Source organism: Zootoca vivipara, chromosome 12 (genome assembly GCF_963506605.1).
Source record: "Zootoca vivipara chromosome 12, rZooViv1.1, whole genome shotgun sequence".
NCBI lineage: Eukaryota > Metazoa > Chordata > Lepidosauria > Squamata > Lacertidae > Zootoca > Zootoca vivipara.
Genome location: NC_083287.1, coordinates 45,158,350 through 45,221,119, shown reverse-complemented (window position 1 = coordinate 45,221,119; position 62,770 = coordinate 45,158,350). Strand labels below are relative to the sequence as shown.

The window sequence follows — 62,770 nt, the reverse complement described above, 5'->3', positions numbered from 1 at the left end:
GGTGACGTCAGTGCCCCTTTCATGAGTTGAGAGCGAAGGTGGGGGCCGGGGGGAGGAGGAGGAGGAGGAGGAGTTCGCAGAAGGCTCTAGTAGCGGTTAGCACATTCTCTCTCTCTCTCAGGGAGCTGTTCCATTTACGGCCGCTGATGCAGGAAGGCTGTCCACTGCGCGGCTTCCGTAGGAATGGGTGGTTTGAAAGGGCCGGTGTTGGGCCCGCGCAAATAAATAAGTTCTGTCACACATTTCCCTTATAGAATTATTTTTAAAAGAGCAATGAGCAACAGCAGCTCTCCCTTTCTGGGACTTAGCCGTAGCCCTTTTAGTAACGACTAGAAAAAGAAAAGGGGGCTGAAAATGGGCCTAGTAAGTCCTACCGTAGTTTGGAATCAGATTGCTCCCCACCCCCCAAAAGCAGGAAACAGCAGGAAAGATTAGGCCCTATTTCTACAGAAGGCGATGGTTTGATGCTCTCTCCGATTACAAATGGTTTATGCTGTCATCGTGCACTGCCAGTGTAAAGAGCCTGTTGCTGGACCCCCCTCAGCCCCAGAGAACATGGTCGGGGGCAGTGAGAGTTGTAGGCTGGCCATGTCTGGAGGGCCACAAACTCCCCACTTCTGCTAAACAGGCTTTCCTGAGAAAAAGCCTTCTAAAGCCAGCCTTAATCCAAGTTAGTATCCTGCCTTGGGTTTGGATTGATTTTTATGTATGTGCTGGTGTTGTTTTTTGACTGCATTTATATTTTATAATGGTTTTTATGTAGGGAATTGTTTTTACTGTTTTTTAATTCATGGGAAGTGATTCCTAAACTAATTAAATAATAAATTTTTAAAATAGATTGTACTCAGTGGAACTTACTGCTTGATATACAGAAGTGTTTTAGCTTGCCAACTTTATCTGTATCATCCCCCAGCATTATCATCATCTGCTACCTAAAGATTAGCTTTTTGAGAGATCAACAATATTTGTTATTGTTGTAATATACAGTTATTGACTTGCACTTGTGTGCATGAAAGGGTTAACTCAAGCCCTGAGCTTAAACTCCCAGTGAGAAGGGTTCAACTGGCTCCCAGGAGCCTTTGTCTCTCCTTTCCCTTCTCTCTCTACCTTCCTTGCTGAAGGAAAACCATGTCAGCAAAATAAAAGAGATTTTTACAGCTTGCAGACTGCATTATTATTTTGTGAGGAAATCAAGTTATTTTGTTTTCTTAAGTTGTTTGGAACCTTTCCTTCTTTATTCTACTGCCAACAATTGATTGCTATAACTCCTGAAACTCTGTGAGTACAATCTTCACTTACTTGCAAAGCTAAGTGTCTGTGATTTATTCTAGCCTAAGTTTTGTTGTGAGGAATGTTTGTTTAAAGGTGGATGTGAGTCAATGTAAATCTAATCAAGTTTTAATGTGTTTTGAGCAATCGTCATTGTGCCAAGTCTGCTACGAGATACTAAGAATTTCTCTTCCAAGTGTCTCATACTATTTTTACACATACAATTTTTTAAAAATTTATACCAAGGTATTTTTATATAATTTTCCCAAATAAATTCAGTGTTTTCTAATTGCAATGTAATTAGAATTTCTGAACTGCAATGTAATACAGTACTTACTAAGGCTAAGATACTATGCATACTTATTAGGAATGTAAGTTCAGGACTTAGGATGGGGCTTTAGATTAAATGGATGGGGTCATATAATCAGGGTGGATTTGATTTAAATCACAGTTTTCTACATAAAGACTAATTCTTGCTGGTATAACTTTAATATGCAAGTAGATGAAGATTTTTAGAATAACTTTTCATATTAGTTTTTTATCCCCAGTTTAATAGGTTAATCATTCATATTTGGACAACTTTACTGTTGTACTTAAAGGTAAAGGTAAAGGGACCCCTGACCATTAGGTCCAGTCGTGACCGACTCTGGGGTTGCGCGCTCATCTCGCATTATTGGCTGAGGGAGCCGGCGTATAGCTTCCAGGTCATGTGGCCAGCATGACAAAGCCGCTTCTGGCAAACCAGAGCAGCACATGGAAACGCCGTTTACCTTCCCGCTGTAGCGGTTCCTATTCATCTACTTGCATTTTGACGTGCTTTCGAACTGCTAGGTTGGCAGGAGCTGGGACCAAGCAACGGGAGCTCACCCCGTCACAGGGATTCGAACCGCCGACCTTCTGATCAGCAAGCCCTAGGCTCAGTGGTTTAACCACAGCGCCACCTGGGGCCCCTGTTGTACTTAGGAAGGAGAAAAATAATCATTACCTTAATAATAACAATTTAAATAGATTTATTCAACTGAAACAATAACATTACAGCATATGTTATTTGCTTAAACAAACATCCATGTTTGTTAACTAATTTGGCTAAACAAAAACAAAATATATATATTTTAAGAAACTTAGACTGTCAGCCCAGCCTACACATGAAAAAACTTAAATACTGTCCAATCCAAACAATCAGAAAAATATTGTTTCTATTCTATTCACTGAACTTCTTGTATTCATAGGTTTGTTAGAACAATAGGATTAAGGCAGGCATCCCCAAACTGCGGCCCTCCAGATGTTTTGGCCTACAACTCCCATGATCCCTAGCTAACAGGACCAGTGGTCAGGGATGATGGGAATTGTAGTCCAAAACATCTGGAGGGCCAAAGTTTGGGGGATGCCTGGATTAAGGTCTTTTTCTCAACTCTTTTCATGTTATAACATTTTTGCTGTGAAGAAGAGGCATGTGATCTCTGTTGAGTCAAAATCAGTTTTGAGAAGTGCAAAAGTAAACCAAGCATCTGTGATAATATCTTGTAGGCAAAGAAACTGCCCAATAATCTTACAAAAACCTCTGGAAGAGCATGACATTGTGAATGGATTAATGGAATTTATTTACCCCAAAAATTAAACATATACAACCTTATTCAACATAATTAAAAAACTAATCTTTATTACATGATGGAATAACCTTTGGATGGTAATATATTTTCCTCAAAAAGCATTTTATTTAAAAAAAAATCTGATTTAAATCAAAAAAATCCGATTTTTTTATTTTTTAAAAAATATCATTGATTTTTATCCACCCTGCATATAATTGACACCTCAGGAGCTAATGAAGCCCCTACCATTTAGTACTTGATGGAAAGGGCAATTCTACCAGATTCTCCACTGCAGGACCAATATGGGAAAAGCTGCATCATCAAAATTCCTTCAGTTTAATTTTAAAAGTATAAGGAAACCTTGATACTATAATGCTACGTGTATTGAACTTAGTGTAACTTTCTTTTGAGTAAATACGTGTGAACCTTTAGGTGAGATTCCTGTGGCCTTCCAAGTATTGTTGGACTACAGATTTAATCATCTCTGGCCATTAGCCATGTTGACTGGGGCTGGAAGATGAAGTTCAGAACTTCTGGATAGTCAGTCTTCACACTCTTGCTTTGGGAACCCCCAAATCGTCACCACATAGTGGTGGGAAGTGAATAGTGCAAAACCAGCTAATGCAGCCTGATCCTATATTTACTTGAAAGTAAGCTCTGCTATATCGATTAGTCCTTGCCTCCAGATTGATGGATTGTAGCCGTAATCTACATAGCAGTATGAAGTTTATTTGCACGAGGAGTAGGGAACCTATAGACTTCCAGATGTTTCTGGACTACAACTCACAGTATCATTGACCATTAACCATCATTGACCATGATGACTGGGAATGTTGAGAGTTGTAGTTCAGAAACATCTGGAAGGCTGCAGGTTAGTAACTCCTTTTGTAGATTAATGTAGAGATAGGACAGCAAATGGTTGAGGCCAGAATTATTTTTGTAACCATTTAGACCATGCCTCAACTATCCAAGCTACAAATTAGATTAAATTATCTCTCTGGGAATTGTTACAAATTAAACTGTACAGTATACTATTGGCACCGTTTGCCCTAATCTGTGATGGAACTAAGAATATTGGGTTGAAAGGTTCCAAAGCAATCTACTAAAAAATAACTTGCCTATGGTATAAGCATATGACTAAAGAGGCTATTTTTAAATTTTTATCTTTTTTCTGTCTTCCATAATTGTACAGTTCAATTCCAAAGTAATAATAGAAAGGCAAAACTCAGTGAAATAGTAGGTTCCTCTACTACTACTACCACCACCACCCCGCAAAATAACCAGACTAGTTCAGCCATACAAGAAATGTTAAAGAAGTTATCCCTACAAATGTTTTACTAGCCCTCACCTGAAGTGAAAGGGAAAAAGTCAAGTTTTGGTTAAATATTTCTGCTTTACTTTACTCACCTGGAAGAGAAAATTACTAACCCACTAACCAAGAAGATACTAAAATTAAGTTTGCTAGCCTACCCTAATTAGTCACAATATGAGACAGAAGGATTTTATTCATTCACTCTTCAGAAACCTTTGTACACAAAGGTCAAGATGCTGTTACTAATGACTCTTTTATGAGGAAAGCCTTCATGACCTTCTTTCCTTTTTTGCCCTGTCATTGAAGCATTGGCGCCTGGACGAAATAGGGAGTTGGCAACAGCTATTAAAATCTATTCTGAGAAAAACCGCTTGGATGGAGTTGCAGTTTATGTTAACAAGCATGTGTAATTTATTTCTATATTTGTATAGCATTCCCCTTAAACGTTCAAAGTTTTTCACCATGAGCAACCCTCACACAACAATCCTGTAAATTAGGCTACTGTGCTATCGCCATGTTATGCGCGGGAAAGATGGGGAAGAGAAATGAAGACCACCCAGCATTTCCATGGCATTTGCTACAAACTGGAGACTTCTTGTTTGCAGCTTACGTTCTTGACAACTGTTTCAGCTGTTATCTTTGGACAGCATTCAGAGAACAGTGCAACCAGTTCTGCACGCCAATGGAGCATTGGTTTATATTCCTAAAGCAGCACCCTCCTGTGCCCCGTGGCAAATCATGACTGAAAATAGGGAGATTTTTAATATCAGTTTTTGATATGGCCTGGAGTGGGTAGAGTCTACTGATGTGGGGGTGGGGTCCAAAATCTTCCTGGGCACACTCAACTCCTTGGGTGTGGCAGCTAATATGACAAAAACAGAAACTGCCCAAGAAAAGTGCTTAGACTATTAAAGTGCCTATCGTTATGACAGTCAAGATGTATGTGGTCCTGTTTGATCAAAAATGCCTTAGAGGGGTGCAGTGCACCTGTACGTACTTTGCACTCAGGCAGTGTTTCTGGAGAGAGATTTTACCCATACTGAATGGTCCCCAGCAGCAAGGAATTACTCTATAAGAGTTAAAAGCAGAAAACACTTGGACAGAATACATTTGTGGGTGTTACAGAGGCCGTAGCAGAAGGCCCCAGCATCTCAAGGCAGGGTTGGGAGAGACTCCTGCCTGAACATCTGGAGAGCTGATGCCAGTCGGTGTAGACATACCTGAGTAAATGGACCCAATGGTCTGACTCAATATAAGGCAGCTTCCTGTGGTTTTGTGCAGGGAGATAAACATGCTGCCTGCATCTGATGCCATACACACATGCCTGTTCCTCTTTGTGTGACTCTACTTCTTACCTGCATGGCCCCACTAATGGGGCTTTCCCAAGTAAGTGTGCAAAGGGTTCTGCTTTCTTGGTCTTGCTAGAATTTCCCAGGATTCTTTGGGAGGGTGCTTTAAATGTAGGGTCTGTACGCATCAACTTTTTTCCATTTAAAAAGGGGGGGTGCTTTTTTTTTTTTTGCTTTTTAGTAATGTTCTGAACATTCTCACATAAGATAATGACATAATGATTTTGAAATGTGCCTTGCAAAATGCCGTCATTGTATTTGTGGTGAATGTAATGACTTGAGTTCTTTTAGATTAGTTGTTTTTAAAAAACAGTTCATTGTTACCCTGACCTTTCACCTTTTCTCCTTATCCTCTCCTCCTTTGCCACTACCCTACTGAAAGCATTATCTGTTGTGGCGTACAAGCATTCCTGTTGGATGCAGCTGAAATCGCAAACCTCTCTGACCATCTTCAATTTAATCAGAAGAATATACAGTTTCCTATTTTAGCTTTATCTCAAATATCCTCCAGTGACTCACTCAGAAGTACTGACGTTTATAACAGCAAATGTGTACTAGGAAGGAAGGCCCATTCAATTGCAGATTTAATGGAAGCTGTTCGCACCCCCCCCCCTTGCTTTTTCCTGTAGTGTGTAGATTGTGTCAACATGGAGCAGTGGCACACTTCAGACTAGAATAGAAATGTTGACATGATTTGAGGAAATAGAGCCAGCAATGGTACTCATTTATTTATTTATGGGGAATTTTTACCCTCCTTTTCTGTGTGGGATCATCAAAGTGGCTTACAAACAACTGTAAAACAATATAAAACATACATAAAAGGACAAATTAATATGGACCCCCCAAAAAAGAAACAATGTGTAAAGAAAATTGTATCACGAGCAGCAGATCAAATCATGAACAAGTCAACAGCAAAATACCTGTTGAAAACATTGACTCTTAACTGCCTCGTGAAAAACAACCAACAATGGAGCAAGGCGGATCTCCCTTGGGAAGGAACTTCCATAAGATTAGTGTCTCTCCAGAAAAGGCCCTGTGTTTCATACATAACCCACCAAACAAAACAGTGGTGGTGCAGATAGACAGCAGGGCCCAGACATTAATCTCAGATCTCAAATGTTTTTGTATGGCACTCCCAGGCCATTCATGACTTTAAAGGTTGAAAAACGGGCCTTTGATAAAAGGGATAAAAGAGTTGTTTGTGAAGACGACATAATAGGGAGAGTAGTGTGAATCACACCATGTGATCCGATCTGCAGGCTCAGTTAGAACTCTGGTGGACACAATTTGCAGCAAAAGAAATTTCTAGACTGTCTCCAAAGGCAGATAGACATAAGGTAGGAGGAGCACTTTCCAGATAATCTGGATGATGATGATGATGATATATTTATACCCCGCCCATCTGGCTGGGTTTCCCCAGCCACTCTGGACAGCTCACAATAGAACACTAAAAACAGAATAAAACTTCCCTAAAAAGGGCTGCATTCAGAGGTCTTCTAAAAGTCAGATACCGGTAGTTATTTATTTCTTTGACATCAGATGGAAGAGCGTCCACAGGGCAGGCTCCACTACCGAGAAGGTCCTCTGCCTGGTTCCCTGTAACCTCAACGGGGTGGAGATGCTCCTTCAGGTATACTGGAGGATATAATGCAGGATTGACCAAAGCCTGATCTTTTCTCTTTGTGGAAGTCCAAATCTACAAAATATACCTGTGGATAAAGGAAAACCCACCCACCCCAATTGTGAACATGATCTTCCAGAAGTGATTGACTAAATATTTCCAAACATCTGAAACTCCCAATGACCAGGACCTCTATCTTGTCTGGATAATAGAGCAATATGGCATATCCTGAGTGCCCAATTAATGCAGGGAATTCCTTGCAATACAATGTGGTGAATACCTCTAGCAGAGCTGATGGTTGTTGTAGTTATTACTTTTAATAGTTATTGCTATTTTTACATAGGAATCTGATGTATACTGAATCAGAGCACTGGCCCTGTATCCAGGATTTCAGACAGCAGTCTCTCCTACCGTAGCTCTGCCTGGAAAAGACAGTGAATTGAAAATAACTCGAAACCAAAAGCAACAAAGTCTGAGAATAAGAGCAGGATAGGCGAACCAGAGTCTCCAAGAGTCTCCAAAATTCCTGGTTATGCAAAGTAGCTGTATTTTAGCTCTTCTCAGAAATGGGGTTTCTTTGAAGATTCAAGCTATTCCACCACAATGTTTTAGACAAGCTGTTCTCTGGAGGTTCAGTTGCTGTTCTCTACAGTATAGGTTCAGCTGCCTCTTGGGATAGATTGGCTAATTAAACAAAGGCCTGGGAGAAGAGCAATTGTTTTGTCTGGTGCCTAAAGGTAGGTATGTAGCGAAAGTGCCAATGGGGCCTCCTTGAGGAGAGCATTCCACTAGCATGGAGCCACTGCAGAAAAGGCCCATTCTCAGGTTGCCACCCTCCAGACCTCATGGAGGAGGCACACAAAGAAGGACCTCAGGTGAAGATTGCAGGGTCCAAGTCAGCTCATATTTAGTTATTTAGTTGTTTGTTGGTACCTATTTATATAAGTATTTCTATATCGCCATATCATAAAATTTCAGGGTGGTGAACAAAGTTAATACAAAAAACACTGCTAAAAACCTGTGGCCCTCCAGAAGTGGTTAGACTTCAACACCCATCTGCCCCATTTCAAGTATGGTCAATGGCCAGGGATCATGGGAGTTGGAGTACAGCAACATTTGGAGGGCTACAAACTCCCCACCCCTGCCATCGTATCTCATATATAGAACTGCACTCTCTGACCGCAGCCCTAGATGAACTTGCAAGTGTGCAAGTGCCGCTGAACCCAGAGGGATTGACATTCAAGTAAAAATGCATAGGTAGGGGCTATGTAAGGCAACTGATTCAAATCTCTGTGCTGGATTGTGAACTTTGCCTCTCACTCTACATTAAATACTGCCATCTTTAAATAGCTATAAATGTTTGCAGTTTTAATCTTCTGCTCTCAATAATAAACACACATTTCCCCCGCTTACATCCTGACTGTATTTTCTTACGCTTCTGTGTATATTTTCCCCAAGCTGTCTCCATCCATTTTAAAATGTGACACTCAAAAATGGACAAATATTAGTGGTCTGACTTACTCTTTGTATATTTAAACATGGTTGTTTCCCAGTCGTGCATAAAGTAGAATCAGGAGGTCTGATTTTTGAAGCGAAAAGGCTGTGCAGTTGGGGTAATTAAATCCTTTCCTGCCCATGATCCTTCCCTTCCAGTCTATTCTCCCATAAGATTTTCTCTCCTGCTAGTATCCAGTACTGTACCAGAAGTGAGCTTGGCTTATTTATTTTTAGCATTTATATATGTTGGGCAATTAGCAATGTCCTCTGGGCAGTTCATAAATTTAGAAACAATAAAATCTAGCTACAGTCCCAAACTAAAACAACACATATGAAAACAAACCAGCACAGAAATCAGTAGAAAACCCTTCTGGGTGGGAGGTCTGATTTCCTTCTCATCATCTGCCGCCGCCTCCTTTTCCCCCTGTCTAAATCACAGGGCCTGCTCTTGCTCATCAGCTGTAGGGGAAGTCATATGATTATTCCTCACTGCCTGCCAGCCAGCTTCCAGCTTTTATTAATTTGAGTGCTCTACCCAGCCCTTGTTGAGGTCCTGGCACTGCATGCCAGGCATAGTTAGTTGCCCTGGTCTAGCAGAGGACATCCTTGTGGCCAAATGCCTCTGCTACATGTGGATTTAGATGCCTCCACATCTGAGCACTATTGAACTGGCTACACACAACTTTTGATCCAGGCATCCCTGGGTGGGACAGTAAATTGTATGTAGCTAGCTATCAGTGTCTTCCTAAGTAATATCTGCCTTGTGCTTTATGTGGAGTAACGATGCTTTGATTCATTCTTCTTAAGAAAACAAGGCTCCCAGACCATAATCCCATCTCACAGACATTGCTGTTACATTTTTTTAATATTCAGACAAATACTAGCTCAGTCTCAGAGGTTAGGTCCCACCTAGGGAAGCATAACTTTTCTTCCAGTTGTGTTACGCAACATGACTTCAGCAGTACATTTCCCCCCTTGAGGTTTAGTAAACAAATTTGAGCACAGGACCAAGCCTGCATGTGAGGATAGGTATGGGGAAGAAATTCAGTTCAGTTCGCATATAAAGTTGAACTTTCCAAAACAGTATACAAACAAAAACACAGCCATCGTTGGAAATTATCACTTCTCCGAATTTTATATTGGAGTTCCCCAGCCAAGTAATGTGTACAAAAGTGTCTCTACTAGGGTAAAAATATCCATAAAATGCATATATGTTTGTGAAAATAGCTTACAAAAGGCATTGTGTTCGAGAACATTGCATACAAACAAATAACTTTGCACAAAAAGGAAGCATTTTTTCTAAGATCACAGACTGATGAGGGAATGTGGAGAACCGAATTTAAGACTGGAAAAATTAGAAACCAAAATTGAGCGATTTACCTGTCCCTCTGCGACAGTCCCTTTTCTTACTATCTGGTTCCACAGTAATGAGAAATGGGTTATCACAACCATTTGCTATGAGCAACTTCTGTTTCACTTAACCAGAGATGTTGCTAGGCACTTTAACAGCCCAGGGCACAGGCCCATGACAAACATTTGCATAAAATTTACATCGTTTGTTTTATATGCATAGATACAAATTTAGGCCTCTGAGCAAATTAAGATAGTCCAGGAGGTCTGGGGCCCAGTTCAAAAGACCCATGCCTCAGGCTTCCTGGGTCACCCCCAATCATCACTCCTGCACATTATTCAACCCACACGTTAAAGGTTTACAGGGGAGACCAAAACAGGATCCACAATATATACCGGTATAAGGAGTGATAAAGCAACTAACATGGTCGTATGCATGCCTGGTGTCTTCCATATCCTTGGCTAGCCATTTAGTCATTTTTCTCTTCAGATTAGAGTGACAAAATATTGCCTTTCAGTAATCTTGTGCATTTACACACACACACACACACACACACACAGGGCCCTTCTGTCCTACCTATTAAGGTCATCAGATGAGTTGAGGTCCGTGTATTACTTGCATGTCCTTGTGTATATATTGCAGATATTGCCACTTAATCAGTGGGGAAGATGGGAAGCAGAAGTAAAAGCCCAGCTCCATGAGGCAACTCCAACGCCAGAACTATGCAAGCTGGTCATTGTATGTAAGTCACTCTGGGAGCCTTTTGGGTGCTAAAGAGTGTGAGGTACATTGATTCTATTAAACAAACAAACAAATAGCAAGCAAGCAAGCAAAGGGTGTCTACAGGCAACTTATTTTATTGGGCATCTTAATTTGTTTTGCAAGGAGATAATAATAATAATAATAATAATAATAATAATAATAATAATAATAATAATAATTTATTTATACCCCGCCCATCTGGCCAGGTTCCCCCAGCCACTCTGGGCGGCTTCCAACAAAACATTAAAATACAGAAATCAAACATTAAAAGCTTCTCTAAACAGAGATGCCTTGAGATGCCTTCTAAAGGTCTGGTAATTGTTGTTCTCTTTGACCTCTGGTGGGAGGGCATTTCACAGGGTGGGTGCCACTACCGAGAAGGCCCTCTGCCTGGTTCCCTGTAACTTGGCTTCTCGTAGCGAGGGAACCGCCAGAAGACCCTTGGCGCTGGACCTCAGTGTCCGGGCAGAACGATGGGGGTGGAGACGCGCCTTCAGGTATACTGGACCGAGGCCGTTTAGGGCTTTAAAGGTCAACACCAACACTTTGAATTGTGCTCGGAAACGTACTGGGAGCCAGTACGTTTCAGGACCGGTGTTATGTGGTCTCGGCGGCCGCTCCCAGTCACCAGTCTAGCTGCCGCATTCTGGATTAGTTGTAGTTTCTGGGTCACCTTCAAAGGTAGCCCCACGTAGAGCGCATTGCAGTAGTCCAAGCGAGAGATAACTAGAGCATGCACCACTCTGGCGAGACAGTCCGCGGGCAGGTAGGGACTCAGCCTGCGTACCAGATGGAGCTGATAAACAGCTGCCCTGGACACAGAATTGACCTGTGCCTCCATGGACAGCTGTGAGTCCAAAATGACTCCCAGGCGGCGCACCTGGTCCTTCAGGGGCACAGTTACCCCATTCAGGACCAGGGAGTCCTCCATACCCGCCCGCCTCCTGTCCCCCACAAACAGTACCTCTGTCTTGTCAGGATTTAATCTCAATCTGTTAGCCGCCATCCATCCTCCAACCGCCTCCAGACACTCACACAGGACCTTCACCGCCTTCACTGGTTCTGATTTGAAAGAGAGGTAGAGCTGGGTATCATCCGCATACTGATGAACACCCAGCCCAAACCCCCTGATGATCTCTCCCAGCGGCTGCATATAGATGTTAAAAAGCATGGGGGAGAGGACAGAACCCTGAGGCACCCCACAAGTGAGAGCCCAGGGGTCTGAACACTCATCCCCCACCACCACTTTCTGAACACGGCCCTGGAGGAAGGAGCGGACATGACATTGACTTTTGATGATGTTGCATCAAGCAATTGTTATCCTACACTTCCCAGTGAATTTTCCTGTCATTTTCCATATTGCAAAAAGTCCACACACAAAAAAAATTCTTTGTGGGGTGGGAGAAGACCACTCATCAACCTTAATAGTGTAGCCTCAATTTTCCAGTATCTGATTGAATCTCACTCGAAAATAGCAACAGCGTGGAAGCACCCAAAGGCTACCCTGTGGTAGATGGCGATTGTGACTCATGAGCTGCTAAATTCTTCAAGAGACTGCCTTTAGGTTGAAGCAGGATCTAAGCTTTCATTGAATCAGAGAGCGAGAGATTCCAGCCTTCGTGACTCTAGAGCAGGCATATCCAACAGGTAGATTGTGATCTACCAGTAGATCACTGGATGTCTGTGGTAGATCACTGCTAGATCACTGGCACCCCTAAAAAAAGCTCACCCAAAATTTTCCTCCTTCCTAAAAAAAGCTGAACTATGACCTGAAGCCCTAAACAAAAATGGGCCTCCCTCCCTCCTAAAAGAAGCTCAACACGTTTCACCTAAACCCCCCAAAACAGGGCTTCCCTTCCGTAAAAAACTCAACAGCTTTGACCTGAACCCCACGAAAGGGGGTAGATCACTCCCAGTTTTTAACTGTGAGTAGATCAGAGTCTCTTGGGAGTTGGCCACCCCTGCTCTAGAGCAAAGCTGGTAAAATCTGGGCGCTGTGTGTACCTTATCAGCTTACTTTGCTAAGAGACTCTGATGAGCTCCGTAGGAGTTCAATTCCATTTAACATAATTCTGATCCCGCCTTATTAGTCCTGTTGTGTCTGAAGTGAGCAGGAGCTGCATGGATTGTGTTTTTATGTTGGACAGGCAGTGACATTATGCTACTCTTCCCCCTGCCCCCATCTTTTCCCACCTCCAATAAACAAAGAAAAATAAGGGTTTGTTCTGCTTCATTGAGGCAAAAGCACAGTACAATAGAGGACCATTCAGCAGCATCAATAGTGCTTGTCCTGTGACTTCTACTTTAAAAAAAAGATGTCCATGGGGAGAGCTGGATTGCAGTGTAGTGCAGTGTGGAATTTGTATTGTAGTGATAGACGTGGACGAAAGACTGGAACGCCAGTAGCCCATAATGTATAAAAATCATGAAGTATTCTTATTGCAAACCTGTTCTTCAGATACTTTCAGCCTGCAGATGTGCGAATGTCAGTGTACTTAAGCCCTGTGTAGGTTACCTCTCATCTGTCTTTGTCATCTTGTTCCGAACTCTTCTTAAATTTATATTTTTCTCCCATTGCTTTTTTTATCATAATTTTTATTCAATTTTTCCAAATTATCAAACAAACAAAACAACAATTTGCTCTGCCAAACAACCTCAATTTGCTCTGCCAAGCTTTGACTTCCCTCCCTCCCTCCCCACGGTTTTCTTATTTACTCCTGTCTCGCAGTTTATTATTGCTCTCACTTTAGTCAATTCGTAGGATTTATTTCAATCCTGCAAGTGTTTTTAAACTTCTACAATTCTTCTCCATATAATCCACAAATTTACTCCAGTCTTTTCGGAACTTTGTCTCTCCCTGGTTTCGGATCCTGCAAGTCAGTTTTGCTGATTCTGCATAGTCTATCAGTTTCATCTGCCACTCATTGATCGTTGGTATTTCCTGAGTTTTCCATTTTTGGGCCAACAAAGTCCTGGCCACGGTTGTCGCATACATAAACAATATTTGATCTTCTTTCACAATCTCTCCTCCCATAATTCCTAACAGAAATGCCTCTGGGTTTTTGGGAAAGGTATATTTAAAGATCTTTTTCAATTCATTATATATCATTTCCCAAAATCTTTTGACTCTATCGCATGTCCACCACATATGATAAAATTCACCATCTTTTTCTTTACATTTCCAGCAAGCTTTACTACTCATTCTATACATCTTAGCCAATTTTACTGGTGTTAAATACCATCTATACATCATCTTCAAGACATTTTCTTTCAAGGCGGTACATGCTGTAAACCTCAATGTTTGATTCCACAATTTCAACCACGCATCATACTCAATATTATGCCCAAAATCTTTTGCCCAAAAAATTATATTTATATTTTTATATAAATTTTATATAAATTTATATTTTTCTCCCATTGCTGCAGCTACGTCAAGGCATCTCCTTATGGCCTTGAGGAAGCTCCTAGTCATGACCCATGTAAAGTTTGATTGCCATACTGGCTAACTCTGAGAAAGTTTCCAAAATGCCATTCCCCTTCCTTGACATTTTAAACATTTAATGAGTTTTCGTTGTTAATTTTAACTTCAAACAATTACAGAGAGCACTTCCTAATCTCATTTGGGATTATACTATTGCAGTACATGAAAGAACTCTTTCTTGATTAAGGAAAGACTTTTCTAAGGGAATAGATCATCACTCGGCCTGGTGTTTGACCATGTTTCCATGGAGCCAGGCTTCATGCGACTCCTGTTGTCAGATGAATGAACCGTGGCAGCTGGGAGGAAAATGTATGGGGTGTTGAGCAGGACTGGATGCCTATTCCAGCTGAGCCACATTCATCTCGAGCTAGTCAGCCAGTATTGGGCAACAGATAACAGATATGGGGTGGAGATTGATTTCTGCAGGAAGAAGAAGAAGAAGAAGAAGAAGAAGAAGAAGAAGAAGAAGAAGAAGAAGAAGAAGAAGAAGAAGAAGAAGAAGAAGAAGAAGAAGAAGAAGAAGAAGAAGAAGAAGAAGAGTAGTAGTAGTAGTAGTTTGGATTTGATATCCCGCTTTATCACTACCCGAAGGAGTCTCAAAGCAGCTAACAATCTCCTTTCCCTTCCTCCCCCACAACAAACACTCTGTGAGGTGAGTGGGGCTGAGAGACTTCAGAGAAGTGTGACTAGCCCAAGGTCACCCAGCAGCTGCATGTGGAGGAGCGGAGACGCAAACCCGGTTCCCCAGATTACGAGTCTACCGCTCTTAACCACTACACCACACTGACCTAGGAGAGTTCCCAAGAAGGACAAGCATCATTTCAGATGTTGACCTAAGTCATGGGGTCAGCAACGTGGCACCTGTGGATGCCAGTGTGTTGCCGGTACTTTCTATGGCCCCAGCAAAGGTTGGCAGTAAATATTCTCTCAAAAATCTATAATGCACGAGGGACTGTTTGCTTTTCCCGCTCAGTAGTGGTGCAGCCTCTCCTACATTGATCCCCCTTCTCCACTTAACTGCCCACATTTAATTGGAGCCCACCCTCACATCTGTTCTGAACAAAGAAGAGCTGTAAGAGGAGGTGAAGCCAAACCTGCCCCACAGGACTCGAGAATGCTGGTGCCAAAATGTCCCTGCCCAAGCCAAACAGTAACGGCATAACATGCATCTACAGACCCAGAGTCGTCTTGAGACTCAGGATTAAGAAACCCCTGAAACCCATTTGCTACCAGCAGCTTTAAGCTAGGAGGCCAACGTATATCAGGTCCTCCCTCTTGAGCCCTCCAGTTGTTTAGAACAACACTGGTCTCTGGCTCCTTGTGCCCGATTCTTGTCCCTGCCCACCTTTCTTGCAATGTTGTACCTTTCCCTGAACACCTTGTGATACTGACCTTAGACTGTTGCCTGACTTTGACTCTGCATCATGTTTTGGACCTAGACTGATTCTCCATGCTTGACCTTGGTTTGTTGGGACTCTGCTGCACCCTTGCCCTCACCCTTGGTGAGTGTTTTGCTAAGAGGCTTGTATCACCTGGGACAGGGACCCTAGACAGCCACGAGAGCATGACACACATCCATGGAGTCATCAGCATGATGTGTACCTCTGGTTGAGTAGCCTGCTCTAGGGAACGGGAGCTGAAGAGCACTTAACAAAGCTCTGCGTTGTTCATCTGAAGGGGCTGTTAGATGTTGCCTGTGCCAACTGAGAACAAGTGACTTCTGCAGCTCCTAAAAGGGGGTTATTATTACATTTTTAATGAAGATACTAATTTCCATAATGTGATGGCCTATAAAAGGTCATCGTCAATCTGTCACAAGAATAATGAGCTAATTGCTTGAAATGACAACCTTGTCCCACTTTAAAAGTATGTTTGTGTGCTGAAAGCCTACGTTTTAAAATTATTGTGCTTTAATCACTGAATCGCTCATAAGTTATTTTTAAAAGCGAGCGAAGGCTTTGCTAGCACTTGGCATGCTCGAGTGTCTTTGTGTGTCAGCAAAAGTTGTAGAATGTCAGCGGCTAAGTTGGGAGCTGTTCCGCCTTACTTTACGGGTTTTCCTTACCTTTAGCTGTGATGCAAAGCACAATTACCGTAGTTGAAAGTAAGTTTCACAGAAACCAATGGATAATAGCAGGGCAGTGTTTTAGGGATGTGCAGCCAAAGAACCCTTAGATCAGAAATGGTTAGTGTGGTACCCTCCAGATGTTGTTGGACTTCAGCTTCCATTATCCCTGACCAGTGCCTAGGTTGCCTGGTGTGTCTGATAGGAGTTGGAATCTAACAATGTCTGGATGTCAACACATTGGCTACCCTTGCTCTAGATCAGTGATGGTCAAACTTGGCCCTCCAGCTGTTTTGGGCCTACAACTCCCATCATCCCTAGCTAACAGGACCCAGTGGTCAGGGATGGTGGGAATTGTAGTCCCAAAACAGCCGGAGGGCCAAGTTTGGCCATCACTGCTCTAGATGGACAGAGAGGAGATGGCAGACATTTAAGAAAGCTTCCTTAAATATTTTTATTGATTAAATTACAAGATGCAACAAAACACCGTCAAGAAGGATATATCATTTTACATAGAGATCCAACATAGTGTATAAAGGCCTGGGAGACCAAAATACCTAAGAACATAAGAAGGGCCCGCTGGATGAGACCAGCGGCTCATCTAGTCCAGCATCCTGTTCTCACAGTGGCCAAACCCGATGCCTGTGGTAAACCAGCAAGCAGGATTCAAACACAAGAGCACTCTCCGCCTACTGTGGTTTCCAGCAACATCCAAACCTTTCTGTCTAGCTCTTAGTGGTCAGGCCATGCCCCTCACCGGACTTGCTTTTCACTATCCTTTGGTTTAGAGGACAACTGTCAAATCATTGCCGAAACAGCACAGAGACAGGGAACACTAAACGAGGAGCCACTCCTCGCAAGTGGACAATTCCTCGGGTAATGCTGATGACCTGCAGCTTGTAGTCAGGGTGCGACACTGAAGTGCTCTACTTAAAAGCTAGATACAGAGTGCTGGATCAGTGTCTACCTTACAGACTTGTGTATCCCCTGACCACCTAGCTGTTTACTGACACACACAACCTGCCACATGTTTGGACCTCGACCTGCCTCCATACCATGCTCCCTGTATTGACCCCTGATAGTTCCTGGCTGCCGTGTCTTTGCACCCACCCAAAACAAGAAAGGGTACCTGCCTGCACTTTGAGATCCCAGTCAGAGGCTCCTCTCGGGGGTTCTCTCACTTTTTTTGGCACCCACTCGTGTTTTTCAAGCACCGGGTGACAATCTCTTCATTTTCTCATCTTTTCTCCTACCGTAGACCCAATTCCACCTTAGATCTCCAATCCTCCTTTTTGTGTGTGTGTGTGTGTCCTTTTCTTTTGCAAGGCTTGTGCCCTATCATTATGACTAACTTCTCTCTGCAACGAGTGGCCTTTCGTCACACAGTCAAAGTCCCATTTCCAGCTTGCTGCTATCTTTGAAAACAAGCCTGTCTGTTTTCTCAACACTGCTGGCTGGAGCCAGAGACAAATATTGATAGATAGCGGCAGTGTTTAATTTATTTCATTGTTGGAGATTGATTTCCTCCCTTGGCCTCCACCAGTATTGGCTGCCTTCCCGGAAATGTATCTTAATTTGTTGCCTTTAAGGTGTCGCCGCCAGACTGGGTGGTGATGGTGGAATATAAAATATAAAAAAATTTTAGATGCATACTGGACATTTGACATAGAATGCTGTTCTAACTGCAGCCCATGGTAGAGGAAGGAACAGTGTTGGCTGAGATTGAAGGACAAAATACGGGGATATGCACTCTTAGCTAAGACTGAAGGAGGGATATTGATTATTAGGACCCTCTTGGTTTCTCTGCTGCAGGGCAGGTGACCATCTTCTGCTTTGACAGCAGAGCTGCCTGGCAGCGTGAGAATGATGGAGAGCCATAAAAGCAAGCAGAGGCGAGTGCACCGTCAGCTAGTCTGTAGTATATTAATGCGGACAGTGTGGTTTGAGCATCTTTGGGGGAATCCAATAATGGCTGTTCCCATCACCTCACAATCCTCAATAAGGTTGCAGACCATTTTTTGGCCCTTTGGTTGATCGGCATTGATAGCTCACTCCTAGGCTGCTATCTCACACTCCCAAGCGGAAGGGACACTTGGAGGATTGTGCAAGGAGACATTCCAAAGCACTGAAGCTCACAGTGGTGTGCCGGGCAAAGCACGCCCATCTTAATTGCAGCATGACAGCAATTCAATAGAGTCACACCCTCTTGGGCCAGAGCTGTCAGACTGGACCAGTGGCGTGCATTCATAGCATTATCTGAATAGATATATACTCATGAGTAAACCATGTTGCTTTGCTTGGGACTATCTGCTTTTGAACGGCCAGACTTGATCCACTCCCAGGCTGATCTAGGGACCGTTTTATGCCCTTTAGATTCGGCAAAGGACCAGCTACTTTTCGGTCAGAGGAAGGGAAAGTGCTCCCCTCAAAACACGGGATAATTCCGGGGGAAATGGCCAGGTTAAACATTACCTCTGATGAAGCAGGATCTTACTTACACAAATACATGCTGCAACAAGTTTTAGTTTTGAAGGTGCCTGTGCTGTCTTTCTGTTTAAAACAACAACTCAAAGCGACTTTAACCCTTTCCCTTCACATGCAGTCCTGTCTATCAACCAACAACCATAACAATTTTAAATGTTTTCTACTGCTTCTTATGTGCAAGACTAGTTTATGATCATTATTTACAACTAATGGTTTGCAGTATGTAAATATTTCACATTTATTTTATAGGTAATGAAAGCTAATGTTGAAGTACTGTATGGTGATTTGCCCTAAGTCTGCAACTGATATTTGTATGCAAACAGGGTGCCACTTACATCTCACAAAAAACTTTGACTGCTTACACATGTAAGGAATATTCACCCTTCTCAAATTCTGAGAACTGTTGTTTGTTAAGGGTGCTGGGAATTGCAGCTCTATGGTGGGCAAACTACAATTCCCAGGTTTCTAGGTGGGGTGCTTTAAAGCCTTTGTCTCTGTTATGCTTATGTTCCACTTCCTGATTTGTTTTGTGTACAAATTTGTATTCCTGATTTACGGATAAGTTTCTCCTCCTGGTCTTGAGCATTCCTATTTCCTTCTTCCCTAAAAGTGACTGCGTACGCACCATACATTTAAAGCTCATTACTGTCTTCAAAGAATCCCGGGCGGGAACTGTAATTTGTTAACGGAATTTGCTGGGAATTGTAGCTCTGTGAAGGGGCACTACAGTTCCCAGGATTGTTTGGGGGAAGTTTCACTCTTCAAATGTGTGCTGGGCGTGCTTAATGTGGCTCTCTCAATAGTGTGCCCTTGCACTCTTTCTAGATAGCTATCTGTTAGTTCATCAGAGGAGGTTTGGAGGTCGAAACAGTTTCAGCGGAGGATGTTCCATTATGGCAAGTGGGGCACCTGCCTGCCTTCCTACTTAACAACCAGTCTAAGGGGTGGTTCTGGCTGTCAGCTTCCCCCTCCTTAGACTCAGCATTGCCCTTATAGAACTGAGCTGGGAGGTGGATGGGGAGAAAACTTGAATGGATTGGCTCTGCCTCTCATTGACTCTGGCGCCACCTACTGTTGGCCTCCCTGCCTCCCGCCCTACCAGTGCCAATGGGCACCAGCTGCTGTTGCTTTGTCTGCTAAACCCTTAGATTAGCAATTTGTAGACCAGCATCTGATCTGATAGCAACAACAGCTCTGTCCTAAGCAAATGAGTTGACTGGCTAGCTCATCTCTCTCTATATGTGTCAAGGGAAGGTTTGTTAATTCAGCTGTTCTGCTTGGTTGGTGTTTTAACCTCTATATGTGGAAGAAAATGAGGAGGAGGAGGATTTTACGCCATAGCAGACCTTGATCATTCCCCCCTCCCCATTTCCATGGAAAGAGTTGCAGAAAACAAGGAAGTGAGTAATCCACCTACCTCTTCACAGGCTTACCTAACAGCCCCAAATCCCATTATGGATAATAAATATGGATATGCTTCAAGCATACAACACTCTTCTTTTGCATTAATTCAGGGAGATCTGTTGTTCATGACATAGGTTTATGGTGGGCATATTATGGAGACTGATGCCCATCAACTTGATGATTAATTGGAATAAGGGAACACTTTTTCATACGTTCAGCTCTTTCTGTCAAGCATGCTGTGGTCATTAATTGCTTCCTATGTTTCTAGGTTTGATACTCTCATCTCACCAAAATGTCAAGGTCTCAGCAGCTGAACTGCTTGTGAAGGATGAGAGTGCAAATTATAACACGGTTCACTGCTTGTTGAGTTTACTTTAATAGCAGGTTTTCCATATGACTCAAGAGTTTTGTCATACCTCTTATTAGAGCTGTGCTTTGTTTTCATTTCATGAAGTTCCCATTTTTATTAATTGGTCAAAGGGTATCTATATCATTTAGCCATTATCAAACAAAGCAGATCTGGATCTGACTGGGACCAAGATAGGAGAATTCTAGGAGCCCCATCCTACAAATGTCAGTCTTTTCAGACCTGGGGCCTACTGTAAGGTAAAGGTAAAGGGACCCCTGACCATTAGGTCCAGTCGTGACCGACTCTGGGGTTGCGCGCTCATCTCGCATTATTGGCCAAGGGAGCCGGCGTATAGCTTCCAGGTCATGTGGCCAGCATGACAAAGCCGCTTCTGGCAAACCAGAGCAGCACATAGAAACGCCGTTTACCTTCCCGCTGTAGCAGTTCCTATTTATCTACTTGCATTTTGACGTGCTTTCGAACTGCTAGGTTGGCAGGAGCTGGGACCAAGCAACGGGAGCTCACCCCGTCTGTACCTTAAGCCTAAACCTTTCACCATCTACTTGCCTGGTGCTAATATTCTTTTTGCAACCACCTTAGGTCATTCTGCGACTCATCAATGTTTTAATCTTCTCAAGACAAAAGGGTTGAAACAAGGCGATAAGTAGCATGAAGCCTATATGGCAGGGGCTCCCAATTTGTTGTGTGCAGGGTCTCTGACATGTCTGTGGATTTGAGATTGAAGACTGGAAGCAGCACATCCATCACATTAAATATTCATACCAATTTTAAATTGCGTTTCTATTGCTTCTTTTATTTCTTATGATGCATTTTATTGTATTCTATGGAATCCAAATTTTAATGCAGCAGGGTACTATATATATGAATAAATGATGCAGTAAAAATGAAATTAAAAATCATACAGCATCTAGCGCATTGTAATTGCTACAAGAGGCAGAAAAATCACAAAGTGGTCTTTCAAGATCCTCATTGGTTTTCAAGTGGTCCATTATCAAGGCCCTCCCTCCCAGCCAAAGGAATGGGCATGGCAGATAGTTAACTCTTTATTGTCAAAGCTGGCACAGTAGTTTCTATGGCTTGCAAGCTGGATGTACAGTCACGTTATTTTTATTATCATTATTATCATCATCATCATCATTTATTATTGTCCTTCCCACACTCCTGGACATTCAAGCCTTCCACCTGCCATCTGGAGGAGGCCAGGAAAATCCTGTAGACTTCAGGTCAGACCCGGAACTCTGGCAATCCTAGGTCTGAGAGATGTAGTTGGTGGTGAAGCTGACTGCAGCCCACAACACAATGAACCTCTCTCTCACTCCCATTTACTCTTCAGCTGCTGGTTTGAGAAGCAGTGTGCATACGACATTAGCCACAATCCCCACATCTATCCCGTTTCTATCCTGCCATTTCTTATGCGTTTGTTCCCTGAACCTGATTTGAGCTGAATTTATAAAAACAGCAAGCTAGCTGCATTTTAAGCTGGTAACAGCCTCAGTGTCCGTTACCTAATTTTTTACTTGTCTTCTTCTACCACTAGCCCGGTAGCATCTTTCCTTCTCCTGCCCTGTCTGTTCCGTCGCGTGCATTGGCAACAACAAAAACACTGCTCTCTCTCTCTCTCTAATAAAAATGTGGCTCTGCATAGCTGCCTAGGGTTGCCTCGTGGTACGGACAGTCCCCTGCCTGTAGGATTTGCAGGCCTTGAGCACAATCTGCATTTATCTCTTCTTTGTCAAAGTGGGAAGTTATTTCAAAGGTGGGGAGGAAATAATCCTTGGCTGATGTGTGTTATGCTTTGCGTTACTGAGAGTGGATTAGACAGGCTGCCGTGAGTGCATTATAATCCATTGAGTGACATACTCATTACACTCCAAAGCTCTTTGGCTCATTAGTACAGATGCCTTTTTGTAACGATAATTGCAAATGAGAGAGTCTGGTTTTTAATAACTTAGGAACCACTGCCCCATACATACTGATGCAGGCAGGCAGCTGGAATGGTTTCAAAAAATATAAACTGCCATCCTATAGAGAGGTCACATTCTGCATCCAAAAGAGACAACATAGACATAAAAACCTCCTTGCCTATGAGATGGAGAAAATTATCCTCTGTTTAGCCATTACTTGCACTCAGGTTGTCCAGAGTAAAAGATCAAGCTTTCCATTTGCCCAACCCAATTAAGCTTTTTAACTTATCTATGTATGGAATAGATTCCACATCAAGCCATTAGGACAAATGCCCCCTGTAGATTTGTCCTTAATAAACTCAAGGTGGTACCGTGTTTCCCACATTTTAAGACACCGTCTTATTGCTTTTTTCTCTCAAAAAACCACGGGGTGGCTTATTTTTGGTGGCATGTCTTATTTTTTTACGGTATTACGGTTTTTACAGCACCTTCAGGTCTTCTTGGCCGGGCCAGGCTGCTGGCTCGGGGCACTGCGCGCCATGCTGCTGGGCTGTCTGAGCACTGCTGGGCGCTTTGAGCAGCTGGGCGCTCCGCGCGCTCCAGCAGCCATTTCTGGGCGGCGGGACGGCGGCGGCCGGGTGGAGGCGAGGCCGCTGGCTCTGGCGCTCAGCTCTGGGGCTGCTGGGCGCTCCGCGTGCTCCAGCAGCCATTTCCGGGCGGCGGGATGGCGGCGGCCGGGTGGAGGCGAGGCCGCTGGCTCTGGCGCTCAGCTCCGGGCTGCTGGGCACTCCGCACGCTCCAGCAGCCGTTTCCGGGGGGCGGGGCGGCGGCAGCCGGGTGCAGGCAAGGCCGCTGGCTCTGGCGCTCAGCTCCGGGCTGCTGGGCACTCCGCACGCTCCAGCAGCCATTTCCGGGGGGCGGGGCGGCGGCAGCCGGGTGCAGGCGAGGCCGCTCGGCGCTGCTGGGCGCTCCGTGCGCTCCAGCAGCCGGTTCCGGGCGGCGGAACAGCAGGTCTCCTCCGGGCGGCGGAACAGCAGGTCTCCTCCGGGCGGCGGAACAGCAGGTGCGGGTGGAGGACGCTGAAGGCGACGCGGCTATTGGTGGCTCGTGCGCTCCGTGGGGGGAAGGGAGCGCACGCCGCCTGGCCAGCCGCGTCTTGTTACTGGCGATGCCGCGCGCTCCGGGCTGCGGGTTGGTAGGCCTCCTCGGCCGGTCCAAGCAGAGACCCGACTGCTGGCTCGGAGCTCTGCCTGGCACTGCTGCGCGCTGCGAGCGCTCGGTGCTGCAGCAGCCGCCGGGAGGCTTTAGAGTAAATGCCCTGAGCAGCATGAATTAATGCTACTGGCATTAGCTTTTTTTGGCTTGACAGACCCGATCGTTCTTCCCACCCCACACAGTTTGCAAAGCAACAGAGGCCCGGCCGCTGGCTCAGCACTCCGCCCGCACTGCTGCAGGCATGGAGATACACTATGTCTTATTTTCGGGGTATGTCTTATCTTTCGCAAATGCTTAAAATTGCTGCCCTGGCTTACTTTATGACTACGTATTAAAAAGGGGGAAACACGGTAGCTACTTTAAATTCACAGAGCTGAATACCTGCTTTTTTTTGTTCTGTAGAGGCAGCTGCGTATGCTTGTTGATGGATTTGTAACTTTCTTTGGTACACAGGAACTTTATCCACATAAAAATGGAATGAAAAATGGTGAAATGGTTATGCATTCAGATGAGCTCTGGATCCTTAGGAGGATGCAACCTCTCACAGAAAACCTCTGAGAAAAGAAGTGATTGGCAAATCAGGTAAGGACATAATGATTTTGTTAGATATTTCACAACAGCTTTTATCAGTAATTCAAAGGTGTTAAATTTAAAAAAAAAACATGCAGTAATACCCCACAACAATTTTTCTTAAAATGCCAAGGACAGAGTTAAATCTTAGGGAAGCAACATTTGGCATATATAAGAGGCATATAACTGGAATAAATCTTTAAGTAAAAGTTTATATGTTATCCTCCAAGTCAAGCCTATGAGCTATTCCCAAGTGTATATCCTCAAGCTTACTTCTGCTTCTACTCTTTCAGGGTTGGTGTTTCCCCCCCCTCCTCTTGGGAAAAATTTCAAAGTATTGTTGTGAGTTTGGGGTGTAGGGTAGGCTATTTAATAATATAATAAAATAATAATAATAATAATTATTATTATTATTATTATTATTTATACCCCGCCCTCCCCAGTCAAAATCGGGCTCAGGGCGGCTAACACCAATAAAATTACAATAAGACATAAAAGAAAAGAAAACAACTAATTAACATACAGATTAAAATACAATATTAAAATTTAAAATGCAGCCTCATTTTAAGTAGTCCATAAATCAAAACCATGAGGGAGGAAAACACAGGGGTCAGACTGAATCCAATCCAAAGGCGAGGCAAAACAGCTCTGTCTTGCAGGCCCTGCGGAAAAATGGAAATCCCGCAGGGCCCTGGTCTCCTGTGAAAGAGCGTTCCACCAAGTCGGGGCCAGTACTGAAAAGGCCCTGGCCCTAGGCGAGACCAATCTAACCACCTTATGGCTCGGAATCTCCAGAATCTTTGAGTCCCTTCCAATTCTATGATCTCCTGATTGTTTATTGATCTATTTTATAAAAATGACATACCACTTGGTTGTAAGAAACTGTTAGAGATATAGGTTTAATATGCATAAAATGTAAAGTTTGTATGCATTGTGTTTGAAAACATTTTGCAAAGAGACATTTTCATTAGGCGGGAGGTTTCACTCTAGAAAATGAGGCAGAAAGGTTTGTATGTTTCTGTTTCAGCCTTTATGCTAATTGATGATTCACCCGGAAACAGAACTGCAGATCTCTTGCATCAGGGAAATGAGACCTGATAACTCAGTGTTTTTGTCAGCAATGGAGCCAGGAGCAGCAGAAGCTCAGTTCTGGGATGGTGAACAAGCAAGTTGCTTAGGATCTATCTCTGGGAGCCCAGAGAGGAAAGTTCTTTTAGTCCTGAACTGTATTCAAGACTAAAAAAAGACAGGACCACGTTGTTCGCTTGCTTAAGAGCAATGTGTTACTAAATATTTTGCAAACATTTATTTGTAACTGTTTTAAAACTGTTCCTCAGTAAAGCTTTGAAACTCATTCTTGTGGTGGAGAGCAAATACATTTTGACTCTCTATAAGGTCCTGACCAGAGGCTCTATTGCAGCAACTCTTAACAGAAACCTCAATACAATTTGAATGATGCCAGCGTGTCCCTTAGGCTTAAAAATCCATGGGAGCTCTCATTCAGATGAGTGGAAATATTTTTGATAATGACTTTCACTTGAGAAATTCAGGGCTGTCAAGCACAGAGAAAGAGGAAAAAGTCCTGTTGTCAGTGTAAAAGTCTTTGAGAAAATCTGGGGGGATAGAAATGGCTTCTGAGCTAATTGTGTGTGAGTGTAAAGCAATAGTCTGAGTTAAGAGAAAATTGATTGGGGTCATTCGTAGCTGGTGGATCCCAGTTGACCTCAATCAGCATAAAAGCCCAGGGCTTTAGCTGGAAAATTGTACTGAAAACTTTTTAAGAAGGAAGGCAGGCTGGTGGGTCCCTCACTAGGAAGAAAACAGTGAGAAACAAAAGGACTGACAGGATGGACTTAAAAGTCAAGTGAAGCCTTTCCTGGCTTAGAGATCCAGAGAAGGGAAAAGTTTGAAGGGCTTGATCAGTTAAAGGCACAGGAACAAGGAAATAAGTAAAAGCTAGCTACTCTAGTAGGACGCAGGTGGCGCTGTGGGTTAAACCACTGAGCCTAGGGCTTGCAGATCAGAAGGCCGGTGGTTCGAATCCCGGCGATGGGGTGAGTTTCCGTTGCTCGGTCCCAGCTCCTGCCAACCTAGCAGTTTGAAAGCACGTCAAAGTGCAAGTAGATAAATGGGTACTGCTACAGCGGGAAGGTAAACAGCGTTTCCGTGTGCTGCTCTGGTTTGCCAGAAGTGGGTTTGTCATGCTGGCCACATGACCTGGAAGCTGTATGCCGGCTCCCTCGGCCAATAACGTGAGATGAGCGCCACAACCCCAGAGTTGGTCACGACTGGACCTAATGGTCAGGGGTCCCTTTACCTTTACCTAGCTACTCTGGTGTGTGGGAAATGGCCCAGTAGAGGGGTGGACATTTGGCAAGGAAGCAAGTTTAACTAATGGCTGGATTTGTTTGCTGGGTGTCTGCATGTCTTCTCATTAGTGTTTGTTCATCCCACACATTTCAGCGCATTTCCTCCTGGACTAACCAAACTGTAAACAGGTTGCCCTTGAACCCCTACCTCCCAAAAAAGTCTGGACTGGAGGTTCCCAGATAGTTTGCTACCAGGGCTGCCCTTGTTACTAGCAGTGTGAAATGTCCTGGTTTCTTAAACCATCAGCTCCCACTGAGAAAACATCTACCAGCCTTTAGCCAGCAAAGTGCCTGGCAAAAGAAATGGCAGGAATCGGGCTCTCACAGAGGTCCAGCGACTTCCAGCTTTTGAGGCCCCTGGCCATAACAGCAATTTAAAATGATAACCTGAGAAAACAAGGCAATCTAGATCACTTAACAAAATAAGTTTGTGTTTTACCCAATTGTATCTCTTCACTGCTTAAGATTTGCAGACATTTTGGTCTAATGTGCAGCATTACACATCTTTAGTTGCCAGGCAAAGACATTCCTTTTTAAATAAGGCCTTTGGCTTTTAACTATCCGTTGCATGGGAGGCAAAATATTCCTGCTTTGCATGGGGTTGGACTTGATGACCTTCATGGTCCCTTCCAGCTCCACAATTTATGATTCTCTGGTGCTGACCTTTAAAGCCCTAAATGACATCGGCCCTGTGTGCCTGAAGGAGTGTCTCCACTCCCATCGTTCAGCCTGGACACTGAGTTCCAGCTCCGAGGGCCTTCTGGCAGTTCCCTCAATGCAATAAGTAAAATTACAGGGAACCAGGCAAAGGACCTTCTTGGTAGTGGCACCCATCCAATGGAATGCCTTCCCTTCAGATGTAAAGGAAATAAACAACTATCTGACTTTTAGAAGACATCTGAAGGCAGCCCTGTTTAGGGAAGTTTTCAATGTTTGGTGTTTTATTATGCTTTTAGATTTATTGGAAGCCACCCAGAGTGGCTGGGGCAACCCAGTCACATGGGAGGGGTACAAATAATAAAATTAGGGCTGAGTGAGGATTTGAACCCAGGGTTTCCCGGTCGTGCATTTCAGCGCTCTGTTGCAATATTTCTCGTAACAGCATAATTTCTGGCGTTGTTCCCAGAAGTGAAGTAATCCAAATGAGATTTAGGAGATGGGCTTGAATTCTTTCTGGTATGCAGTACAACCAGATATTAGCGATAGCTCTTGCACCTGACTTCAGCCCTAGGCTGAAGCTTGGCTGCTGTCAATAATATATGTAGGTGCAGCTGATTGAAATCCTGCTTACGGAGTCAGATCCAGCTCTTTATCTTTTGGCTGGGTCTGTTCTGATAACAGGGCTGGGGGAGAAAATCATTAAAGCATTAAGATGACAGATTACAAAAGGGGAGCACGGCAGATCACCCAGAAGGTGCCTTTTGATGGCTGTTGCATTTTTTTGCAGCAGGAAGGCACTCACTTGAGTTCTTTATTGCTCTTTTCATTGCATCATCATTGGTTCTAGCTGAATAGAAACTACAACGCTTAAAATTGTCCACTGTGATATGTAAATGTATTACTCAGAGACTTGAAGGTAGAGTTCATGCTTTTTATGTTGGGCAGTTTTACTTTCACAAAGAAATGAGGGGAAAAAATATAATAGGAAAGTAAGTTTTTTCTATCTAGCTCTGGTCACTTTTCATTTTTCCCTCCCAGGAAAATATCACCACTAGGTAAGAAATCATGGCATCATTTCCATGGTTACCCCCCTCTCATGAATACATCCTGACAAGGTGGATAAAGGAATGTCTAGCATTGAATAACCAGAGTTTCTTCCTTTCTTCTCATTCCCCCCCATTGAGTAAAACATTAAGTAACAACAGCAAATAGTAAATAAAATCTAATTTTCTCCCCTCCTTAAAGTTACTTTAGAATGGAAAAGACAACCTGCTTGCTTAGAAAAAGTTGTTACTGCTTCTTCTCCCTTCCCCTCAGGACAAGATGGTTCTTACTGGTTCCATATATTGCTATTACTTCCCTTGATCTAGATGCTATACTCCTATTGATGCAGCCCAAAGCCAATGCAATTCAGGGCTTCATCAATAGGAGTATAGCATCTAGATCAAGGGCAGTAATAGTACCACTGTATTCTGCTCTGGTCAGACCTCACCTGGAGTACTGTCCAGTTCTGGGCACCACAGTTCGAGAAGGATACAGACAAGCTGGAACGTGTCCAGAGGAGGGCAACCAAAATGGTCAAAGGTCTGGAATCGATGCCTTATGAGGAACGGCTTAGGGTGCTGGGCATGTTTAGCCTGGAGAAGAGAAGGTTAAGGGGTGATATGATAGCCATGTTCAAATATATAAAAGGATATCATATAGAGGAGGGAGCAAGGTTGTTTTCTGCTGCTCCAGAGAAGCGGACACGGAGCAATGGATTCAAACTACAAGAAAGAAGATTCCACCTAAACATTAGGAAGAACTTCCTGACAGTAAGAGCTGTTCGACAGTGGAATTGAGTGTGGAATTCGGCAAGGAGTGTGGTGGAGTCTCCTTTGGAGGTCTTTAAGCAGAGGCTTGACAGCCATCTGTAAGGAATGCTTTGATGGTGTTTCCTGCTTGGCAGGGGGTTGGACTGGATGGCCCTTGTGGTGTCTTCCAACTCTATGATTCTATATACAAATGCATACTGTTCGGATATTTTGATTTTGCTATATGTTCAATAAAGTCAAACCAAACAGTATAAAACCTGTCCTTTTAAAATGTATTTGTCGCCTAACAGACTAAGCAACCTGGAGATACTACTTGTGTTGAGAAGAATCCTCCCCTCTCTTACCCAACTTGACAGCAGGTGCCTTTGATACCCTACACAATCCCCCACACCCCAATTTATTCAGTGGAAGGGGACTTGTAGGAGCTGGGTTTGGGAGAAGGCATTATTGAACAAAGGAACTGCGCTTCCAGCTCAATAAGCAACATTAATGCCTTTGCAGATTTGCAAGTGATTATTAACTTGTCGCATGCCATCAACCTCACCTTTGTGTTCATAATGTAAAACGGAATTCTTTTATGTACATTGCTCAGCCTCTTGGTGCACAGACGCAACCCCAAACCCTTATCTTGATGACTCTTCAATCTTCACATCGCTTCAACAAAGCGGGCTGGAGGACGTGAATGAATTAAAAAGCCTTTATATAAAGACATTCATTCTCCAGGATGATAAACAAGCCAGCCATAAATAGGCTTCAAGGACCATAACTCTTCTGGCTTTATTGGCCTTGTTTGTGATAAGTGTTGTTCATTTATTCATTACTGAAATTAAATGGTGAAAAGGATTAGTTGATTGCCCAGCTGATTGGAATATAAATGCTGTTCAAATACACTGACACTTGCCAAGATGTTATAATTTGCCCAGAGCAGCTGAGAAGATACCGGTACCACAGGGGTGCCAATCCTATATAATAAAGTCCCTGTGTCTCTGCGTCCAGTATTCCCTGTGTCCCTGGGTTTGCGCTAATGTGCATGTGCCCCACGGACACAGGGATTGGACACAGAGACACTTTGGAGAGGGGAGCTCGGCCCGGCAGGGAGACAAGCCAGGCTGAGGCGGCGAGGCGGGCACGAGGGCCGCCCCTCCAGCTGGCCGCTCCCCTTCAATCCCCTCATAGCCGGAGCGGCCGCCTCAAGCTCCAGGCTCCTTCCTCCTCCTCCTCCAGCAGCAGGAGCGCGACCTCTCTGGGCGGGACAATGGCGGGACCCCCTCCTCCCACCTCCCGGCAGCACCGGCCGCCCCTTGCGGCTCCTCACGGGCGCACCTCGCCCTCACGCGGGATCGATCCCCTGCCTCTCAGAAACACCCCTCGCTAGGAAAGCTCCCCCAGTTTCCCTCAGGAAGCTGCCCCGACTGCCCCAGGGTATGCTGGAGTAGCACGATGGGCGCCCACTGCTTCCGGGCCCAGGCAAACCCCTTACCAGCTGGAGGAGCAGGCCCCAAAGGGCAGCCCCCATCCTCCTTCTTCAACTCCTTGCCGCCGCTGGAAACAGGTCTTCTTCCCTCGCAATACCTTCTGGCCGTTCTCCCCTGCGCCTCTCTTTCTCTTAACTCACAAACCGACCCAAACAAAATCATGCCCCGGTTTCTCTCGCCGGCCGGCCGCCTCTTCACTGGCGAGCTCCTCCGCTTCTCCTTTCATTTCGCCCGGCCGTCTTGAAGCAGCGAGTCCCAACGGGTCGCCTTTTTCTGGGTGGGATTTTGCTGTGGGGAGAGGCGGCCCGCGCGGAGCGCCTGAGGGGAAATGTCTCCAAGGTCTCTCTCGGGCAGCCCTCAAGACCTTTGAGCACCACAGGGAAAAGAGACCCCGGGGGTTGGGGGCTGTTGGGTAGGGAAATGGGGTGAGTTTGAGCGGCCGACGGTTCTCTGAGCATATTCAGAATTCCTCGCAGGGTTCCTGCGCCTGCCGAGACACACGCTCTAGCACCCGTTATTTTAACGGGCTTCAAGATACTAGTAGCAGAATAAACTGTTGTGGGTTTTAAACATTTTCTTTCATTGGTTTTGTGGTGGAAGTGATCCTTTGCTATCTAAAGAGAGAAATGCTATGAGGAAAAGTTTGGTTGGAGGCCCTTGCCCACAACTCTTGAAGCCTAGTGGTTGCCAAAGGGGTTGTGGTCCTCAAAAGAATGTTGTACACTTGTTCAGAGAGGCAGTGTTATTTCCAGGCTGCTACATGTGCCAGTACAAATAGTACTGAGTTTTTGCCATGCACTATTGCTAGTACATACCTGTGGTACTTAAAATCTTGTGCTGGCAGCCCATATGCTACTGAGCCTAGTTCAAAGTTCTTGTATTAATTTACAATGTCCTTAATGACTTGAGTCGATGCCTGATTCCTTATATCCCTGTCCAATCACTGAGGTATTTGTTAGTGGCCCCCGATAGCCAAGATGTAAATATCATATTGCAAAGGAGCCATGTTCAGCATGTGTTCAGTATTGTAGGGTCAATTTTCTGGAACTCCCAGCTGATATCAGAACCCCTCCCTACTGTTGTGTATTGAGTCAAAGGATTTTATCTCTGTATTATTATTGTCTGTATTTGCATTAGGATAAAGTAACTGCCTTTTGGTTCCAGAGGGTACAGCTACTATTGGTTCATTTAAGCTGCTGTATTTGGATCCTCTGTCTTATTGGTTCCCTCCAAAAGGCAGCACTGTGATTGCCTGATATTGTTCCCTCCAAAATGTATCCCCTTCTAGCTAGTTCCCTGTCCCTATAAATGTAGCCTTCCTGCCCTCACAGTCAGTCTTGTTCACTTTAATAAAGAGCTGTTACTAAAGAACCGTCTCCAGCATGTTTTGTCAAGAGAGCTGAAATCACAAACCCCACGTCACAACACCTACAAAACTTCCAGCACCTGCTGAAGACCCTATTTATATATATGGCATTTAAACCAAATTTTTAATTTTATAGTTGGTGTGCAACTATAGTGCAGCCAAATTTGCAGTTGGAAAGTAAGCACACAACAACACGAGTTCAACAGTAGACTTAAGTCACAGGCACCAATATTGGCCTATAAAGCTATAAGAACCAGCTTACATACAACATACACACACACACAGCAACACTGGGCTCGAGATAATTTTTTTTTTTTAAATTATATTTTTTATTAAACATTTTATCAACACACATACAGAACACAAATACAAAAAGTAAACATCAAAATACAGAAATACAAAAATACAAAAATACAACAAAAAAAATATATCATCTCTAATCCATTTTAATATTCATTGTCCTCTGGCTTCCCCAATTCCCTACTATCTGATTTTCTTTTTTATAAACTTCTGTAGCAGTTTCTAAATCATCCTTCTTACCCATCATATAATCTCTTTAACACTTCAAAAATTTCATCTTTATATCATCTATCATATTTTCTCCCTTTCAATCTTCTATTATTTCCCTATTGCCTTAACTTCTTTATTTTCCTGGATGTTCAAAATCTAGTTTTCAAATTCATACCCTATGTATATTTTAAATTTCTTCCAATCTTTTAAAACTTTGTCATTTGTTTGGTCCCGGAGTCTTCCTGTCAATTCTGCCAATTCCATATAATCCATCATTTTCATTTGCCATTCCTGCCTCGAAGGCAGTTCCTCTTTTTTCCAATATTGTGCTATTAAGATCCTAGCGGCTGTGGTGGCATACATAAACAAATTAACATCGTCCTTGGGGATTTCTTCCCCAATTATTCCAAGCAAAAAGGCTTCCGGTTTTTTCAAAAATGTGTTTTTAAACATCTTTTTCAACTCATTATAAATCATTTCCCAGAAGCCTTTTATCTTAGGGCATGTCCACCACATATGGTAGAATGAGCCAACATCCTGCTTACATTTCCAACATTTATTGTCGCTTTTGTGATACATTTTAGCCAGCTTGACCGGCGTCAAATACCATCTATACATCATTTTCATCAAATTTTCCTTCAACACAGTACAAGCCGTAAATTTCATACCCTTCTTCCACAATTTTTCCCACTCCGACATCATCACATTATGACCCAAGTCCTTGGCCCATTCAATCATCACTGATTTTGTTTGCTCATCTTTCAAATGCCATTCTAGCAACAAATTATACATTCTAGACAAATTCTTGTAGTCTGTCTCTAATAACTCCGTTTCTAATTTCGACTTTTCTGTCTGGAATCCTATTTTTTTATCTAGCTTGAATGCTTCATTTATCTGCACATACTGAAACCAGTCACTCAACCTATCTTTCAATTGTTCATATGGCCTTAACTTAAAGTGGTTTCCCACCTCCATCAGGATATCTTTGTATTTCAACCTATTCTCATCCATATTTGTCCTTTTAGGTTTCTTTGCCTCAAGTGGTGAGATCCACCTAGGAGTTTTTCTTTCCAATAGATCTTTGTATCTAATCCAAACATTAAACAATGATTTCCTAATTATATGGCTTTTAAAACCTTTGTGTAATTTTACTTTATCATACCATAAATATGCATGCCAACCAAACGCATTATCATGGCCCTCTAAATCCAACAAGTCATCATTGTCTAACAAAAACCATTCCTTCAACCAACAAAAAGCTGCGGCTTCAAAATAAATCTTTAAGTCTGGCAAGGAGAATCCTCCTCTTTCTTTTACATCAGTCAAAAGTTTGTATTTAATCCTGGGTTTCTTCCCCTGCCAGACAAATTTAGACAGTGTCTTCTGCCACTCTTGAAAACATTTCATTTTGTCAACTATCGGTAGGGCCTGAAATAAAAACAACATTCTCGGCAATACATTCATTTTAACAGTTGCAATTCTTCCCATTAAGGACAATTTCAACCTTGACCATACTTCCAAATCTCTTTGGATTTCTTTCCAAAGTTTCTCATAATTGTCTTTATACAAGTTCAAATTTTTTGACGTCATATTAACTCCTAGGTATTTCACCTTTTTTACACACTTCAGTCCTGTGCAATCCTCTATATTCTGTCTCTCTTGCAATGTCAAGTTCTTTTCTAGTACTTTAGTTTTCCCTTTATTTAACTTAAAGCCTGCCACACTGCCAAACTCTTGAATTATCTGCAGTACTCTCACTGCACTCTGTTCAGGGTTCTGCAAGGTCGGGCTCGAGATAATTTTTTAACGGCAGGCAAGAAAGGAGGGGAGAGTTATATCCCTGTAAGTTAAAACACATGCAATGAAACAGTGTGATGGCCTTGTCCCCGACTCACTTTGGCTCTGTTTACATCACCAGTTTATAATGCAGTGAGGTTGTTCCTACCCACCCACCCCCAATGCACTTCAGATCACATTTACATGACATTTTACATGTCAGAACGGGTTGAAAATGTTTCTAATTTGGCTGCTGTCCACACAAGTAGGTGGGAAAGATGTCTTCGTATGGCTTAGATTTTTGAATTGGACCGAAGGTGGTTTCCGGGGGAAATGCATTAAAGCACAGCGTTTCTCAAGATGTGGTTTGTGGCTAATGTTGTCACAGCAGCTTCACAAACCAGCAGTGGGAGTGCACTGGATGCAAAGTAATCAGGAGTGTGTCCGCAATGCTGATTTGGAGGCATGCTAATTGGCATTTGGTTTGCGTAATAAGGGATCATTCAACATACCCGGTAGCAGAATTGCCATACAAGGGAGGGGTTCACCCCTCTCACACACATTTTCAATAAAGATTTATATGTGACCACTGGTTTAGTATAGCAATTTTAGTACAGGACCAGGGAAAAATGCAAATTCTAAAGAAACCTAGAATAAAATATGTCTGTGATACTGCTAAGGAGTTATACAAATGCGTATTTTAACTCCCCAGATCTTCAACCTTTCCCCACCCCCAATGATATTTCAGAGGTTGCCCAGTCCAGAATTCAGTTGGTCTCCATAAGAGTTGTACAGTACTGTATTCCTCTAAGGGCCCTTCCAAATGTCCTGTTGTTGTGATACATTTTAATATTGTGTGATTCATTATTAGCTGCTCTGTGTTTGAAAATTCTGCAGGAAATAAGTTTTTGAAGTAAGAACTCTGTGGCCCTAAAATTAATATTTGCATGCCAATTCCCCATTTCTCACCTGTCTGTGATAGTAACCCGTGCAGCTTAGTTGCATTTGAAATACGTTTGATACCTACTCATGATAAGGTTGCAAGCGTTTTTGAAATGTAGCCTATGTATGTAATGTGATACATGGCGTTATGTACACACGTACACCCACCTTCACGTATCAAATAACTGTGATCCGCGTTATGTATTCGGTTGGGTTTCATGGTACTGTAGTTTGGCAAATGACGCTGCAGTTCGTACCTTTGAACTCCAGGCGGCGCTACAGGGCCGCTACTGGCGGTGGAATTGGAGCAGCTTTTCCCAACGGCGCTTTCTAGACATAGGAAAACAGAAGAGTCGCTTCCGTTCAACTACAGTGTTTCCGTATCTGCGCGTGCGCAGCAAGCTTTTCTCGTTCCGGTCTAGTTTTTTTTCTCTCTCTCGTGAGAACGGACGAAACCTGACAGGACGTCCCGCCTTCCGCTTCCCTTTCCGGCCGCCGTGTCCCTCTCTCTTTAACTCCGGCAAAGGGGACGGACGGACGCGCCGCAGCCATGGCGCTCTACAACTTCAAGAAAATCATGGTGGTCCCGTCTGCCAAGGTAAAAGGAGGACGGCTCCCTCTTTCGGAATTCCTTCCGACCGGCGCGCGGGGGCTTCCGAGTGCGACTGCGCCGTTTCTGTGGCATCACGGCGGCGCCGGGTTAGCGCGTGGCGCCGGGGGGGGGGGGGAGGGAAAAGCCATGTGCCGAAGAAGGCGGAGACCACATGACGAGCCTGGCCATTCATTGGCTCTCTCCTCCACGTGGCTCGCGGCTGTGCTACCCAGCAGAAGGAAGTTCAAGGGGTGCCTTCTCTCCAGTGTGTGGTTGGGGGAGAGGAGAGAGCTGTTCCGGATTTACGTACAGTATAATCAAGCTATAGTTTAGGGCCCCACTTTGTTGGGGGCCCCCAAAAAAAATTAAAGGGGAAAAAAACCTGGATGTACATTTCCAAAATACTGTATAAGATAAAAACCAAATAAAATAAAATCTACATACAGCAACAGTGTTTTGTGCTGTGTAGGCTCCCATGATGCAAGTAATGGGCCCCGTCTGCTAGCTTGCTCCCTAAAATATCGCTGGTTTCCTCATTTCGATATCAATTACTCGATAAAATACATATTTTGTTATTAGCAAATGGCTTTAGATACCTATTAGGTCCCTAAATTACCATATAGCATATATTCAACACAAAAAACAGCAACAATTTGTTGTTGACAAAGGACAGCTGGACATATAAAGGGCCCCATTACCCTTTAGGGCCTCATCAAACCTAAATCCGGCCCTGGGTGCCAGGGAGGGGTAAGAATAGGTAGCGATCCTATTCTTCTCTCCGTGCCTCCTCAAAAACACATGACCCTAATAGTGACACTTTTATTTATGTATTAAGTTTGTTGCAGAATCGTAGATTTTGGAAGGGGTACCTCCAAGGGTCATCTAGTCCAACCCCCCGCCATGCAGGAATCTCAATGCAGAATCCTTGTCAGACGCTTTAATCTTGCGACCTAACAACCAGTCAAATAGGCAGCAAACCCCATGTTAAAACTGAAAGGGAAGAGAAGCGCATAGAAAACTTCCCACCCGCTACTTCTAAAAGGCTGCAGATAGTTAAAGGCCTTCTTTCAGAGGAATGGTTTTGCCCGGAGCCCCTCGATTATTTATGTGTTTTTTGTTCCTAAGGTGCTAAGCAAGGAACCAGGGGTCCTTGGGCCCTCAGAATGCTTCTGAATCACAACTCCCATGAGTGTGGCCAGCAGTGAAGGGGGACGGGCAGGAGTCATACCGGTAGTTCAGTGATGTCTGGGTGGGCCAGAGATTCCTCACACCTGCGGCTGTTAAGACAGAAGCACAACAACAAAAACGGGCAAATAAGCAAATGAAAGCATGCATAATGGCTAAAAGCTGCATTCAAACAGACATTTAAATAAAATTGCTATTGTTTTTAAAAAGGCTGACGTTTTTTTTTAAAAAAAATTAAGTTTGGAGAAAGAACTGTCTTTCTTTTTGGCCTGGTACTTAAGTGACAGCAGAGGGCTTTCCAGACATGTTTCTGTGGGGGTCGTGCTCAAAGGGAGCCACCATTGAGAAGGGCTTCTTTTGATCATCACTTGCTGGTGCTTCAGATGACAGTCTTGGATGAATGTGGCAGGTGCGTCCTCACTGTGAATTGGTGAAGTCTCCTCCCTTTCCTGGGCAACCTCTCCATGTGTGCAGAAGACTCCAGCTGTCTTAATATAGCACCACTCCCTATCTTCACCCCCACAGAATATTTGTTGTAGGTGGTGCCTTTCTTTCTTTCTTTTTTGGCACCTCTATTCTCAGCTTATTTGCTCTTCTTCCAATATTGTTTTGCCCAATACAAATGGCTTTCCTTCCTCCCACTAGAAACGAGTGATGAGAGAATAGTCCTATACTGCTAGCGGCTCCTTTTTGTACAAGGTGATGCTTATCTGAATTACTCTCGTAACATTCCGTGAGAGAAATTAAACTGTATGGACGTTTCTGTGTTGGTTCACATCCATGGTTCTTAGAAGTGAAACGAGGGCTCTGTTCTGGAGGTGGAAGCTACAGGCTCAGTTCTTGATGTGCTTTCAGTTTCTGATAAATTCTCCCAGTCAATGGATAGTACCGGCAGGTCATTGTGTGTCCTTAAATGGTTTTGGTAGACTGTGCTAGGAGCCTGAAGCACAGCACCCTTTCCTTTGCTTGTCCCCAGGCCTAGCAGAGAAGCAAGCATCACCATCCAGGTGATCTGTCTTTATTTTTCTTAGATGTTGCATCAGGTTTTTTGGTACATTTTACCCTCCCAAGATCCTAGATGGCAGATTTGCTGTGGTTCTTTTTAAGGAGCCTTTAAGGAACATGCGAGAGCTTGAAACAGTCTCTCATGTATTTTTCTATTGTAGATTTTATTAAGGAATTGAAGAACACATAAATTTATCCCCAGACAGTTTCCTGGTCTGTCTTTCAAAACTTTTTTGAGCATTTTTCTTGAGGGGTCTAATAAATCTGTTGCAAAACAGGCAACAATATATCTGGATGTTGTAATATATCTCAAACCTGCTTTGATTGTTAGATCTTAACTTGTCCCCCTTTACTAACTGGTTCTTCCGGATTTCCTTATATTTTGTACTTCCTTTAATGGCTGGTTGACTGTAACAAATACTTGATTGATTGATGTTGACACTTTATATTGAAATAAGTTATGATGGAAATTAATGGAACTTTGACGCATGTGTGCTTAAGAACAGAGAGCAAGTCTGTTAGGGCAATGAAGGGGTTTGGGGTGGATTTTTAAGCACAATCAATACCAGTAAAAATTATGTGAAATTGCTGTTCTTTTAACGATGGGTTGAAACATTTTGTTCAGAGGCAAGCAGGCAATGAATGCATGTCTCATGATCCCTAGTCTTAAGGGCTTTCCAGAGTGCTTTGCCCTGTTGCAGCACACTTGAACGAACTCTTCCTTTCTGCTTTCAACTACAGATGTGAGTTTTTGACTCTTGTTTTATTGTGACGTTTGGTGACTTTGAAAACATTAAACACATCTTCTTCCTTGCCGTTTGTTCTTTAACTGCAGGACTTCATAGACCTGACGTTATCCAAGACGCAGCGGAAGACTCCCACAGTAATTCATAAGCATTACCAGATTCACCGCATTCGTCATTTTTACATGAGAAAAGTAAAATATACCCAACAAAATTACCACGACAGGCTCACCCAAATCATCATGGATTTCCCAAAACTAGATGTAAGTGGCTTTGGCAAGAGGCAGTTGAACACAAAAAGTTATTCTAAGCCCAGTGTTATACTCTCCGCATGACACATGCAAAAAACTTGCAAAAATCTTTCTTTTGGGTAAACTATATCTGGTTTCTTAGAGAAAGGTTATGTGCTTCTAGTTCTTTCTTTTACATTATTATAAATTGGTCTGTAAAGCCCTAAATGGTTTGGGGACCAGTTATCTTGGGGAATGCCTGCAGTATCCTGCCAATAAGGTGAGTTCTGCTGGCATGTCTCTCTTGACCACACCCTCCCATCAGAGGTCAGAGAGATAAATGACTACCTGACATTTAGAAAATACCTAAAGGCAGTCCTGTTTAGGGAAGTTTTTAATCTGTGATATTTGATGTATTTTAAGGTTTGTTGGAAGCCGCCCAGAGTGGCAGGGGAAGCCCAGCCAGATGAGCGGGTTATAAATAAATTATTATTATTTATTATTATTATTAAGTCTGGATTCCTGGAACTTGGTATAGGGCTTTCTCAATAGCTGCCCCTCCAGTTGTGAAATTCTCTTCCCCTGTAGCTTAGAGTGGCACTGGCATTAATGAGCTTTTAGTGCCAAGTGAAAATCTTCCCCTTTTGTCTTGCTCCCACATGCTGACATTTTTATAACAGATGGGGAACACTTGCATCAGCTTTAGTCTGGGTTTGCTGGATTTGTTTTTTGTTTTATGAAACTGATGTAACACATATGCTGTGGCTTGCCCTGTGACAGCTATGGGTGGAGTTTGGCTATCGATCCCCGAAACAATGTAGCATATGTTGATAAAGTACAGTATGGACAAAGTTATTTATTTAGGATACATAAAAGTCACCTTCCTCTGGGAAAGTTCAGGGCGGTGTACTGTACAGGGCGAGTCTTTTAAAAGAGGCCCCTTGGAACATGTGTACTCTGTATCCAAGGGGCCTCCTTTAAAGGACTCACCCTGCACAACAGACATTAAAAACATGATATGTCTGTTAAGCTTATTTTACTATGATTTGCTGCTTATTGAGAAGGAGAGAGCCATGTAGGATTTTGGATAGTGTTCTGTGAAAATATATGCACAATTTGTTTGAGTCGTTCTGGCAAAATGAATAATCATATGCTTTAAAGACTGTATTATACAGTAGACAAGATGTTGCCTGCTGATACAGCTTAAGTAGATCATGGAGTGTGCAAGTTTATAATTCTGTAGAATTTATTGCTCCTTGGCTCCTGAAAGCTTGCATACTCCTACATCGACCTGGGCCGAGCTAATGAATGCTGTTTTAATTTGTCCCACTTTTTTAACAGCTGCTGTTTCTAACACGGTCAATAGTGTAGCATAGTTCCGTTTCTTCTTAGAGTTGCATCATTCTAGTTGCTTTTTATGCAAAGAGAAGGCTAGGTTGAGCAAGAAAGAGTTTGCTAAAGAGAGTAAATGTTTTTTCTTTGCAGTGCATTATGGATGCGGAACCTGTTCTCCATTTTTGCCTGGGTCTGTGCTCTCTATGGTCATCAAACAGATACAAAAACCGTAACCTAGGATTAAATGAGCTCCACAGACTCATACAAGAAGCTTGTGTTAGCCTTGTTCAGGGTTTCCCAAGCTTTTATCTCCAGCTATTTTTGGACTACAACTCCCATCATCCCTAGGTGGCTGGACCCAGTGGTTAGGGATGATGGGAACTGTAGTAAAAAGAAAAAAGTTGGAGGCCCAAGTTTGGGAAACCCTGGCCTAGTTGAATTGTGTGACATTCTTATTCTGAGCAGGTTATTCTTTCTCTTGAGCTGTGTACACACTCCTGTTTGCTCCTGTCTGCATTGAGTGTACTTTTCCACTCCTGGTTTGGGAAGTGGTGTACAGAAGACATTAGCCTCAGTCCATATATATCTTGTTATTTCTTTGTTTTTAATGCATTTTGCCTTAAAACCAGCTTTGATCTGAATTATAGAAAAGAACAACCTAGCTGTGTTTAAGACTTGTAATGTGTACACAGCCTTGTTATTAAGTTTTTCTTCCATCCTTTAACCTGATGGTTCCCAGTGCATAGCTGCCAAGTTTTCCCTTTTCTCGCGAGGAAGCCTATTCAGCATAAGGGAAAATCCCTTAAAAAAAGGGATAACTTGGCAGCTCTGGTTCCCAGGGAACTCAACAATATATTAAGTACCCAAACCAATACAAGAGCCATAAAACCATTATGAAAACCAAACATAAAGCAAGAAATCAGTAATTCAGACAACATCGCAGCAGTTTTCATTTTACATCAGCCCAAATGATTAGCCTAGGGAAATAAATGCACCTTAATCTGGTGCATAAGAACAGATAGTGGAGGAGGCAGCAGTATCTTTGTGACAGCGGTGGGGGTCTTTTTATGGTCATCTGACATTATATTGATGTTGGATGATTGTCAGATGGATAGCCACACAGCAGGTGAATGTGGTTGAGGAAAACTGCCGTGTGATTCCCTACTCCTGCCCTATTGGAAGGAACCTCCATATCTAGGGTGCCACAACAGAGAAGGCCCTGTTCTGCATTGTTGCACCACAAACAATGGATGTAAACAGAAATAGGAGCGGGCTGCTCCTGGATTTATGCTGCATCATAGAATGCTTTTTTGAACTTTCTCCTAGTTTCAAAATCAGTTTACTGTGTGGCCTAAAATTCCCCTGAGCTTGCGGAAGTAGTCAGCCCTCTGAACCTTGGCTGTGCTACTTAGCAAAGGTCAAACCGCTAAGAAGTTTGCATATTGACATAAGTTTTGTTCTTTTTTTTCCTTCCAGGACATCCATCCATTTTATGCAGATTTGATGAACGTTCTATATGACAAAGATCATTACAAGTTGGCTTTGGGGCAAATTAACATTGCAAAAAATCTGATTGACAAGTAAGAGCTTAATATTTAGTTGTTGTCCATGTTTCAAAAAACATTTCTGTTGTTTGGATCACTGTAACACATACACACACATTTTGTTTGGAAAAGGCTTCCTATTCTCTGCTTGCAGTTCCTCCTTATAAAGCCATGTCTTTGAAACATGAAGGAATGCCTGCATATTCCTTGGGACTTACCCTTTCATTCCCCCCTTTCAAATGCTGCAGTTCTGTGCTCAGTTATTAGGATGGTGGAGAGGGCAACGAGTTTCTAGTGGCCTCAATACAGGTTTGACTTCTGTTTTTGAAATACAGCGTTGCCAAAGATTATGTACGGCTGATGAAATATGGAGATTCCCTTTACCGATGCAAGCAGCTGAAGCGGGCTGCTCTGGGACGGATGTGTACAATCATCAAAAGACAGAAGCAAAGCCTGGAGTACTTAGAACAAGGTGGAGTATATCAGGGATGATAGCAGAACAGATACCACCCTTTATTGCGATACCACCCTTCAATCAGTAAGTTCATACCGGCCTCTCAGGCTTCTTGTCCCAACTTTACCTTCACAACCGCCCTGTGAGGCTGAGAAAGGGACTGGCTGAAGATCACCCAACGAGTGCCATGGCTGAGTGATGGATCTATTACTCTTCTGGCAGCAATAACCATTGCAGCACTTTGGCTGTCATTAGACAGTGAACTTTAGTAAAAGTTAATCTGCCAGAAATGGGCCCATTCAATAATATCCCTGGCCAATCTTCCATGTTCAGCCAGAGAAAGAATATGAGACTCGCCTTGCTTCTACAAGAAGTAGGTAGCCTGGTATGTCTTCATTTAAGGGGTGGAACTTTTTGCCAATTAATATTACGCAAGAGCTGTTAGTACTTTGGGCGAGCTCAAGGCTTTCCAACTGCAATGAAAATCCCCTCCTCCTCCATTTCCTGCCTGCCCCTGTCCCCTCCCCTAAACTCTTCTGGAATGCCCCAGCACAGATTTACGGAACATTCAAAGAGAGGGCAGGGAATTTCTGTTGCACAATTGGACTGCTTTGTGGATACTGCCCTTCGTTCAAAATGCCTGCTTAGGACTCTTCTGCTTACACTGGGCCTATCAGATGCGTAGCTCAGCCATTGGTAATTGTGTATCAGTGCCCGGATGCTAAGTATTTTTAGATTTCAACAAATGAAAGATTGTCTTTATTTTTTACAGTGCGTCAGCATTTATCTCGGTTGCCAACCATCGACCCTAACACACGGACTCTCTTACTGTGTGGTTACCCGAATGTTGGGAAATCCAGCTTTATAAACAAGGTTTGTGGATATTTGTATGGCTTCGGAGCCAAAGGAAAGTACTGTGCACTCTTGAGCTACTTTTTTTACTCGGAAGTAAATCCCATTGAGTTGCATGCTCCCTAGTAAATGTGTTTAGGATGGTAGTCTTAGTTGAGTTTATATTCAACTAGGGATGTACAGGTGGTGCTATGGGTTAAACCACAGAGCCTAGGCTAGGGCTTGCTGATCAGAAGGTCGGCGGTTCGAATCCCCGCGATGGGGTGAGCTCCCGTTGCTCGGTCCCAGCTCCTGCCAACCTAGCAGTTCGAAAACACCTCAAAGTGCAAGTAGATAAATAGGTACTGCTCCAAGCGGGAAGCTAAACGGCGTTTCCGTGTGCTGCTCTGGTTCGCCAGAAGCGGCTTTGTCATGCTGGCCACATGACCAGGAAGCTGTACGCCGGCTCCCTTGGCCAATAATGCAAGATGAGCGCCGCTACCCCAGTCAGTCACGACTGGACCTAATGGTCAGGGGTCCCTTTACCTTTAGGGATGTACTGCCTCTTAATGAGTGAATAGATATTTTAAATATTTGAGCAGATAAAGTGCCATATTCCATTTTAAAGGCTGCAATATCAGCAGTGGGCATGGCCAGGGCCAGATCAACAGGCGTTACAGAGGACTGCATTCAAGCTATGCAAAACTCAGAGGTTTCCATGCACAATCTCTCCATCCGGGCACAAGTGCAATAGCACTCTGCACGCCTGTGATTCCCAGGATGTATTCAGAGTACAATGTCTTTGACAGTGGAGGTAGAACACAACTATGGTGGATGGTAACCATTGATAGTCTTGTCTTCCATGAATTTGTTGGTGGCCATCACAGTCTCCTGTGGGAGCATTTTCCATATTTTAACTATGTACTGCATGAAGGACACATTCCAGCCTTGAGTATGGGGTAGGACCAGGGAAGAGGGTGGCCTGGGGAGAACCCCAGGGGCTGGATAGAGAAACCTGGAGCTTGGAAGTTCCACCCCAAGTGCTAAATGGAAGATACTTGGTTTTACATATTTTGAGTTCCAGAACAGAAAATATCTTCTCTCTCCTACCCCACGCCTAAATAAGTGTGCTCTAGTGGCTCAGACATTTTTCTTGTAAGAAGTCGAGTATGGCCCTTGTTTGTTTGGAAAATGGAATTGTCTTATAAATGGAGAGACGCTGCAACTTTGGGATTTCTTGTGTTTCAGGTGACGAGAGCAGATGTAGAGGTGCAGCCGTATGCCTTCACCACAAAATCTCTGTTTGTGGGCCACATGGATTACAAGTACCTGCGTTGGCAGGTAAGGACTTTGCTGTAGCAATTAGTTGGGATGGATCTTTCTCCTTCAAGGTAACGCTGTGAATCGTATTTTGGCTTCCTAGAGTTCCTTATAAGTTTTCCGAACTTCCAGTTAGCTGATTAGGATTCATGATGGCTGCATTGAACTAGATTGCCTTGCTCGCAATCTTCACCTTTGTAGCAAACGGCAAGCTAGGTTGGGAGTCTTCTTTTACAATAATGGCCACTCCTTCCAAGCTGTAACCCTCTGGAGATTGAGCCCTTGTCTCAATGCAGTTTTCAAAGGAATTTCTCCTTTTTAATAGTGTTTGCCCAGTCTTGTCTCGGCCACGGACCCCAACGCAGCTCATTTGGTGCTCCTGTAGATGAGCTGATTGGGGTGATGTTTCTGTGTGTCTGCTCACCACTTATTGAGTCATCTGATGATACTCTAGCTCAGCTATCCACATGACTGCATTAGACAGGCAGTCTGGAAATGTGGGCGACTGCAGTTTCTAGACTCAAGGGTTGTGAAGAAATAGTTTTAATCCTCTGGCAATATAAAACAATTACAAAATAGTGTCTTGGGCTTTTTAGCCCTTGGAAGGGTGTTGACACTCTGTACTTAGCTGCCTAGCCATTGATTAACGTAACTTTCATGTTCTGGAGCTTTATGAAAAACCCTGCACCAAAACCATAAAACAAACCTGTCCAAATCTGCCTAGGAAGATCAGTTGGCATGTTTCAGTTTGTCCAAGTGAATACAGTGACTTCAGCTAGCAGTCCTGTAGCCAGATGCTGTGCTTGTTTACTTAGAAGTAAGTCTACTGAGTTCAATAGGACTTACTCGCAGGATATGTGGGTATGGGGTTGCAGCCATTGATATTGCATGTGGGAGCCAAGAATTTCTTTGGTATTCTGAGCGATATCATTTCAGCATCCTTCTGTTTTGCAGTTTAGGAGGAAAGGATAATAGTATTTGAGTTGCGGAGGCGCTTGAAATGCCTGTGCCCTCCATTTACAGAGGTGTTCCAGAAGTGGGGCTATTTTTCCTTCGCAGCCCGGTTTGCTTGTCAATGCATGTGAGATCAAGGACTTTATTGCTGTCTGTCTTCATTCTAGGTAGTGGATACCCCCGGTATTCTGGATCATCCCCTGGAAGAGAGAAACACCATTGAGATGCAGGCAATAACAGCGCTTGCCCATCTTCGTTCAGCTGTCCTGTACGTCATGGATATATCAGAACAGTGTGGGCACAGCCTAGAAGAACAGCTAGAACTCTTCAGCAATATCAAGCCACTGTTTGTCAACAAGGTGAGCTGGGATTTAATACCTGATGCCGAGTTGCTCCTTTCTTGGTTATAAAATCTAGACCGTATGCTTAGTTCAATCTGTTATTTCCCCTTTTTTAACTTTCAGCCTCTAATAATTGTAGCAAACAAATGTGACGTGAAGAGGATTTCTGAGCTTTCTGAGGAAAACCAGGTAGGAAATTGTGTTTGTCCATCTGTCTTAGGGTTGTGCACTGGCTTGGAGTGCACCTTGAATAATGGGGTAGATCATGGAGATTTGGAGAAGACTATTCCTTTGCAGAGTCAGGTCATGCCATTAACAAGGCATGTCGAAGTGGATCAGGGTCAAACTCAATTTTCCGAGTAGCTCTATCGCCTCCGTTTTTCTAAAAAGTTAAACCCACAATTTTACCCTCGCCATTTTTTTTTTGAGAAACAAAACCAAGTGGTCTGGAGAAACGGCCAGAACTTCAGAGGGGACAAGGTGGTGTTCTGGTAATATCTTTTCATTTTGATGAAGAGGTTTAGCTTCCATTCACTGAATTATTTCCCCTCCATGCACCCCAATCAGAGTAATTTGGGGGAGGCAGTTTGTTTATTTCAAAGAGTTGTTCTTTGTGAGGGTCTTCATTCTCGTCTGAATTTTGGCTGTGAGAGCAGGGAGTAAGCAGCAGAGTCACACTATGAGAGTAGCCTGCTTTTTCCCCAGTCATCCTTTTTCCTAACAGGCAATTCAAAGCCATAACTTGCTTTCTTTGGTGACTGTTCCAGTTTTTTATACCAAAGGTGATATCACCTAGCCCCTGGACCAGTTTCCTGAATTTTAGCAGGCTTCTTAGCCTGAAACTGGCAGGCGTAACCCACCTGGAGTGGTTCCTTTGCCTGCAAACTTCATCCACATGTGAAAAAAGAAAAACACTAGCCATTTTTTGGTTTCCAGTTTTAGTCAATGGTGGTTTCGGATTTAACTGATCGGAGTCAGACATACCCAAATAATGAGCTGAATTGCAACAATTTAGGTTGTATACACACTGTACTTTTCAGGCACAATACATTGAGAGTACATCCATAGCACATTTCCCTCCTCAAAGAATTCTGGGCACTGTACTTCACAAAGTTGCAACTCCCAGCAACCATTAACAAATTACATGCCCAGACTTTTTTGAGGAGGGAAACAGATGGAACTGTGGTCTGCATATGTGTACTGTAATTTATTTCTTGTCCGATGTGACACATTCTAACTGTTGTATCTTCCAGTTCATGAAGGTCTTGTGCTTATTTTGATACCTTAGCAATAGAAGGCAGCAATATTTTTGTTGGGTTTAAGCATTTAGTTTCACTACTGAATTCACGTGTGTCCTTCATCTTTTAGAAAATGTTTGCTGATTTAGAAGCAGATGGGCTTCCTGTCATCGAGACAAGCACCCTAACCGAAGAAGGAGTGATTCAAGTTAAAACAGAAGTGAGTTGTGTGTTTGTTTGTTTTTGTATAAGCTGTGTTTCACACACACTCATTGGATTGGTCCAACAGTGACCTCCTCCACATTTCAAAGATTTGTGAACAACAACAACCTTGCACTAGGACACTGCTGGAGAAATGTGAAGCCAAATCCAAAGGCGATTATTATTATTATTATTTATTAAATTTGTTAGTTGCATTAGCTTGTCCAAGGCAATCCAAAGCGACTTGTGCAACCACAAGACCTACCGATTTCAGCAAATGTTTATGGCATAGGACCACCAGCTCTTCTACCTTTTGCTCATGGTTGTTTTGACCAACCTATTGTTCTGTTAGCTGCTGGCAGCTGAACTGGAAGCCTGTTTAGACAACTGTAAAGAGGAGGAACATTAATGATAGGCTTTCTTTATTGTTCCATTCTCTCTAAAAGGGAACTTAGGTGGTTGACTGCCAAACAATTTACAAGCAAGAGAGGGTCATCCAGAAAAGAAAGGAGTGTTTTATATGTACTGGGGGGGGGGGGGCAGGGGAGGACCTTTTGGCCCTCACATTCTAGACTGACAAGTGTGCGAAGTTCTTTTAAAATGCCCTCCTTAGTGGAAAGGCAGAAAAGTCTGGCGATAATGGGCCGATTGATGCAAGCACTGGCTTGCTCTGTAGGTGAATTCTAGATCAAAGACATTAAGCTTAATATTAGGGATGATGGGATTAAACCAGGAAATTGTAAGAGAGAGTAAATCTTGGCCTTCCAGAAATTTATAATGATTTTGCCTTGCAGAGTCAATTTTTTTTAAGCATTTCAGATTGGAGGTTTGATAGTGCACGAGTAGTTAAATAATTAGGGCAGCCATCTTGCTTGGTGATTTCACACACACTCAGTGTGGTGCAGATGTAGTGCTTCCTTTTCACTGTGGTTATTAGATGGAGAGCCTGTGCTCTCCCAGTTTCCTTTCCCCTGCTGTTTTTCCAGTTACAGTAAGGAGGGAATTTGGGAGCCCGTGGGGTACTCCGTGAAACTCCTGCTCAGTGAAACCGACGTTAAGAAATTGGGAGCCATTATGTCTGCGTGTTATTCGTCTGCTTTCATCAGCATATTTTTTTGAATTCCTATTTTGCATGTTCTCAGGCCTGTGACAGGTTGCTGGCCCATCGTGTTGATACCAAAATGAAAGGAAACAAAGTACATGATGTACTGAACAGGCTCCACTTAGCTGTCCCTTCCAAAAGAGATAACAAGGTTAGTGTGTGTGCCCATTATACCTCTGTGTCCTGTCCCCCCGGTTTCAGCAATGTATGTATATACCCGTGTTTCTCCAAAAATAAGACACCGTCCTATATTTATTTTTCCTCAAAAAAACACACGGTGGCTTATTTTCAGGGGATGTCTTTTTTATCATTATTAAGTATGGTACAGTTTAACCTACAAGGTTAAACTGCCTATCACTATGGCTTATTTTCGGGGTATGGCTTATTTTCGGAGATAATAATGCATCTAATCAAAACAGTTTTGGTCCTTTTTTGCTTTTGTTTAAACTGATTCCTTGAGCTCATCTTGGTTTTACCCTTTAGGAAAGGCCGCCTTTTATCCCTGAAGGTGCCCTGCTCCGCAAAAAACGCATGGAAGTTGATGCGCCTAAAAAGAAACTGGTAAGCGTCTTTTGAAAGATTTTCCCAGGAGGAGAACAGCAAAATTCGTGTGAAGCTTTCAAAAAGGGCCCATTTTAATGCTGTGTGCTTGTTCACAGGAGAAAGACATTGAAATGGAAATGGGAGACGAGTATGTTTTGGATCTTAAGAGTAAGTAGTAACAGTAATCTTAAATGTTCTCTAGAGGTGTCGCTGGATGTAGTGTTCCCATTTTGCAGACAGTTCAGGTAGAAAACTGCAAGGTTAACTTCAGCCACTGTGTGTGGTTAGCAGCCCTGTTTAGGGAAGTTTTAAATGTTTGATGTTGCTTTTTTATTATTAATATTCTGTTGGGAGCCGCCCAGAGTGGCTGGGGAAACCCAGCCAGATGGGTGAGGTATAAATAACAATAATAATAATAATAATAATAATAATAATAATAATAATAAACATTATTATTAACATAATAATTATGTTATGCTCTTAGTCTACTGGATAATACTGGTGTTCACCTAATTTTCCATCAGGGACTATATGTTAAAAAATATATAGGGTTCTCCGTTCTTGGTTCTTGAGTTTGCAAAGTTGATGGAGGGCTTTGTCAGTCTACATAGGGAGTGAACAACCTGCAGCCTTTGGCCTAATGTCGTGTATTCCTTTCCTGAATTACCCTCTCCTGTGTTGCCGCTGGCAAGCTGCTTTGGGTGGAGGGAGGGTACCAGGTGTCAGAAAGTGAGTGACATTTCTAGACAGTGAGTTTTTTTGGACAGATAATAATCAAACTACAAGTTTTTTTTTTAATGAAGCCTAAGGTTAAAGGAATATTGTTCTGGTTGCCAGACAGGTTTATCAGCTCTGGACCACTTGCTAGCAAGTAACTTCCTACTGTAATGATGAAATAGCAACTTCTATGCTGCACAAATTAATAATTATGTGTGTTGTTTCCCCTCCCCCCTTTAGAATACTGGGATCTAATGAATCCATCTGAAAAATATGATAAGGTGCCAGAGATATGGGAAGGACACAACATAGCAGATTATATTGACCCAGATATCATGAAGGTAGGAGTTATCCCCATTAACTTCACACTTCAATGTACAGAAAATGTGTGCATTCTTGTCATGGCATGAATATACAGACCATTCTGTCAAGCTATGCATTTCTTGTCTAGTCTCTTATTAAGAAGACTTACAACTAAGAAGAATGAGTTGATTTACTCAGTAAAACCATCACTCTGCTTCTGCCTTTAATCTTGGTTCAGAAATTGAGAATTTTTGATATGGCAGTCAGGAGTTTGAGCATTAACTACCTCAAAGGCTCAGTTGATGAATATTTGAAGCATACATATTGTAAAAAAAAAAAGTTTCTAATGCATTGTGTGTGACGTCTTTAAAGAAATTGGAGCAACTGGAGGAAGAGGAGGAGCTGAGGCAAGCAGCTGGAGAATATGACAGCGACTCTGAAAGTGACAATGAGGAAATGATGAGCATCAGACAGCTGGCACAACAGATTCGAGAGAAAAAGAAACTCAGGATGTTGGCATCCAAAGAGAAAGATACACAGGGGCCCAAGATGCCGAGAACAGCGAGAAAGGCAGGTTTCAAACATTTTTTTAAAGAATGTGTTGGGGCCTGACTGCAGTTAAAGGATTAAGGGATTTACATGTGTTCCCTCCCACCCACTCACTTTTGTTACAAAACAAAAATCGAAGTTGTCATGGCTAGAAATGCCTGTTAGACTGCAGATTAAAAATAATGGCTTAGACAGATGAAACAGGCCCGTAAGCGATAGAAGAAGGAGAATCTCCATTAAGGTGTTTTCTATTAGGACTTGTCAGAAACACAAGGATCACGCCTGAGGCCTGGTCTGCGCAGTCAGCAGAACAAAGTTGTGGAATGAACTGGGATATAGGAAGGTGACTTCTGTTGAGTCTGAGCTTTGGTCCACCCAACTCAGCACTGTCAACAGTGAGTGGCAGAGGTTCTCCAGGGTTTCATACAAGAGTTTTCCCCAGACTACCTGGAGATGTCTGGATTGAGCCTGGGACCTTTTTTCATACAAAGCATGTGCTCTAGGTCTGAGCTATGGCCCTTCCCTATTTCAGACATGATTTTTGATCTCCTACACACCCACACACCGCCCAACATTATAAGTTTCTAGCAGTTCAACAAGCAAAGCTTACTATAGGCCCCACATCCGCCTGCACTGGCATGTTTCCAAGTAACAAACAGGAGCTTAAGTGAACTCCCAGTTGTTCCTTTGCCAGAACAAGTTGCATTCCTTCATCCAATTTTTTCCTACAAGGCGTAGGGCTGATTGAGATCTGGCCCGTTGGGGTTGGGGTAAGGTTCCTCATGTCTGCCTTAAGCACAACAGTTCATTATTATTATTATTATTATTATTATTATTATTATTATTATTATTATTATTGCCTGCTTCCAGAAGTGTAGGCTCATTTGCTACCCACACTCTGTGTTGTCGTGTTGAGCATCCTGTATGCATGGAATGTGTGTTCTGGTACATGTTAAATTACACCTAATTTGCAAGGTGGTGGTGGGGAGAATGGCAGACTACTGACATTCCAGCTTCTATCAGTTTGTCTCCAAATTGTCACTGAAATCTATCTGGAACGTATGCAGTTCTCTGCTGTAGGATTTCTCTTGTAGTTTTTGAACAGTGTACTGGATTGCTTCTTAGACTCCTTTCTGCCATCTCCATATAAAATAATTGATGACTTGTGTCTTTAGGTTGAACGGAAGACATTAGAGAAGGAGATGACTGATCTCGGGCTTGATATGACTGGTAAAAATGGGGTAAGACAGACTTATTTCTGTAGGCATTACTTTCATTATTTCTAAATGTCCTTATTATACTGCATTTTTCTGCCATAGGAAATAAAGATGTGGCTTGTTTGTTTGTTTGTTTGAAAGCCAGGCAGCGCCTGCAGGTCTCGCACCGCAGGAGGCGGTTGTGGGATCCAAGCAATGTGTTGGTCGATGGAACCACTGGGCTAAGCTTGCTCCGGAAATAAAGCTGTGTTAAGGGAATTGATTAATATTGGATTAAGACTGGAATTCAGAGTCGAAAAATTCTATTATTTAATAAAGTTTGTACTCATAAACTGTTAGCTGAATTAAGTAGTATCTATGCTGAGGAACACTGTGCAGCACCTGATAACTAATTTAGAAGATGAGGGGTTTTGATTCGGCTTTTCTTGGTTTGTGAATTTTCAGGCACATTATGTAGCCCAGGCAAGAAGATCCCGGAGTGTTACTCGTAAACGCAAACGAGAAGAATCTGTACCACCTACATCTGTGGCGCGAAGTCGCAGTTCCTCCCGCACACCTCGTGATGTATCTGGCCTTCGAGACGTAAAGGTCTGTCTTAAGTTTATTAGAGTTCTGGGCAGTTTTATAGGATGTAGTATTGCAAATGGGCATTTACACATCTGCACATTGAGCTACTGTAATTAAGTAGGGGTTAGGATTTGTCATGGCAGAGCATTTTAAATTGAGTTGTAATACATTTCCGTGCCATCAAGAGAAAATTAAATAACTTTTAAAAAACCTCTTCCTGTATATTTAGTACTGTATCGTTAGGATCAATTGGCTCCTTTTAGTTCAAGCCATTTGAAGCAGAATCCGCCCGTGTTCAGTTCATAATCTGTACCGTCATGTACAAAGGGTGGATGGATAACCTGTGGCCCTCCAGATGTTGCTGGACTACAACTCTCACCATCCCCGTTTGGCCATATTGCCTGGGGCTGATGGGGGTTTGAGCCCAACAAAATATAGATGGACTACAGGTAACCTACGCCTGCACTAAGGGATGTGATGGCAATTGGCCAGCTTGTCACTTATTTGGTTGAGGTGTCCAAGACTCGCCATGCACAAACATAGCTGGGAGCAAGTTCCACTGAACATAATACTTCTGTGTAGGATTGTGCTGTTAATACTGGACAGGTAGGACCATAGCTGCCAAGTTTTCCCTTTTCTCGCGAGGAAGCCTATTCAGCATAAGGGAAAATCCATTTAAAAAAGGGATAACTTGGCAGCTATGGGTAGGACAGGGAGAAAGGCCTAGGAAAAGGAGGTACCAGGAGGCCAGGCAAGATGGCTGAATTTACATACTGATGTGGAATAGCCAAATGACTTCAGGACTCATGTGGTTGTTTAGCTTTGCCTTTTTATGCAATATATGTAGCTTATGCAAGGACACTTCTAGTATTTGAGAGACCAATCCCTTTGTATTTTTAAATTGCTTCTATAGAAGGCACATTTATGACTGTGTCTCAGATTCTAGTCTTATACTCTTAACCACTACTTCCCAAAGGGACTATAAGGCAGTATTTGGGTCACATTATTGGTGTGGAGGATGAGCCTCAAGTGAAGAAATAATGCTTCACTTACTATTGATTTTTTTATTTATTTGTATAGATGGTGAAGAAGACTAAAACTATGATGAAGAAAGCTCAAACGAAAATGAACCGGTTGGGCAGGAAAGGGGAAGGAGATAGGCACGTCTTTGACCTTAAGCCCAAACATTTGTTTTCTGGCAAGAGGAAATCTGGTACAAACCAACGAAGATAAATGGCTCTACAATGACAATATGAAAACAACAATGCAAATTAAAAGCAACATATATATATAAGAAATAGTTTGTGGAGAATTGATTCCAGTAAAGTGGTGATTTTATTGTTAGTTCTGTCGTAATGAAGTATAAAATAAATAACCCAAACATTCATTCAGTTACTTCAGCAGAAGTACATACCAAATGATGCATCTCTCAATCTGCTGGGGTACTTTTCCTCTGTACTGAGTACCTGGAGGTCTGGTAGTAAGTATCATTTTCCAAAGGTCTATTTTAACTACATCTCATTAGATAGGGGAAGCAGCAGCTCTATCTAATGCTATATAACAAATTCAGTGGTAAGAAAATGTTGCAATTTATAATAATATCAAGACACATGCAGAGTGGTCTAAGCTGAGCACGTAACTTTATATGCAGGTTTGAAACCATAATAGAATCCCTTTTAGGCTGTGTAGGCAATACTGAGCTAGATGGGCCAATTCAGGATTAAAAATTGGTGTTATATTGGCTACTTTCCAGTTCCCAGCAATGGAGGCTGATCCGAGGCAAAAGTTACGGTACATATTTTTGTTAGAAAATCAGCAGTATCACATTCGATTTTTTTGAAACCCTTAGGTGGATGCTATCGCAATCTGGCAATTTGTTAGTTTTTATTTGGTCTATTAAGCCTAGGAACTGTTTTTCATTTACCGCAGACAGCAAAAGTTAGTTCAGGTACAGGTACCTATATCCTCTGCTGTGAAAACAAAAGGAAATTTGGATTCTCAGCCACCGCCACCTCTAGCACTCCTTTTGCTCCCTTTGTCATCCAAGATACCATCTGTCTTCCTAGCCAGTCATCTGCTACTAAGGTATTTAAATGTTTTGTTGTTCATGTTTTTAGCAGTGTACCGCTCCATTTTTTAAGAAACCCTTATTGTCTCAATTGCCAAAGTTTGTGTTCCTTTTTGTTTTCCTCATTTGGATAAGACCTCCATTTTTTTGGAAGGAATAACAGCTTCTTTGACCCTGGTTGTTAACTGTGCTGGTGTCCTCTTGGCTCTGGTGACACAGTCCTTGATCTGCATTTTACACTTCAGTTGAGCTTCTAAACAACTTCCAAGATGGGGGATGCATTTTTTTAAGATCTGAAATTTTAGCTCAATGGACCTGTCCAATAATTACTAACATTTGTCATATTGTATTCCTCAAAATTTGGGTTTTTCTATTAACTAGCCTAAATTTAACAGGTTATGGAAAATTAAAATGGAACACATTAAAGTTCAGTTGTTAGGATTCAGTCATTTTAATGATTAAAAATACACCAGTGGCTTTCTGGAACACAGCAGAATGTTTGAATATGCACAGTTTTTACTATCTAGTTCTATCTGAAAATGGAACACCCTTAAGTCAAGGTAAAGTGAAGAGTTACTAAGCAGGCCTTATAGTCAATAATTCCTTTCCTTTTTACAGCAAATAATTCAAAAAAGGAAGGCACATTTGGAGACTACTGAAGTACAAATTCTCACTTGACATTTTGAATACCACCTACTTCTGCCCCTTTCGTCATGCAGTTTACAAGTGAACAGGTACTATTAGAGCAGTTAACACCACACTTACATATTACCCCACATACTCCATACTGTTAGCACTCCAGAAAATTGCAAATGAGTGGATGAAATATGCCAACTCTGGAATTGGCAGAATGCAAGCACTGTTTCTCTTATCCCCTAACATGGACTTTATTATGACATTCAAGATGTAGCCTTTAGGACCAGAAATCTCAACAACTATGCTAGTTAGGGTTGATGGTGAGTCACATGTTAGCGTCCCCCTCCCCTGCATTAAGTCAAGGACAAAACTAGTCTGGGAACTCCATTGGGTTTGTCTGTATCTAATGGAATTTCTGACTAACTACCAGTAACTCATTCCCTATTGTACAGCAAACAGCCTACCCTGAAAAATAGAGGGGTATCCTGGCTAAGATTTAACTTTCAATCTTGACTGGTAGCCTAGTCAGTATTCAAACTTCAGATTCCAGTGATTATATCAACAAATACATTCCCATTGAAAGCTTGTTAATAATCCAAATAATTACTCCCAAAAATGAAAGGCAGAAAAGACTCAAGCTTTAACAATCAGCCAGAGATAAAATCAAATTTCCTTCACAGGATATCTTCTTATTCCTAATTCGTTCCCTATGTTGCAGTCAACTTATAATTAGTGCTTCAGATATTGCCATTTATCAGTATTAAATGGTACTATATCATTTTTAGAGCAGCATATTCTAGACTGTTACATTCTGTGAATCTTTTCATGATCCACAAACCTATTCAGATTATTCAAGTTATCCCACCATTTAAAGAGAAAAGTCTCTGCAATCAGTTTGAACCATGGAGTAATCTTAATTTCATTTCGGGATGCCTTTTCCAGTAGTTCTTTCAGTTCTTCCTGTGTCACATAACAGTAGCTTTTAATTTCATTGGGATCTGCATTCACCGTCACATTCTTCTGCACAAACAAGATGTAATCTATTTCATGTTCTCCCCAGATCCCATTGGACTGAGCTTTGTAGTGGATTCGGGTTAAGTATAAGAGTTCTTCTGGTGTTACCTACAACCAAAAACATGTAGTGACAGTAGTTTATTGCTTCCTTTCTGCGTGATAATTTTTTCAGAACACCTCAATACAAACCTGAAAGAAGCAGGTTGGAGAAAGAGCTGTGGCACTTTGCTTTTAAATGTTTGATTTTTAATATAACATTTGTATGATCAGTTGCTCAGATCAAAAGAATGACACTTGGATTTTCCTTCCCCATCTAATCTGCTCCTAAGGACTCTGTGGAATAGTGTATAATGGAGTGGACAGTGTAAATGTCTGCCTGGGATGGTGAGATATTCAAGGCTCAAGTGAGCATTTAATTGAATAATGTACATTTGAGTGGATATATCAGATAAGAAAACATTCTTCCCAATATAAACTGCAGAGAGGAATATCCTCAGAGCTCTAGTCATATGGGTATGGCCAGAGCCATTTGTTTTGCTTCAACAATTCTCAACACAAAAGAAAATGGAGGAATTTGCAATATTGTGAAAAATCTAATGCCAGAAAAAGTCTTAGGTGTTTGGTTGCCCAGACATAGTAACATTTTATGCTGGAGCCAAGGCATTTGAAATCCCTTTCCAGCCCTGGGAAAAACCATACTATTAAAATAATTTCTTTCTTGCTCCTTATATGTTTAGATTATACAAAAAGCCTTTCTGGTGTGCTTCCTGGACAGATTGTTACAATCAGTCTATCAACTGTAACATCTGTAAGCAAGCATGTCTTGATCAATTATGATTACAGTGGTACCTCTACTTACGAAGACGATCCATTCTGCAGCGCTCTTCGTAAGTCGAGGTTTTTGGATGTCGAAGCGCCCGTTCTGCGCATGCACGAAGCACGATTTTGCGCTTCTGGGCATGCGTGGACCACGCACGCCGCTTTTGCGCAGGTGCAGAATGCACGCACGGCGAAAAGACTTCCGGGGTTGTCGACTTCGTAAGTCGAAACCTTCGGAAGTCAAAGCATTCGTATGTCGAGGTACCACTGTATTCTAAAACTCAATCCAGGGCATACACCAAACCTGGTGATTCTGACTAGTGAAAAAGCACAGACACGCTGAAGTAGCAACAAACACATTGTGATAATTGCTCCCTTCTCTAACCCTCTGGGAATAGGGCAGACAGGTTCCAAATAAATACTGCAGCTCTGATTGGTACTTAGTACTTAGTATAACCAGATGCTGTTCAACTATTTTCCCCTAGGGAAGTCATTACTCTGAAATAAGGGCATTATTTACCTGTTCCATTGGAATTCCTAGCTCTTCTTTCAGGCGCCTCTGAGCTGCTCTTCGAACACCAATTGCATTCTTTTCTTCTACTTCAAGCACGGTGTTGAGTGGATGACTGCAACAACTGTTGGTGAAACAATCTACCAAAAGTTTTGTGGATTCAGTTTTGAGAATGCTTTGCAGACTTTCAGATACAGTACTAGAATCCTTGAAGTAGCCAACCTCATTTTGTTGACAGTACCAAGTATCCAAAGTTTGTAACAAAGTTTAAAAAAAGCAATAACACATACTGTACTGTACTATTCAAAGCAAAAGAAACCTATCAATGCTGAGCACCATAAAAAGTACATTTCCAGCATGTAAACATAAAGTGCAATTGTGCTCCCAAGAGCATTCTGAGTTATATATGGTTAGAAAAAAGGACAAAGCACTAGTCATTATTTAAATTGTGATTTCCAACCCCCTTCAATTCGCACATATTCACTAAAAGTGTGCTAGTCTAGACCAAAGACAACATCAAATAGTCATTTGGGCATTTGACCTATCAGAAAAGCTTTGCATGTTTCTCACGCTCATTATTCTGAACAAATACAGGTCAGGAAACATACCCACCCCACCATTCTTTCAGAGAGAGAAAACATTACTGCTACCCAAGTATCTGCTCACTTAAAAAGAGAAGTAAGTATATTTGTTTGAAATTTTAACAGATAATTCTATTTTTCAAGCATCCCAGAAATATATGAGGACACAAAGCGGTATTTTATAGAAGCTACGCAATGAAAATAAGAATTTGTTGCTTAATAACAAACCTGGGAAAGTGATTTTGGCATCTGATCTTTGTTGCAATAGCAGTTTATTCTCCGTATTGAACAAGAAGACACTGAAAGCACGGTGCAGCAATCCTAGCACAAAAAGATAGGCAATATGCGTTTAAAAAGAATGTACTGCAAGGGGGGGAATAAACTTAATTCGTGTTCATCGTAACACTTGATCTTACAGTTTAAAATCAAAGTTTAAACAAAGAAACAAGCGTCCTATTTCTAAACAAAACTTTCCACTGTATGCATTGTCATTTCTCATTTAGGCTGGTATCTGCCTTGGAAAGGAGGGTTGGATATATATGTATTTGACCACATTATTGCCTGGGTAACCTTTGGAGAACTTTGTAGGAGTAAACCTAAGATATTATTTCATGCCATATCTTACAATAACTTACAATATATTACTTTTGCAAAAGTCAAGTGCTTAAATCAGCCATCCCCAAACTGCAGCCCTCAAGATGTTTTCGCCTACAACTCCCATGATCCCTAGCTAAGAGGACCAGTGGTCAGGGATGATGAGAATTGTAGTCCAAAACATCTGGAGGGCCAAAGTTTGGGGATGCCTGGCTTAGATGTTTTTGCACTGTGAGGATCAGAGCTATTTATTTTGAGCAGTTCCTTACAGATCTGTAATCAAAGACATCATATAAGACTAAAGTCTTTATTCTGTCAGATAAAGTATTCCTTAAACCTCCACAGGTTAGTGTCAGATGTTCTCCAGGAGCAGCATAAGCCAGCACAAGAAAAGGGTTTTTAACTCATGCTGTTTCTGTTCTTCTGTGCAGTATGGAAACTTCCTTATGCACAAAAAGTGATGCTTCAACCATGGAAATAATTGTGTACCTTGGCTTATGGAATATGCCCACTACCGGTACCTCTTTAAATGAAGCCTGAAAATTGCAGAACACTCATTCATCTAATACTGCTATTTGGCATAAACATTTGAAGAAGCCACCCGCAGTCCAAATTTGTGTGCTGGGCAGAACTATATAAGGTAAGGCTAAATGGTGTGGGCTGTGTGTCAAAGTAATCGGTGACTCAAAACAAATTAACAAGCCTAAATTGCTATTCGACCTCACAGCATGAAAGGGATTTTGTTTACCACTTAAAGAACTCTTAATTCAAAGTTATCTTGTACATGGATGTACAAGACTAGTCTGCCTAACCACATTCCTCTAGCTTCCTTGTTCCATTTCCTCCAGCTCCCTTTCCCGTTTTATCTGCTACATCTTGTTGCGAAAGTAGATTGCAAAAAACCTAGAGGCAAAAAATGGGGCAAGGTAGAAGCACTCAAGAGAGTGCTTCTTTATGTTCCAGTGAGAGGCAGGACCAGCTTACATACAATGGGATCTGAACAGTGATAGATACCTTTGTCAATGTTTTCATTCAGGTGGCAGTTTTTCTTGGTATCTGAACCAATTTTGTTGTCATTTTCATCAATAAGGATGCACATCTCTGCCAGCAACTCTACCTGCTGCTTATCCAGTTCATTTATATTTAGTTCAGGCATGGTTGCAGTATTGATGCTCCTAGTAAAAATACTGATGACAAAAAACCAACAACCCACAATTACACAAATATTTAATGAACAATATTAGAACTTAAAAGATTTCCTAATGTTTGCCTAGATTCAGCAGAGCACAGGCATGCAGATGAGTGTATCCATTATACCTGCCAATGCTAGAAACTTGCATAAACTTCACAACCAACGCAACCATCAAGTGTGCATGTAATTTATGATAGCTAAAGGTAAAGGGACCCCTGACCATTAGGTCCAGTTGTGAACAACTCTGGGGTTGCGGCGCTCATCTTGCTTTACTGGCCAAGGGAGCCAGTGTACAGCTTCTGGGTCATGTAGCCAGCATGACTAAGCCACTTGTGGCATACCAGAGCAGCGCACGGAAACACGGGGATTTGAACCGCTGACCTTCTGATCGGCAAGCCCTAGGCTCAGTGGTTTAGACTACATCCCTTTCTGATGGCTAGACAAAGCTAATTTTGATCCTCAGCCAATATTCTCAGCTCAGTGAGAATATGAGTCCACTGTTTTTACACAATACATAGCTATCACTACTTGTTTTATCTTGCACCAGCATGACTTTCCAGGAAAACACACAAAACCTTTAGTGTCTTTAGGCACCAACTATCCTTGGTATTTGTTAAAGTAGACCACTTCCTCCTTTTTTTAACTAGCCCGGAGCCAATGAGCCAATGCCTTTATTAGTACCTGTTTAGTAGCTGGAAGCTTTTTCTGATTTGTCTACTGTGATAAGGCTTCACCTGCTATACTTCTATGTATAAAGGTAAAAAGGTAAAGGACCTCTGGACAGTTAAGTTCAGTCAAAGGCAGCTATGGGGTTGTGGCACTAATCTCACTTTCAGGCCGAGGGAGCCAGTTTGTCCACAGACAGCTTTCCGGGTCATGTGGCCAGCGTGACTAAACCGCTTACCAGTACGCACGGAAACACCGTTTACCATCCCGCCACAGCAGTACCTATTTATCTACTTGCACTGGCATGCTTTCGAACTGTGTATTGCACTGCTGACAAAAGTAAAGGGCTAGTAAAAGATGTAGCAAATGCTGTGTTAAAAATATAAGAAGATGTGGCAGACTTACCCAACCTCCTAAACAAAGAGGAAAAGTACAACTATGAGCATACCTTGAAACACCTTTGTATATTGGAAATGCTATAGAAATTTTAAAAATCCCCCAGCCTACTTCAGCTCCATGTCACTTGTCAGCCCCAGTGGCAAAAGTTCTGAGCGCTTACAAAGCTGCGGACTCCAGCAGCTGAGCTTTGCTGCTGAAAGTTGACTTTGGAAGCAAAGCACTGTTGCTATAGTGGGAAGTATGCTACTTTTGCTGTTTAACAAAAATGTTTTAGAAATCTACACTAGGAAAAGAGAGGGAGCTACATGCTCCCAAATCTCCATCTCTTTCAAAATCCCAAGGTAAAGTACAAAGGATAAACATACAGTATAGGAAATTACTGAGTTTAGTACTGTCTACAATAACCAGCAGTGGCTCTTCAGAGTTTCAGGTCGGCACCGATGCCATAGCTGTCAAGTTCTCCCTTTTTTTAAGGGATATTCCCTTATGCTGAATAGGCTTCCTCGCGAGAAAGGGGAAAACTTGATAGCTATCCCATCTCTACCAGAAGCTTGGTCACCTAACCTCCCTCTGGGGCTTCTTGTGAGAGAAAATAAGTGGGGGGAAGGAGGAAGAGAACAGCAGGTGCCATCTGCAGCTCTTTAAAGGAAAGTGCAATAAAAACAAGAGGACATTAATAAAACTTGAGCAGCTCTTTAAAGGAAAGTGCAATAAAAACAAGAGGACATTAATAAAACTTGAGTAAGATTTCTCAGGGCTGTGGATGGAGGAAGGGAACTCACTTCAACAAGATGCAGAGATGTTTTCTAACCTAGCTGTTTTTTGGACTAAAACTCCCACCATCCCTAGCTAGCAAGACCAGTGGTCAGGAATGATTGGAATTATAGTCCAAAAAGAGCTGGAGACCCAAGCTTGGGAAACACTGATGTAGATCAGGCACCCCCAACCTCGGCCCTCCAGCTGTTTTGGGACTACAACTTCCATCATCCCTAGGTAACATGACCAATGGTCAGGGATGATGGGAATTGTAGTTCCAAAACAGCTGGAGGGCCAAGTTTGGGGGTGCCTGATGTAGATAATACAGCTGTTGGCTGGACAGAACCTTCAGCAGCTAATTTATTTGTCTAGTGAAATTTATAAGCCAATTAGTTGCGAAATAAACCCCAGAGCGGTTTAACACAAAAAGGCAAAAGCGACAACAAAACAATGATCCTGAGACTTCCCAAAACAACAATAATGGAGGAAAGACGTATCTGCGTAGGCTCGTCTAAAACAAAAAACGTTTCTCAGCAGGCGCCGCGAAGGCTGCCCTGTCTCAATAGGCAGGGAGTTCCAAAGTGCAGAGCCTTCCTGGGAGGCAGTAAACTTGGCGGGGAAAGGCAAGCCGGCTGTGCTCCGAGGGGTCCCCGGAAGACAATGGCCCTGCCCTGCGGAGAAACAGGCGCCACTTTTGACCGCTGCACCGCCCCATCCCTCCGCTTCCCCGCGGGGTGACTCTGCGGCATTGATTCGAACTCCCTTCCGCCCCCGGGCCTTTTTTGGTCCTTACCGCGTTCCGTTCCCGGGCCGGCACGCGGCCTCTGCCCTCACGCAAAGCAAAGGAAGCGGCCGCCGAGACTGAGGAGGAGGAGGCGGCGGCTGCAGCACCTGCCCGCGGCTGCGTCGGTAAAAGCTTCCCTGCCAAGACGAGGAGGCGGAAGAAGCAGAAGCAGAGAGCGCGCGAGCCGCAGAGCCTTTTCCTCTGGCTGCCCCGACAGCAACAGCTGCTGCCGCCGACGCCAACCGCCGCGCCGCGCGCCACATCGCCTGGCAACCCTCCCCGCTCGGCGCCTGACCAATGGCGGCGGCCCCGGGCGGCGGCGTCATCAGGTGGGCCGATCGCGCCACCGCCCGCGAATAGGGCACGCAAAGCGCCAGCCAATCGCCCGCGGGAGAGCGGTCGCGTGCAGCCTTCGGGTCCTGCGGGGAGGAGGGGGGAGAGTGAGTGAGCGAGAGGTGGGCGTGGCTAAACGCGTGAGGGGGTGTGGCTGAAGGGCGAAAGGCGACGAGGCGGGAGGGGAAGGGTGAGTGGATGTACAGTACAGTAATTTCAGAGAAGCAAGGAATTCTTAAGAGTTGGAAGGGACACCCTCCGGCCATCTAGTCCAACCCTCTGCAGTACAGG

At 43.0% G+C, this 62,770-nt stretch overlaps 2 protein-coding genes across 3 annotated transcripts; one reads left to right on the top strand and one right to left on the bottom strand.

Annotated features, from left to right (window-relative positions):
* Positions 1 to 24,233: 24,233 nt before the first annotated feature.
* GTPBP4 (GTP binding protein 4) lies at positions 24,234 to 53,424 on the top strand. 2 transcript variants are annotated; one of them, XM_035129390.2, is made up of 17 exons: positions 24,234 to 24,255; positions 38,773 to 38,943; positions 41,722 to 41,825; positions 42,125 to 42,261; positions 43,016 to 43,116; positions 44,323 to 44,415; positions 45,516 to 45,707; positions 45,813 to 45,878; positions 47,058 to 47,147; positions 48,271 to 48,381; positions 48,714 to 48,791; positions 48,890 to 48,941; positions 49,731 to 49,831; positions 50,166 to 50,363; positions 51,518 to 51,583; positions 52,004 to 52,147; positions 53,207 to 53,424. In XM_035129390.2, the coding sequence occupies exons 2-17, from the start codon at positions 38,866 to 38,868 to the stop codon at positions 53,357 to 53,359; spliced, it is 1,764 nt and encodes a 587-aa protein (XP_034985281.2). In that variant the 5' UTR covers positions 24,234 to 24,255; positions 38,773 to 38,865; the 3' UTR covers positions 53,360 to 53,424. The 2 variants fall into 2 exon arrangements, with proteins under 2 accessions (XP_034985281.2, XP_034985280.2); XM_035129389.2 differs by lacking the exon at positions 24,234 to 24,255 and adding an exon at positions 35,594 to 35,753.
* Positions 53,425 to 54,621: 1,197 nt separating this feature from the next.
* LOC118091866 (isopentenyl-diphosphate Delta-isomerase 1) lies at positions 54,622 to 62,487 on the bottom strand. The gene is made up of 5 exons (XM_035129391.2): positions 62,156 to 62,487; positions 59,364 to 59,536; positions 57,984 to 58,076; positions 57,184 to 57,314; positions 54,622 to 55,952 (listed from the first exon to the last, which is right to left on the bottom strand). The coding sequence occupies exons 1-5, from the start codon at positions 62,470 to 62,472 to the stop codon at positions 55,635 to 55,637; spliced, it is 1,032 nt and encodes a 343-aa protein (XP_034985282.2). The 5' UTR covers positions 62,473 to 62,487; the 3' UTR covers positions 54,622 to 55,634.
* Positions 62,488 to 62,770: the final 283 nt, after the last annotated feature.

Coding starts and splice junctions, on each gene's coding strand:
- GTPBP4 (XM_035129389.2), top strand. CDS start 35,706: ATGGCGCTCTACAACTTCAAGAAAATCATGGTGGTCCCGTCTGCCAAG. Junction 38,944..41,721: donor TGGATTTCCCAAAACTAGAT/GTAAGTGGCTTT, acceptor TTTTCCTTCCAG/GACATCCATCCATTTTATGC. Junction 51,584..52,003: donor ATATGACTGGTAAAAATGGG/GTAAGACAGACT, acceptor GTGAATTTTCAG/GCACATTATGTAGCCCAGGC.
- LOC118091866 (XM_035129391.2), bottom strand. CDS start 62,472: ATGACGCCGCCGCCCGGGGCCGCCGCCATTGGTCAGGCGCCGAGCGGG. Junction 59,537..62,155: donor CGGCCCGGGAACGGAACGCG/GTAAGGACCAAA, acceptor TTTTGTCATCAG/TATTTTTACTAGGAGCATCA. Junction 55,953..57,183: donor TAGGAATTCCAATGGAACAG/GTAAATAATGCC, acceptor TTTTGGTTGTAG/GTAACACCAGAAGAACTCTT.